The sequence below is a fragment of the Vicia villosa genome, unplaced genomic scaffold (genome assembly GCF_029867415.1).
Source record: "Vicia villosa cultivar HV-30 ecotype Madison, WI unplaced genomic scaffold, Vvil1.0 ctg.000467F_1_1, whole genome shotgun sequence".
In the NCBI taxonomy this organism is placed as follows: Eukaryota; Viridiplantae; Streptophyta; class Magnoliopsida; order Fabales; family Fabaceae; genus Vicia; species Vicia villosa.
The window spans coordinates 227954-299880 of NW_026705225.1; the positions used below are offsets into that span (position 1 = coordinate 227954).

The following is a 71927-nucleotide window of genomic DNA, read 5'->3' on the forward strand; positions in this document are numbered from 1 at the left end:
CTTCCTTGCCAGTTGCACCATTCATTTTAAGGTCAAAGAGAATTAAATATGAAGCACAACCCATAATTGGAAAAGTCAAAGGAAACCAAAGTTGGGCCCGCGTATCCACACACAAGCCAATGTGAGAGAGAGAGAGCAGATTCGCTGACTGGCCATTCACGTCGCGCCACGCACGGTCAAACATTCAACATCATTATTCATCATCTTCCACACACTTTTTGCTACGAATCTGCCTCGAATGCACCACAATTTTAGTTACGAAAATTTGTAGCAATTCTTCAAAATCAAGAACTCAAAAGAACAACGTTAAACAATCAAGATGAGAGCCCAGACCCACTTAAAATCATCTCCTGAACACGATGGTGGTGTCCATTTTTCCTGAAACCTTACGCAAACATGAAAACAAAAGGCAAGCTTGTTTATGCCCTAGTAATGTTGATTCGCGTTCTATACGTGAAAGCTTCATCCTACCGATCCAAACCTTCCTAAAAACATACCAGGAACTCAAATGAAAGATTAAATCACATCACAACACAATAATATGCATAATACGAAAATTAAACATGGAAGAACATGATGTGTGCGTTTTACACATTATGGGACCTCAACAATGATCCATTCTTACTTTATGCTATCTTGAGAGATGATTGAAAGGATTGTTTGGCTCGGAATGGGGCTAGAACAAGGAATTCAAAAATTGGCCTTTTGGAGATTTTTGGAAATTTGAGAGGTGTTTGAGAGACTAGGGTTTCGTGTCCTTCAATGCTGAATGGCTAGTGTACTTATAATGGTGAGAATTAGGGCAAGAGATTTGGAAAGAAATCAAGAGATGGGTGAGAGAAAAGATTGAAAACAAATTGATTGAAAATCACATGAAATATTGCTTTATTTGTTTCGATCTTTTTCCAATTAAATATATTTGATTTGCTTGAGCCCCAAGGATGATTTTATAATTTAGAGAAATCAAATCATGCATCAATTTGATTTTATCAAAAATAAATAAAATAAAATATAAACTCCACACCAACGAAATTAAATGGTTCTCTAGGTGTTTTTTGGGCTTTTATATGATCCAAAATAAAGCCTCATAATTTAATTCATTATTTTTGGTACTTTACTTGATTTATTTGCAATTTAAATGAATAAAACTCAAATAAATAGAAATAAAAAGGCCAAAAATATAAGAATGGTTTTATAGGCCTTTTTATGGATCATATATGTGCTTGAAATCCAAAACTTAGGCCCATTGGTTCAAAAGTGCAAAATTACTCAATTAGGCTTTTGTGCATCCCTTGAAATTCACCCAACTTGTGCAGCTCATATCTCCCTCAATTTTGATCACATGAAGGTATTCTAGGACTTTTTGGAAAGCCCAAGATGTCTTATACAACCCAATTTGAAACATTTTGTGCATTTGGAGAATTTATCTTGATGATATTTGCTCTATCAAAAAAAAGTTTTTTGTGAACTTCTAGAAGGACCTGTAATGTCTTGGCCCATATCTATCAAATGAAGCATTTCTGTCCAAGTGATGTGAGACACAAAGTTGTAGATAATTGAATTTCCTTTCAAATGAGCTTTGATTGAGAATTTTCTGATGAAGCCTGTGAAAGTTATGACTAGTCAAAGTTCAGTTGACTTTTAGTTTAAAAACCTAATTTAGAAACTTTGAGTTTTGTTGATTTCTGAACTTTTCTTGCTGAATCATGATCAACCCTTAATCAAATGATGAATGTCACTTCAAATGAAAGATGTTGACCAAAATCTTGACTTTTGACTGTATGTTGACCTTTAGGCCAAACTAGTCGACTGTTGACTTTTTAAGCATTTGATTGGGCAATCTCGTGAACAAAAGCTTGAGACTTGGTATAAGGATCCTTTGAGACATGTGGGAGACTATGAAATCCTCTTGAGACCTTAGAAGCTCCATATTCCTTGAGAAAACCAAATTGTGTTAAAAATGGGAGGGCAAATTTGAGGGTGCAACACATGTTTGTATGTGTTTCATTGCTCTATGATAATTTTGGTAAACATGTCATGAAGAATGTCAGTACGATTGTGCATAACATTTTGTATGTTGTATTTACCTAATAAAATTAACGATTTGTGTAAACTTTGAATTTTTTTTATTTTTCTATAATTGTGACTTATTACATAATTACAATTGATTTAGTGGTACTGACATCTAACTAATACTTTATAAATATAGAAACTCCATTATCATAAAATATACGAAAATCGTATATAAGTTTTTGTCAAAATATTTTTAAATTATTTTTTATTTACTCTAGTTTTTAATACTATTTTTAATTTTAATAAATAATTACTTCTTAAATTTTACTTTATTTAACGTGCTATTTTAAAAATTAGAACCACTCTTAAAATTGTTTAAAAATTAGAATAGGGTCTTTATAGGGAGAGAGTGAGGAAAAACTAACAGTCTTAAATATTTTGAATGGAAATTTTTTTATAGAAATTATAAGAGCATATATTAGTATGGAAGATAGATAAATAGATTGGTAGATGTTGATAAATTACGATATTTAATTAGAAATTAAATTTCTACTATGTTCAAATTTAACACTCAAGCATTTGGGAAATATTTTTACTATAAAATAATTTTTAGAGGAATGAGAATGTGCCAGGTACTAACTTTATTCACCGTTGCTATTTTTTCTCAAGTCTGTTTTTTTTCTTTCTTTTCAAATGGATAAAATAAGATAAAGTGAATACTCTTTTTTTAGGGATTAAGTTAGGATTAGTTTGTTATGATTTGACCGTGAGACTTATTTTATTTTAGTATATAAATAAGAAGAAACTCAGTAGAGTAGAGTGTAATATCAAACTTTAATCTTCTTGGAGATGGATGCAAAAGAGGTTTGTTTGTTTCACCATTCACTATGAATGCATATTATCAACCTTTATTTTCTTTGTTTCTTGTATTTCTTGCATTGCATGCTAACTCAATGTACATTCTTTTTATTATCATGTAGATTTTCTCCCTAAACCCTAATAGATGTAGGCTTTAATTTCTAAAATGTTTATGCAGGATGAGTCTTTCTTTAACTGCCTCAAGAGTCTGCCTCCTTTAGAGACCAACAAGTATGTTGGAGCATCTTTGAATTCACTTGCCTTTGATTCTTCTCCTCCTGCAACATTTGATGATGCCTTATCATCCTATGCCACCTTATATGATGAATCCGTAGTCCCTATGAGGTACTTGTAAAATATTCTTTTCCTGTTTATTGATGATTGTGAGTTATGATATTTGATATTTATTTCTGTTTATTTGATACCTCACTCTTATTCTTTGCTAGAAATAACTCTTTGGGCACATCAATGCTTGACCTTTTTTTTGAGGATATAAATAAAATACATTCACAAGAAGAAGCTGATAAAGTTATTCCCGCCGAAGATTACTCGCCTGAGTTATCTTGTATCCCCGAACATCATCCTTTAATCTCAAGTGATGGTCCTTATTATCCTGTTGACTTACTTGGCATGCCAGTACCAGATGGTACCTATGTACATGATGGTTCTATGAAAGATTCAGTTGAAGGTGGACATTATATTAAGGAAGTAGGTCGGATTGAGGCAAACATTGAAGTTCCAGATTGTGATGGCAAAAACATTACTAGTAAAATGCAATCTCTAATAATGGATAGAAATCCAATGGAGAGATGTAATGATGAGGTGAGAAAATCAAATTATTCGCATCACCTTCGTAGAAAGAATCATTATTTTAAAATTTGCTACGTTTTGTATTTGTTGAACAAATCAATCATTGTAAATAATACTTTTGTTTTTGTATATAATAGGTTGTTTGTATCGGACGCCATATACAAGGGCACGCTCTAGATAGGCGCGGTCTAGAGAATAATATGACCGTTAATGCTTCAAACATCCGTTCTTATACAGCAAAATCTGATGAGTGGAATGCAAGTAATCAAATCTGTGGAAGTACTCACATAATGCCATTTCAGGATCTAACGAATAAACAATTGAATCCTCCAAACTTGAAAAGGAAGAGGACAGGTCAGATTGATCTGGATGCTTCTGGCTTAACACACGAAAATCAGGAGGAAAGTACTGATTTCTGTCAGAGTATCCCCACAAAGAAGACGAAAACGGGGGAATTAGAAGGGGCATGCAATAACTGTAAATGTATAAAATCGCAGTGTTTGAAACGGTAAGATATAGAAACTGCTCCTTTTATTTGGGTGATAGAACAAAGATTACTCTGGTAGTATAAGTTGTGAATGAGCTTAATGTATATATCTTTTTCAGATATTGTGAGTGCTTTGCTGCTGGAGTTTACTGCACAGGACCTTGCTCATGTCAAAACTGCTTGAATAAACCTATTAATGAAGATACTGTCCTGGAAGCTCGCAAGAAGATTGTGCCTAAAGTTGTAAGAATTTCTGATTCTACATCTTAAATAAACTAAAACTTGATTCGATATTAATGATATTTTTCATGTAGGAGGACGCCAACAAAAGCGGATGCAACTGCAATAAATCGGGCTGCATGAAGAAATATTGCGAATGCTTTAAGGATGGTGTTGGTTGCTCCCCAAGCTGTACCTGTCAAGGATGTGAGAATATACATGGTAGAAAGATAGATGACTGTATTGTTTGGAAGCCACATCTTATCTGGAACAAACAGAAGCATTACAAATCCGAGAACATCTTGGACTGAATAGTTTGGAAGCCACATCAAGAGCCTGTGGAATCAAATCCTATAGGAACCATAATTAGATTTCTTTAGGCCGAAAAAAGGACTAATAATATGAATCATTTTATTGATGAAATATTAAATATATTATTTCTTTTAGTTACACCTCAAAGATATTCAATATATTAAGCACAAATTTAATTCAAAGTTTATAATAATATCAAAATTATCCTTGTTCATATAAATTTATCAAAAACTTTTTTTATCCAACATTCTAAATCTCCCCATCATCTTTTTCACAAGCATTCATAGATAATAGTTATTTGTTTGTTAAGCAATGTTATTAAAGAAGAATTAGTTATGATTTCAGTTATTTTATAGTTATATGATTATGAATAGGCCTAGTTTAATAACGAGAAAGCGAAAAGGAGGCACGCCACTCTGATTCCAAATCAGAAGAGTGTGATTTCAGTTATTTTATCGTTTTTATTCATTCTCCTTTCACTTTGTTTCCACTATTAAAAAAAAACAGTGAGTTTCTTGTGCCACAAGCAAAAATATTCGGTTCACAAGAGTCCATCTCTATAATGAATTTAGAATTTGAAAATCAGTGGTAAATAGCTAACATATATGTGAAGAGTGTGATAAAATTGATGTTCGTTGTTAATCTCTATTCATCTGCATATCAAGATCGTATGTGAGCTCATTTTACAAATGGCTAGTCATTATCTTCCATATTGCCTTAATGAAAATAGTTAATATCCAATATATAACAATCATAATTTTGTAAAATTGGTAAACAAATTTATTTATTTTATTATTTTTCTTAACACTTGTATAAACAAACTGAGTTATTTTTTTTAAGTTATCTAGAGTTGTTAGAATTCACTTTATTAAAAAGAATAAAAAAGAATAAGTGAGATGTCGCATGTTGAAACTTACATTCTCATATTTAATATTCTTATAATTATTATAGTTGTGTTAACGGGACTAGACATGTGTTTTTTTTTGTTGGTGTCCTAAAATTTAATTACTATAGCGTAACACTAAAATTATATTTGTCACTTATAAGTCACTTTTCAATAAATTACTTTAAATTATTAATTAAATATTAGTGTTTTTTATTTTGTATTATTTTTCACTATTTATTACTCTCTTTTTTTAACTTTTGTACTTTCTCTGTTTTTTTTCAATAATAAAGAATAATTTTGTTAGATTTATTTTATTTTGAGTGATAACTAATGTTTTTAAATGTTATTTTAGAGAGAAAAAATATCCAAATAGAAGAAAACTGCTATCTTATTCTACTTATTAAGATCAAAAAGTAGTACTGCTTAAAAACAAATTTAAAAATCAAGCTAACCACTAAATTCTATTAATATGGAACTAACCACTAAGTCCTATTAATTAGACTACATATAGCTCATGTCTACTAAGTGAAGGATAGAAAAACACTTAGAAAGGGAGGTTTGAATAAGTGTGACTTTAAAAACTTGTAAGATAAAAACAATGAACACAATTATTTTTATCCTGGTTTGTTGTTAACGAAACTACTCCAGTCCACCCCCTTAGAGTGATTTACCTCGACTGAGGATTTAATCCACTAATCCAACTGATTACAATGGTTATCCACTTAGAAAACTTCTAAGTCTTCTAGAGTATACAGATCACAACTTGATCACTCTAGGAAATCACCACTTAGAAAACTTCTAAGTCTTCTAGAGTCTATTGATCACAACTTGATCACTCTAGGAACCTTTTACAAACAATGTAAAATAATGTTTACAAGAGTAAGATTGCTTCTTATAAAGCTATAATCACAACAGTGATATTTCTCTTAAGTTCTAAGCTTAAACACTCACTAAATATTACAAGAGTTTGTGAGGTTGAAGATGAAGTTCGTGAGCTTTGAATTTGACAGCGTTTTGGTATTTTGCACAAGTGTTCTCTATGCTGCTTCTGATCAGAACTTCTATATATAGGCGTTTGAGAGAAGATGACTGTTGGGTTGCATTTAATGCTTTGCGTGAATAGTACAACTTTGCATTTAATGTTTCACACTTTTGTCAACTACCTCGAGCCATGCTTTTGCTGCTTTTACTGACTTTGCCTTTTGTAGCTTCTAACGTTCCTTTTGTCAGTCAGAGATTAGACTTAATAGCCTGTCATCTTATACTTTCTTCTGGACTCATGTTTGTGAATAAAAACATTTGAATATCAGAGTCAACAGCTTGGTGCAGAGCATCTTCTTGTCTTCTGACTTTGAAGAGCTTGAGCGTGATACCATAAGAACTTCGGTGCTTCTGCTTCTGACTTCATGTTCTTCTGATGCTTCATAGTTCATGTTCTGATTCTGCTTGACCATCTTCTGATGTCTTTCCAGAGCATGTTCTGATGTAGCCATCCAGAACCTTCTGAGTCAGTGCTTCTGAGCGCTGATTTGTGCATACTCTTTATGTATTTCCTTAAATGGAAAATGCAAAGGATTAGAGTACCACATTGTCTTATACAAAATTCATATATAATGTTATCATCAAAACATAGAATATTGATCAGAACAAAACTTGTTCTAACAATCTCCCCCTTTTTGATGATGACAAAAACATATATAATTGATATGAATTTGTAACCAGAATATCACATGACCAAAGACAATTACACAGTTATAGCATAAGCATATAATCAGAGTGTGTGAATATGTCTCCCCCTGAGATTAACAATCTCCCCCTGAAATTAATACTAGAAGAATTTTATAAATAAAAGACTTCCCTGAGTATTTTTTCATTTCAGTCGAGAATTTCACTTTGCATAGAACTTCAGAACATTCAGAGCTTCTGCTTCTTGCGTCCATAGGACAGCTTCAGAGCTTTGAATTTCTCCTTTGTAATCAATTGAATCTGAGCATGCTTGATTGTATCAGAACATTCTTGAATGTATCAGAGCATTCTTACATTCTGGAATGTATCAGAGCACGTTTGATAGTATCAGAGCATTCTTAAAAAAAATGTATCAGAGCATGAATGTGTCGGAGCATTCTTCTTGCTTCTGATCTTGAAGCTTCACAGCACTAAGCTTGCTTTAATTCTTTAAGAACATGCTTCTTTATAGAATTGTTTTTCCTCATGTATTTGCTTCTCATGTTGAGCTTTTTCAGAATAACTTCAATCCTGCAAAAACTATCAAAAACATAGAACTTGCAAATAATGTTAGGAATGTTGAGACTTAATCCCAGCAACTGATATAATAAATCAATTCAATTATCATGTTTCTCCCTCTTTTTGTCATAACATCAAAAAGCATTAAAAGATTCAGATGATAAAAGACACACAGAGTGAAGAAGATAACATTTTCATTGATTAATATCAGAAGATACAAAAAATGGGAGAAGCAGATGCAGAAAACAAAGACAACAAGCTAAGACCAAAGACAGACAACGACTGGCCAAGCCTAGAAGCTAAAACAGCCAGAAGGTTTTTAATCTCAGTAGAGTCTTCCTTCTGATCCTTGACGAAGGATCTGAATTCCTCATGAGTATCCTCATGCTTGTCCAGACGGGTAGCCAAATCAGCTTGATTCTGTTGAAGAGCCTTCATAGTGTTCAGCAGAACAGAGACAGAAGGTCCATCAGAAGAAGCATCAAAGCTATTGTCCATAAGAGGAGGATTCTCAGCATTTGCTTCAACCATGAGAACATCATCTTGATTTTCCTCAGCAGGAATTTTCTCAGCAGGATGATTCTCAACATCAGGAAGTAGGTCAGAGTGAGGCAAACATTGAAGTTCCATATTGTGATGTCAAAAACATTATTAGTGAAATGCAATCCTTAACTTTAATGGATAGAAATCCAATTGATAGATGGAACGATGCAGTGAGAAGAATCATTATGATAAAATTTGCTACATTTTGTATTGCATGTCATAACAATGTTATTAATCTTCAATTTTCTTTCTTTCTACTTGCGTCAGAATTTGCTGAACAAATTAATCATTGTAAAAAGTACTTTTGTTTTTGTATATAGGTTGTTTATATCGGATGCGTTATACAAGGGCTTGCTCTAAATAGGCACTGTTTAGAAAATAAGATGACCATTAACGCTTCAAACATCAGTTCCTATACAGCAAAATCTGATGAGTGGAATGCTAGTAATAAAATCTGTGGGAGTACTCTCACAATGCCATTTCAGGACCTAACAAACAAACAGTTGAATCCTCCAAACATGAAAAGGAAAAGGACAGGTCAGATTAATATGGATTGCTTCTTGCTTAACATAGGAAAATATGGAGGATAGTACTGATTTCTGTCAGAGTATCCCCACAGAAAAGATGAAAATGTATAACTTTATTCCATTTTTATATTAGTTTTATCTTTCTTCATTATTCTAACACCAAATGGGAACTATTTGTGCATTAGATTCATAAGTAGATTCATTACAAAAAGCGTCTTTGTTACCAAATATTGCCAGTTCTTCTTCTATGAAATTATGTTGGTTGTATGCACTTAAGGAGTGGTAAGAAACTGTTAGAAATGACACGTCCGCTATCAAGGAATACTCCACCTCCCACAAAACGGCTACCAAAACAAAGAAGGACAGATGAACGTACCATCTCAGGATGCAGTGGATACGTCGAATGTTGGAGGAGAAAATCGCTTTGACATCAGTCATATAAATAATCCGACTATCCCACAAGGGAAGGTAGTTATGCCACCACGAGTGTCGAGCGTTCCTACTACTCCTAGGACACACCAAAGCGTGGTTGTATACCAAAGGCCTTTCTTTGCAACAATTTTTTCAATTCCCTTGAATGGTCAAAAACAACCTTATGGTATGCAATCATCAATAATGGCAAGCCTTCAACCTAGCGCGTCCATGTTCGCAGACAATGTAATGGCTATTACATCTCTTGGGAATCCTTACTTATCCCAGGGACAATAGTGACTTATCCTGGTCGAACGGCGCAACTAGTTAAGGGAACAAATTACCCTCTTTCTGGGGTGCCAATAATACTCTCAAATCGTTCAGACAACAAGTCGAAGATAGTAACCATGAAATAGTTAATTTGCTTACACAACAAGTGGGCACGGTGTTCAATCCCTTGATTTTTTTAGTTCCCGTCAAAGGAACCCTCGGGTAGGTCCCAAGCATCTCATTTGTCATATTTTCATTAAAAAATAATAAAAATCACATCTAAAAAATTGCATTTAAGTTTTCTCCCTAAAAAATTATAATTTAGGTAGAATTTAATTTTTTTTCATCTAACCGCTTCACATCATCAATTAATTTGTCACGTTATAAAAATGACACTCAAAGTAGAGACTAAAATTTTTTAAAAAATTGAAATTAAGAGACTAACAAATTAGATTTTAAAATGAAAGGATTAAAACTTTTAAAAAAATCAAAAATTATAATTAAACTTTATTAAAAAATCAAATACTTGCATGGATAACTTAAGTTCATATTTTTAGGAACAACCAATAAAATGAGAAAAAAATTAATTTATTTAAAATTTAATTTCGTTTTTAATTGGGAGTATAGGGTGGTTGTACAAAGGGAGGAGAGAGACTATTTTATTTTTATTTTTTAATTAATAAAAAAATTGTGATCAATTGTCTGGTAAATCAAAATATTTTCTTAAATATATTAAAATTCTATTTGCTCTACAAATTTGTTATATATTCTTTAAAAGGTTGTTTGGCTGTTTATAATAGTACAAAGGTTTTGACTTCAAATATATAGAATTGTTATGTGTCCATCCGAATCCTACGGGATTTTTTTGAGAGAAATACAATCTATTTCTCCTCCGTTTTCATCTCTCATGTCCGTTTTGCAGTGCCACTGTACGGTCTTTTTGAGAGAATACTCTAGTAATTTTATTTATTCTACAGTAGCTAATTTTTCTCATTCGGTTTTATTTTTCTTTTCATGATAAAATAAGATAAGATATAGGTACTATTTTTCAGGGCTTAAACTCTAGTTTGTGGAAAATTCCCCGGATATAAGAAATTGTTCTACACACAACCAATCATAAAATTTTAGTTAATTAAAAAATAAATTAAGAGTTTTTTCTCTCCTTCATAATCTTAACCATCCCATGAATCTAATTAAAAACAAAATTAAAATTAAAATAAATTAAAAATTATTCTCTTCTTATTGGTTGTGCCTCTAAGAAATAGATTTAGGGTCATGCCCATGCAAGAATTCCTCCTAGTTTGTTATGGTTTGAAATTTGAATATATAAATACTAAACTACACTGATTCAATATTATTTTTAGAGTGTTAGTGTAACTTTTAATAATGAGTTATTTCTTCATGGAGAAGATGGCACCACCTCTTTCCAAAGAGGTTTGTTTGTTTCACCACTTACCATCAATGCATATTCATGTTCTTGCATTGCATGTGTTTCTTTTTCATCACAACTTGTTAATAATAGCTACTAATCTTAAATGTTGTAAAACAATGAATAGTTTAATAAAAAGGAATTCAGTTTTATACCGAGTGTTCTTTCAACGTTTACTCTATGTACACAGTGTAGGTACACTATGTTGTTAGTGCTCTTGCAAATTCTCTATATTTACAATCAAACCCTACTAGATTTTTTCTTGCCTCGTGTGCTTTTTATTATTCATGTACATTTCTCTCTAAACCCTACTAGATTTAGACTTTAATAACCTGCATAAATTGAAATGTTTAAAGCAGGCACTACGCCAAATTTGGCTTTTAGCAGCACATCTACGAAAGCGCTTTTAAGCAAAAGCGCTGCTATAGGTTTCGCTAAAAATAAAACTAAAACACAAGAGAAAAAAACGCTGCTGTAGAGGAACATTAGAAAGCGCTTAAAAAAAGCGCTGGTAAAGGGTCCCCTTACGAAAGCGCTTTTCAAAAAGCGCTGGTAAAGGTCCCAATATGAAAGCGCTTCCTAAAAAGCGCTGCCTTAGGCCATTAAGTTTAAAAAAAAAAAAAAAAAAAACAACCAAAATCCCTAATTCATTTTCACGATTTTCAGTCTTCCCTAAATACAAATCTTCTTCTCCAGCTCCGCTCCCCTCTCTCCGCCGTCCCTCAGCTACTTTACTTCTTCCTCTCTCGCAGCGTTTTTCCTCAGTTCCTCTTCTTCTCCGACACTGAAACCCTAAAGTCATTGTCAGTATGTTCTTCTTATTCTCCGACGCTGAAACCCCCTCTCCGACGAAGAAACCTAAAGTCACTGTGTTTCTCTCTCTAGAACTCCAGAAATCGTAGCTCTTCCGATTCACCCTCACAATGGGTTCCGAGGGATCCAGCGTCGTTGGTAATTCTCGAACACATCTTCACTTTGGTTTTCATTTTCTATTGTTTAGTGTTCTTCGTCTTTCTACTGGTTCCAATTTTGTGCATTTTTTTTGTTTTTCCAGTGGTTGGTTGCTTGTGTATAGGTTCTCATGTGATTCTCTGCTTGTTTTTTCAATTGTGCTGGATATGTAATTTAGAATTTCTAACTTCCGTTTCTCTGTGTTGAAATTGGTCAAGTGTTTGTTTGAATCTGGTGGTTATGCAAATTCATTTTATTTGGAGCTGTGATTGTGTGAATTTCTAGTTATCTGAGCTATTTCTATGATGAATGTAACAGTGAAAGGGGGAAATTTTTTGAATTGAATGTGTTTGTGAAATGAAATTTGAATGCGGTTGTAGGGCTTCTCATGGAGACGCAGCCACACGATAATTTGCAGCATGCACTGGTTTCTTCCCGTGACACCAACAATCTACCCAACGACGCGGTGGTCGATGCGGTGGCCGATGTTTCAAACCACATGTGCCTAATTTGCGAATTCACTCGCTCGTTTTTCTGTTTGAGAAACTGTTGGTATGAATTTTGTTACTGTGGTTGGTTTTTTAGAGTCATTTAAGAAAAAAGCCATGTTTCAAGGGATGTAATATGTGCCTGGTTTTTGTGTTATTGTGTTATATGTTCCCTCACCATTCCTGCTTTGAGGTTTTGATTTAATATTTTAATTTCCTAGTCATTAAGTTTTAGTCCTTGCATTTTAACGGTTAAGTTAATTTTTGTGTTATCATTGTAATTGCTCTTATTGTTCAAGATGGAAAGCACTAGCCTTAGCCTCTATGTGTCTCAGACTGATGCTGATTGTGTTTGCCAAACACCAGAGTGGTAGTCAAGTCTCTGCATAGTTCAAAAAATGCTTCTGAAGTTTGGGAAAAAGAGTCACAGCCCGACTACACGCAACACGGAAACAGATAATGTCAGCGTTGGTGGTTATGAGGTAGATGAGATTGGAACTAACAGTTCCTCTAATGAAGGAACTGCTATCAAAAAGAAGATAACTCGATTCGAAATGCATCAAGCTCTGAAATTGCAACGCGGAGAGGTATATCTACATCCTATAAAATATAAATTTGGATGGTGGTTCTATAGCTTCTAGCCAGCACTTAATCATCTGTTTTTTTATTGATGTATCATGAGACAGTATCCGTTATTTTTTCTAGAACTATACCTGTTTGAAAATTTTCAATATGTATGCAGATTTCACAACGCAGTGTGTACAACCCTCTTGATTTGTTCTCTGAATCAAAGGAAAGAGTTCATAAAGCTATCAAAAATCTCTTTACTACCCCTCAAAACAATTTCCGTGTATTTTTGAATGGTTCTCTCACACTCGGAGGACTGGGAGGTGGTGCTGAAAGTTCAGATGTATGTATGGCCAAAGTACTTGAAGATGAACTTCACTCGGTCATTCAAGCTGGCGATGGCCAATGTACAAAGAACTTATTTACTCTTGTTACTGAAGCTGTGCATAAATCAGGAGTCCTTAATCAGCTCCTGGAGATTCAGAAGCTTGATGGTTTTGACGTAGAAGGAGCTATCCATGCATATTATAACATTACTTGTCAACAGTGCAAGGTGTGTAAATAATTTCGTAAAGAACAGGCAAAATTATTTTCCTCTTTGCATTCAGCTTCATTGGATGAAAGCTTGAGAGTCGTGAAGGACTACCTGATAGCAGCTACTGCAAAAGACTGCAGTTTGATGTTATGTTTTAAACCAAGGAATGAGAATGATTCTGATTCTGGATCTTCCTACAATACTGTATATCTTGAGTCAACTAAACAAGCCTTTGATTATAAGGTAAGGACAACTTCATATCTATTATTATTGGTTTAAACTTTAAGAAATTGTACTTGCTTGTGAGAGTAGAGGTCTTATTTGGCTGCAATTTGACTTGTATTAGGTGCATTTTATCGACCTTGATTTAAAGCGTTTGAATAAAGTGGAAGACTACTATGAGTTAGATAAGAATATAGTGAGCTGCTACAAACAGATGAACAAAATAGATGATGGAAGAAATGAAGATGCAAAGTTGCAGGGACCTGAAGTTGCAAACTTGCAGGGATCTGAAGTTACAAACTTGCAGGGGCCTAAAGTTGCAAATTTGCAAGGACCTGAAGTTGCATACTGAAGTAGGTTTTGTCTCTTTGCAAGAAAGAAGATCATCTCATAGTGGTATGACTAATCAAATTCTAGTTTAATTTCAACCTTGTTGTATCTTTGAATGGACCACACTTTAGCATTAACTATACTTTAATTTCAGTGGGTTCATAAGGTTGTGTTTTTTTAATGCTTAAGTCACTAAGTGTAATCATACTGAATGCAGGGCTAACTATATTTACAATTGTAACTATTTAATAAATGCAAAATAATACTGGTATGTGGATAAATCCAAGTTACTTAAAATTATACGTGTTACAATTTCTAAAGGTTTTAAATAAAATTATATTAACATATAGTAAATGTAATTAGTTTCTCCAGGGTGTAGGTTTTATTGAAATAGACTTTTAGTTTTGTTCCCTGTTGAAATTATAGTTGATCAAAAAGAGTGGATTCACTAACATTTTGTTTCTTATTTGGTTTTATTTTAGGAGGGGGAAGAGGGCTTAAAAGTTAATTAAGTGTCAATCACCTCCTTAAGATCTAAGGTGATAGTGTGGGACTTTTTTGTATTGGTGTAGTTAGTCGAAGGCCATCACCGATTCGAAGAACATGAAAGCAGCATCATCCGTTGTCGGCACCAATAACCCCTCTTATTTCTTTGGTAAGTCAAGTTCAAATTCAACATAATCGACTTCAAAGATGATCTCACAATGCATAAATTAAAACCTGTAATTTTGATAATTTTGATTGGATTGTGTATGTAATGAACCTAATTGTTTATGTATAGTTTCTGCCCGGTTTTTGTTTAATCGAATAAATCATGTGTTGAAATCAATTTTCTATATTCCGATTCTTAAATTGTGTAACAAAATGAGTTCTTTGATTTTATTTTCATTTGAGGATTGGTATCGTGATTTTATTCTCAACTCCATGCATTTTCAATGTTAGTGTGCTTACTAAAAAGTTGGTTAAGATTTTTTTGTAATGGTGTAGTTAGTCGAAGACCATCACTGATAAAAAAAAGCATAAAAAATTTAAAAAAAAAATGCAACCTACGAAAGCGCTTCTGGAAAAAGCGCTGTTATAGGGAGGGCTACGAGAGCGCTTTTCTGAATAAAAGAGCTGATATAGGGGAGGCTATCAGAGCGCTTTTTCCAGAAAAAGCGCTCTCATAGGGGGGGATACCAGAGCGCTTTTCTGGAAAAAGCGCTCTTATAGGGTGAGCTACCAGAGCGCTTTTTCCAGAAAAGCGCTTTTATAGGGGGGGTCTACCAGAGCGCTTTCAGAAGCGCTTTTGTTACCTACGCCAGCGCTGGCTTTCACAGCGCTTTTAAAGCCCAAAATAAGCGCTTTCGTAGGCCTTCCGTGTTGTAGTGAGGCCTCGGTAGATTTTATTTTTCAGGTTGTGCGTGCATGCAATTTTCCCATTTACTCTTTTTCATATTTTTATGCAGAATGAGGCTTTGCATAATTATCTCAATGGTCTACCTCCTTTAGAGACCAAAAAGTATGTTGGAGCATCCTTGAATTCACTTGCCTTTGATTCTTCTCCTCCTGCAACATTTGATGATGCCTTATCATCCTATGCCACCTTATATGATGAATCCGTAGTCCCTATAAGGTACTTGTAAAATATTCTTTTCCTGTTTATGGATGATTGTGAGTTATGATATTTGATATTTATTTCTGTTTATTTTGATACCCCACTATTATTCTTTGCTAGAAATAACTCTTTGGGCACATCAATGCTTGACCTTTTTCATGAGGATATAAGTAAAATACATTCACAAGAAGAAGCTGGTAAAGTTACTGCCGCCGAAGATTGCTCACCTGAGTTATCTTGTATCCCCGAACATTATCCTCTTAACTTACTTGGCATGCCAGTACCAGATGGTACCTATGTACTTGATGGTTCTACGGAAGATTCAGTTGAAGGTGGACATTATATTAAGGAAGTAGGTCAGATTGAGGCAAACATTGAAGTTCCAAATTGTGATGGCAAAAACATTATTAGTAAAATGCAATCTCCAACAACAATGGATAGAAATCCAATGGAGAGATGTAATGATGAGGTGAGAAAATCAAATTATTCGCATCACCTTCGTGGAAAGAATCATTATTATAAAATTTGCTACGTTTTGTATTGCATGTTACAACAATGTTATAAATATTCAATTTCTTTCTTCCTGTGTCAATTTGTTGAACAAATCAGTCATTGTAAATAATACTTTTGTTTTTGTATATAATAGGTTGTTTGTATCGGACGCCATATACAAGGGCACGCTCTAGATAGGCGCGGTCTAGAGAATAATATGACCGTTAATGCTTCAAACATCCGTTCTTATACAGCAAAATCTGATGAGTGGAATGCAAGTAATCAAATCTGTGGAAGTACTCACATAATGCCGTTTCAGGATCTAACGAATAAACAGTTGAATCCTCCAAACTTGAAAAGGAAGAGGACAGGTCAGATCGATCTGGATGCTTCTGGCTTAACACATGAAAATCAGGAGGAAAGTGCTGATTTCTATCAGAGTATCCCGAAAAAGAAGACGAAAACGGGGGAATTAGAAGGGGCATGCAATAACTGTAAATGTATAAAATCACAGTGTTTGAAACGGTAAGATATAGAAATTGCTTCTTTTATTTGGGTGATAGAACAAAGATTACTCTACTAGTATAAGTTGTGAATGAGCTTAATGTATATATTTTTTTTTCAGATATTGTGAATGCTTTGCTGCTGGAGTTTACTGCACAGGACCTTGCTCATGTCAAAACTGCTTGAATAAACCTATTAATGAAAATATTATCCTGGAAGCTCGCAAGAAGAATGTGCCTAAAGTTGTAAGAATTTCTGATTCTACATCTTAAATAAATTAAAACTTGATTCGATATTAATGATATTTTTCATGTAGGAGGACGCCAACAAAAGCGGATGCAACTGCAATAAATCGGGGTGCATGAAGAAATATTGCGAATGCTTTAAGGGTGGTGTTGGTTGCTCCCCAAGCTGTACCTGTCAAGGATGTGAGAATATAAATGGTAGAAAGATAGATGACTGTATTGTTTGGAAGCCACATCTTATCTGGGACTGGAACAAACAGAAGCATTACAAATCCGAGAACATCTTGTACTGAATAGTTTGGAAGCCACATCAAGAGCCTGTGAAATCAAATCCTATAGGAACCATAATTAGATTTCTTTCTGAATGTAATTGATTTCTTAAACCTTACTTTTGTTGATGCCACAATGTACAACTCCAGTCAATGCTTACGTTATTAATATTATCCTCTTAATTTCAATGTTTGTTGTATGTCCCTGAAAAAATTGTTCAAAATTTTACTGTTTGAATCTTTTAGGATGTAAGAAATGTACATTGTAAGATCAAAACACATGAGAGACTTATTTAGGCTGAAAAAGGACTAATAATATGAATCATTTTATTGATGAAAAATTAAATATATTATTTCTTTTAGTTACACCTCAAAATCAGAAGAGACTTGATTCATTTTTGCTTTGCATCACTTTTCTGCATTTTATCCTTTTTGATTCATTCTCCTTTCACTTTGTTTCCACTATTAAAAAAATTCAGTGAGTTTCTTGTGCTACAAGCAAAAATATTCGGTTCACAAGAGTCCATCTCTATAATGAATTTAGAATTTGCAAATCAGAGGTAAAGAGCTAACATAGTACTATATGTGAAGAGTGTGATAAAATTGATGTTCATTATTAATCTCTATTCATCTGCATATCAAGATCGTATGTGAGCTCATTTTACAAATCGTTAAACAAATTTATTTATTTTATTGTTTTTCTTAACGCTTGTACAACAAAAACTGAGTTGTTTTTTTAAGTTATTTAGAGTTGTTGGAGTTCACTTTATTAAGAACATAAACTGAGTTGTTTTTTGAAGTTATTTAGAGTTGTTGGAGTTCACTTTATTAAGAAGAATAAGTGGAATGTCGCAGGTTGAAATTTACACTCTCACATTTAATATTCTTATATAATTATTAGTTGTGTTAAAGGGACTAGACATGTGTTTTTTTTGTTGGTGTGCTAAAATTTAATTACTATAGTGTATCACTAAAATTATATTTGTCACTTATAAGTCACTTTTCGATAAATTACTTTAAACTATTAATTAAATATTAGTGTTTTTTATTTTGTATTATTTTTTACTATTTATTACTCTTTTTTTAACTTTTGTAATTTCTCTGTTTTTTTGTCAATAATAAAGAATAATTTTGTTAGATTTATTTTATTTTGAGTGATAACTAATGTTTTTAAATGTTAATTTTAGAGAGAAAAAAGTATCCGTACAAATAGAAGAAAATTGCTATTTTATTCCACTTATTAAGATAAAAAAAATAGTATTGCTTAAAAACAAATTTAAAAATCAAACTAACCACTAAGTCCTATTAATATGGAACTAACCACTAAGTCCTATTAATTTGACTACATATAGCCCATGTCTACTGAGTTCAACTAAACTTCCTATAAACTATGACAACTCTAACCAAAGCATAAATAATAAATAAAACAATAAAAAATAATATTTTTAATATTTTCCTTTAAAATAAATGTAGTATTTTCTTTGTAAACAAGTTGGTGATACTTATAAACCATCAACTTTAAAAATAAAAAAAAAAGTAAAAGTCTTCCGACATTCAGTTTATCATACACACTCAACGACACAATGATTCCACTATTCATTTTAGAGAGTGAAAGGTACACGAACAAGTAGAAGAAAAGTGCTATCTTATTCCACTTATTAAGATCAAAACAAAGTCTGCTTTAAAAAACTAACCACTAAGCCCTATTAATCTGGGTGCATATAGCTCATGTCTACTGACTTCAACTAAACTTACTATAAACTAGGATAAGTATGGCCAAAGCATAAATAACAAATAAAACAATAATAAATAATATTTTTAACATCCTCCCTTAAACTGGATGTCTTCAAAGACATTCAATTTATCACACACGTCCAACAATGCTCTGATTCCACTATTAATTTTAGAGAGAAAAAAGATACACGTGCAATTAGAAGAAAACTGCTATATTATTCCACTTATTAAGATCAAAATAGAGTACTGATTAAAAACAACTTTAAAAAGCTAACCACTAAGACCTATTAATCTGGCTGCGTATAGCTCATGTCTATTGACTTCAACTAAACTTCCTATGAACTAGGATAAGTCTGGTCAAAGCTTAAATAATAAATAAAAACAATAATAAATAATATTTCTAACATACTCTCTTAAACTGAATGTCTTCAAACTAAATGTCTTCAAACTAAATGTCTTCAGAGACATTTAATTTATCACGCACATCCAACAATGCTTTGATTTCACTGTTAATTTTAGAAAGAGAAAAGTACACGTATAAGTAGAAGAAAACTGTTATTTTATTCCATTTATTAAGATCAAAACAGAGTACTTCTTAAAAACAACTTTAAAAAATAAGCTAACCATTAAATCCTATTAATCTTGAGCTAACCACTAAAGCCTATTAATCTGACTGCATATAACCCATGTCTAATGACTTCAACTAAACTTCCTATAAACTAGGACATGTCAAACCAAAACTTAAATAATAAATACAATAATAATAATAAATATTAAATAATATTTTTAACACTAAAATCACTTTTTCAAGTGAATCTAAACAATCACGTTGAATGTTGCTGCACGTGGGATGATAAGCAAAACAAATGAAAGCACACCATGCCCCTTTTCTTTTGTTAATTTCTCTCTTTAAACATGTCCCTTCACACTTTCCCTTTTCTAAACTTTTAGCACTATCCCTTCCTCTTATATCGATGAAATATAACTTATATTTTATCCTAACTTTTCAGAATCTGAGGGAGGGATGAAGGTACCACACACCTTGTACTAAGAAACGAAAAAACAATATGATTCATTGCTTTATATGGGACCATACCATATTTTAGAGTTTCAAATACAAATTGCATTGCAAGCTGTGGTTGGTACTTGGTGGGGTTGTGATGCAATAGAAGTGAATGTGAGTTAAGACTTATAAAAGAGAGGTAGATCAATTTTTCCACAAATACAATAGTATATATGTTTGTAATTGTAGGGTTAAATATATGTAGAAGTCTTTTTCATCTTTTATGATATCAATAATGTTAGGGTCAAATAGTAGAGGAATATCACATCACATCATGTGGGTCGGTGTCACGTAATTGTTGTCTTTAAAAGAAAGGTAGCTTTGGTTGGGAGTAACATCAAGAGGAAGATCACATTATTATTTTCTATCATATTACTCTTTTGTTCTTATTCTTCATTCCAAGCTATGAATTGAGGATTGAACTGTGAAGGTTATGTGTACCTATCCATGAAAATTACACACGAATTTTGAAAAATTTGATGAGATTAATTCATTTAAAATGATGATTCGTGATGAATGTTGACTTTAGATGAATTTGAAGTAGAAATGTAAAAATAGTTTGGTACTTGAAGTGAAAAAGCTAAAAAATTTATAAAAAAAAATTAGATAAGTAAACATGAATTAGAACACGTGTGTGTGTGTATATATATATATATATATATATATATATATATATATATATATATATATATATATATATATATATCAACAGTTGTTAAAGATAACTGTTGTGATAGGTAGATGTTGACGCGGTAGAGCGGCAAACAAAAGATTTGGAAGTATTCTGAGATTTATCGTCTCCATATAGATCGATGCGAGGGAAAGAATATCTTTCAACAGTTTCTGTATTTCTGAGCTTGGGTTGAGTGGTTTAAAGCTTAAATTGCATAAAGTAAATTATGAACAAGAAAATAAATGCATTCTTTGGATAAAAGAGAACTCGTCAAGATTGAATTTCATCTACCCTTCAAATACTTAAATTTATTACTCAATTGCACTCAATCTAAATTACTCGTCAATATCATCATGTATCACTCACAACAAAGGTTATGTCTAACACAAAGTTGAGATATCAATTGTTTTGATCTCGTCGGCGATGTCTTGCGTAATTCAACCAACACAAAGTCATTAAGAGTATATACCCACTATGATTACTAGGCCTAAATCTATCTCTAGAGTCTAGAACCTAGCAAATATTCATCCAAGAACAAGATTTGAGGAGTATATGTCTATAGCAACTCAAATTCAAGCACAAAGCAAAAATAAGGATAAACACCAGCATTGATTTGTAAACTAGATTTTATACAATGCCATGAGCAACAAATATACATACAAAATAACTAGACTTACATACAAAACCCCAAAAATGAGGGTACAAAGAGAAGATAGAAGAAGATGAACAAGAATCTCTCGGTTCGTCAATTCCGATTGAAGCAAACCCACCTCCGATCATCAAGATGCAACTCCAAATGTTGTTTTCTAAGCTATAACGTCAAAGAATATAGTTCGGAGCAAAAAATACTCAGACCATGACCTAAAAATTTGTTCTAAATCTATTTATACAAGTTTAAAAGTTGTAAACTGCACCTAGCCAGCATAGAGGGCGCTTAGCGCGGAACCCGTTGTCCCGAGAAAACATCAGCTCTTGTTTTTTACATAACTTTTGAATGGTAAATCCAATTTACGGATGGCCAGAAGCATTGAAAAGCTTATTCAATGATCTATATTACAATAACTAAATGTCATTGCTTGAATACCTACAAAAAATGAGATAAAAATAATCAAACTCAATTATATTTATGTGATAACGCAACTATACACAATAATTACACAATGACGAAATAAATTCATATTTACATACAAGTTGAGGGTTATTTACTATATTCCAACAAAATAAGTCGATAAGTGCCACAAAATTATATACAAATATAACTATTTTATCACCATGATCACACGTCTGTAGTGGAAAGCAACATACTTAAAATCATGCGCTATCTGACAACGGACATACGACTGTCATTATATGCATTTCACATCCGTTGTGAAAATTATTTTTCATAGTAGTGAACACACCAAGATAAAGAATATAATTTTGCCAATACTATATTCTTCACCTACTTGCAAAAAGAAACAAAATGAGAAGAGATGGAAGTCATTCCAAAAACATGATGAAAATCTAACCAATCAAACACATCTTCCCAAACTTTTGAACTAATTTTGCAAGATAAGGACATATGCATACAATCTTCTTCATCAATGAAACACATAAGACAAGCCATATTATGTGCACCTTTAATAATTCCTTGCTTGACCAATTGAGATGTAGATGGAATCTGATTATGCAGAAAATTTCAACAAGAATCTTGAACCTTGCTCGACACCTTCGACTTCCAAACCTTATGAAAGCTCATCAATCGCAAGTCATCAATTACAACATATTCATTATTCTAATCTGAGACAGCTTTGTAACTGTTTTTTTACCAAAAGCCCACTAATGTTGCGCCACCAAAAAAATGTAGCCTCACAACCATTTACCAGTTTGATTGAAGCAAGAATACACAACATTTTTTAAGAAAGAGCTTTCTCTTCTGATTTCAAGTCAACAAGTTGGACTCCTAAATTCCATTTCCAGACTTAACCTTACCACTACCTGCATTTTAAATTGTAAAAGCCGCATTTGAAGCTTTCGTAAACAGAGAAGGGTACTGCATGTTTAAAGGGTTCAGACCAAGTCATTTTGAATTCCAAAATTTGATTTGATTTCCCTTTCCTAATCTACAATGAATAAAAGAAGAAAACCAATTCAGATTAACAAGGGAACATCTCGCCACCATAGATAATCATGTTTAGAAGTAGCCGACGGAATTGGAGCCAAGATCTTCATCTTCAAGTCATCGTACCTGTAAGATGAAAAAATCAAACAAGATAGGATTTTTGTCGTTGAGAATACGCCAATGTCACTTACTCAACAACGCCAAATTAAATCTCTTGTTATGCTTTAAACATAACCACCCCTTCTTTGGAATACAAATTAAGTTCCAGCTGAGCCAATTAACTTTTCGTTTATCCTCGGTACCTCCCCACAAAAGTTGATGTTGAATCTTAGTTACCTCATTAAACATCACTTTTTGAGCCTTGAAGAACGAAAAAGTAATATACATGCAAACTAGAAAAAATAGTGGTAATTAACACGACTTTATCACCTAAGGATAAATGGAGAAACCCCCCCCCCCCCCCCCCCATAAAGATAGTCTCTTTCACAACTTTAACTGAACCAGATTCCACACTTCCTTTCTCCTAGGATTAACTCCTATTTGAATCCCAAGAAAAGAAAAAGGAACTGAACCTATATTGCAGGAAAGAAACCCTGACGCGACTTGGATGAAGTCCTCTTCAACATTTAAGCCAATTAACTTGATTTTAGCAAGATTCACACACAGACCCGAAAGTAGTTCGAAACCTCGTAAAATACGTTTCAAGCTCCATAAATTATTCTCTAAAGGTTCACAAAGGATTAATGTATCATCCGCAAATTGGAGGGTTTCAAAATGGTTGTGATCGTTCACTAAAAAACTCGTTAAATCACCTATACTAACGGCTTTTTGCATCGTCTTGGTTAAACCTTCTGTTGCCACCAAGAAAAGATTAAAGTTATAAATATAAATGTCAATGGTTTGATACCGTTCTTCAACATAAAAAAGTAATAATATTTTTTAGATGAAACGTTAATAAACCTAACTTAGTTAGGTTTAAATATGCAATATAATATTAGATCTAATAGTATTAGAAGTGTTTATAACTTATATACTGCACTGAATAAAACTACATTAATAATAATTAATAAAGTGTGAGTGTGTGTAGTCTAGCGGTGAAACGTTTGGGTCTTGAGAGTATGCTCCTCTCAAGTACTCAAGTTCGAATTCCGCTAGATACAAATTGTTTATTCAAAAAAAATTAATAATTACTTAATCATTAAAGTGATTTTAGTTCAAATTTAAATTGATTTAAAATTAATTTATATTTATAAATTGAATTATAATTAATTTCCATTTATAAACTGATTATATATTTTGAATTCTTTTAGAACTAACGTATTTTTAAGAAAAAATTATTTTTTATTTTTAAATAAAATAATATTTTAAAAAATTTATTTTTTATTAGGAAGGAAACAAACTAAAAATTAAAAATTCAAGAAAAAAAATTAAAATAAAATTTATTATTGGGAAAAAATTAGTTTTTTCATATTTAATTTAGAAAAACATTATTTTCAAAAAAAATAATTAAAGTTTTCAATTTTTTATTTTCAAAAAAATTTCTTAAAGTTTTCAATTTTTTATTTTCAAAAAAGTATATTTTTTTTGAAAAATACTGATTAGTAAAGAAAATATATTTCTAATAAGATTATTTATTTGAAAGTATTTTTAGATATGAATTTTTTATTTATAAGAAAAATGTAAAATCAAATTAGTTAAGAGAAAATAATAGATGATCCTTCATTGCGAAAATAAATTCATATTGTTTGTCGAGTATTCTGCGAAATCATAGAAGTTTTTGAGTTAGTGATGTGACGGAGTTATTTAATAAATTCTTATTAATAAACTCTTATTGAACAATGGCATAAAATTATTTTATATTATCATATTTCATATTTATTAAACTCGTTAGTTATACAGATTAAACTAATTTTTAATATAAATATGATTAACTAAATTGTTTATAACATATGATCTAATTTATTAATTATTTAAATATTTCTAATTTTTAATGCAATTCACTTTATCTAGATTAATACTTGTCGATAAACATTAATAGTATAATATTATAAATCTTTCGCAATACTATTAGAGTATATTTGGTGCATACGATAAGATATCAATATGATAAAATAAGAAAATTTCTTTGCCAACCTCCCAACCTTTTAGTTCACCTCTGGTGAAAAACCCAAACTACCCCTGACTTCGGAAATGAACTTCCGAACTGCATGAAAAAGGTGTTTTCGAAAGTTCATCTCCGAAAGCGCCTTTTTTAAAAAAAAAATTGTCTTATTTCGGAAGTTCATTTCCGAAACCACAATTTCGGAAATGAACATCCGAAATAAGACACGTTCTGCAGATTAAGCAGAACACTCCCCCTCCCCCATTCATTTACCCTAATCCAACATCAAACAACACCAAAGGCGAAATTTTGTTAAAAGACTTCCAAGGCAACATCAAAGGCTCCAACAAGCTTCCTATACTACATTAAAAAGCACTCCAACCTCTTCAATCGGTAAGCATTTTGAGTTTTAGATCTATGCTTAAAATTGATATTAGGGTGTTTACAAATAGGAAAATATGTATTAGGTTAGGTTGGTACTGGTATTTAGGATGTTTAGAATGTGTAGACATAGGTTTAAAGTTTGATTTTGGGGTCTGCCATTGTAGGTTGCAGAAAAGCTCTGCGCAGGGGTGTTTCGGAAGTTCATTTCCGAAAACACCTCCATCCCAGTTTCGGAAATGAACTTCCGAACTGTATCAGAAGTGCATTTTTTTTTGTTTTTTCATTTGTCTCGCATATTAATCGATTTCGATTGTTTACAGGAACATGTCAGGCAACCAGCCAGCACGCATCAGACAGGGCAGGGAGTCCCAGACTGCGTCGGCTAGACGCGAGCGGGCGGCGGCGCAGCTGGCGTCGACACGCGGGCGGGGCCGGGGACGCCGTGTGCACGTTCCACAGGACTTGGTGGAGAGTTCATCTGCTTCAGGCTCTAGGAGTAGGCTGGCTCGGGTATCTTCTTCCCGCCAGCGAGAGGAGGAGGATGAGGATGAGGAGGAGGAGGAGGTCATACCGGATGTTGACCCTCCAGTCGGGGAGGAGGAGGAGCAGGAGGAGCAGGAGGTGGATAGCTATCCGGGAGGGCCTTTTGACACTTCCCTGCTGATTCACTACCAGGATCACGTCGCTCGGCGGATCTGGGAGGGAGAGGTATTTTTTTTAACTTATCCGTTTATTTGTCACCATTTTTTATAATTTTACCGTTTATTTCTCGCTTATTTGTTTTTTTTTTTTGTAACAGGAGAGAGAGCCATTGAAAATGGTGAACCACTCCAGGAAGATTTTCGGTCTGTTTAAACCAGCAGCTCAGTGGTTTAACGACCATGTGCGAGGTTCAGGGCTTAGCGGGCTCTGCATGACCGGGTACACCACCATCAGCACCGGCATGCAGGGGGCATTTGTGGAGCGCTGGCACAAGGAGATGTCTTCTTTCCACTTGCCGGTGGGGGAGTTGACGATCACCTTGCATGACGTCCAGTGTCTTCTCCACCTGCCTATTAGGGGGCCGCTGTTGCACCACTCCAGGATCCAGAGGGTCGAGGCCATTGAGTGGATGATGCACTATTTGGGCCTGCCGCACGAGGTTGCTCACTTTGAGTGTGTCACGACTTGTGGGCCTCATGTTCGGTTCACTACACTGAGCATCTATTTTGAGTTCCACCTGGACGCGGCGGCCGAGGCCGAGCAGGAGGATAACGACCTATTCAGGGAGTACCACCGCGGCTGCGCTCTCCGGTGCTGGTACATGCATGTGGTAGGCGCTGCATGCTTTGTGGACAAGAGTGCCAGGTACGTCGACGTGGCCTACCTCCGCTATTTCATGGACCTGGATACCGTTCACCAGTGGAACTGGGGGTCAGCTACTCTGGCATATCTCTACCAGAAGCTGAATGAGGCCTCCAACTGGAGGACGAGGCAGTTGCTCGGATCCTGCACACTGCTTACGGTACGTTTTATTTTAATACATTATCGTATTTATTTATTTATATATGTTTCATATTTAATTTTAATACATTATCTTGTTTCTATTTCATAGCTGGATCATCTCCTACTTCTCCCGCATCCACGGCTTTCACATCGATCCTGCGTACGTGGACGCCATACCCAGGGCCGCCAGATACGCTCTCTAGAGGGGGAACGATGCGGTGGGACCATACCGTCTGTACTTGGACCGCACGATGCACGACGACGTCACCTGGAGGCCGTTCGTCGACTACGCTCAGATTGTCCCCTTTGACGGCATTGCTCTATATTCAGGCTGGTTGGCATGCGGGACCGGCATCATGGTTCGATATCTCCCTGAGCGGTGCATGCGTCAGTTCGGATTCGTGCAGCGGATACCCAGGTCACCCTTTGAGGCTGCTCCCGACACTGTGACCCGAGTGCAGCTCACTGCCATATGGGAGCATTGGGAGGATCATGTGGTACCGCTGGAGTACCGTCTCACTCGGGTCACCCAGGACTGGCACAGTGAGGAGGGATACGTCACATGGTTCTACCGGGTGTCACATCCTCTTCTGAGACCCGACATTCCCGGCGCTCCTAGGCCAGCACACGAGGAGATCCTGGAGAACCAGCAGGCCGAGGATGATCACGCCATTGATCTCATGCCGATCTGCCAGCGGATATCGATGATTGGGCGGGACGCGTTGGATCGAGGTATCGTGGAGCGGGGCGGTCCAGAGGCAGTCGCGGTGATGGAGATGATCGTCCTTGATGCGGACCGTGCGGCGACATACACGCGACAGAGGAGGTCTCAGGGCGAGAGGTTTAGGCACACCCAGTAGTGGTCGGGTTTATATATTTTTTGTTATCGGATTGTATCTTTAGCACACTATTTTTATTTTTTTCGGTTTGTATATATTATTTTCATCGGATTAGTATTTTTTTTTGTTTATTTATCATATTAGTATTTTCAGTTTATCTATTGCTTATTTTATTTGGCGTTTGCGTTTAATTAAAATGCGAGACTGTTATGAAAAAACATAAAAAAAAACACAGTTTCTGCATAATTCAGAAGTTCATTTCCGAAGACACCCCCATGAGGTGTTTTCGGAAGTTCATCTCCGAAGACACCCCCATGGGGTGTTTTCGGAGATGCACTTCCGAATTAAGGAAATTTTTTAAAATAAAAAGCGCTTCGGAAGTTCATTTCCGAAGCAGGGGTATTTTAGGATTTTCGCTGGGGGTGACCCCCATAGGGAGGTGGCCAAAGAAAAAACCTAAAATAAGATAAGATATACGAAAGGAGAAGATGAAAAAAAAAAAGAATATGATTGTGGCACGTTAGAATGGAATATGATTGTGGAACTTTAGTTCTCATATATAAGTTCTCATATATAAAATTCAAACAAAGTTAACGAAGAAGATGTTAAAGAGAAATATCAAAATTAACTGTTTTGTTGGAATTTTGTAAGACTTTGATTTTTATACATCGAGTTAATATATCAAATAATTTTTAATTAATGTTAAAATTTATGAACATTATCTATATGATGTTAGTTTTCAATCCAACGGTGAATTTTGTTATATAGATATGATATAAGATATAGAGTTATCAGATGTGTTATATTACTAAATTTGACACCTTTGTATCATTTTATCAATTAAATATAATAATTACATTTTATATTATATGTTATCAATTAAATATATTGATTACATTTTATATAGTTATCAATTAAATATATTGATTACATTTTATATAACTATTAATTAAATATATTTTTATATAGCTACTACTAGACATCAAAACTAAATAAATAGACTTAATTATTATTGTTTTCATATAAGAAAATACTAAAATACTATAATGAGTCATTCATGTCGATAGTGGGCCACACCACATGGTTGAAAATAAAAAGGAATGGTAAGGATCGCCTAGCTATGTGCATGCATGTGCTGCAAATTTACGCGTTCGTTGTGAATGAGGGCATGAGGCCCCGCCCTAATTAAGCTAGCAGCAAGAACCGGATTAAGCTACCTAGCAGCAATTCAAATTCAAATAAATCTACATAATAACTACCAATCAATTCAAAAAATTTGATATTATTGAATATATTTAATATTATTAAATATATTTAAATGTCATTACGTGAAAATCGATCGGAATCGGACGGAAATATAGATTGATTTTTTAAAATGGAATCAAATTATATATATAGGTCGAAACCTTTGACATAAATTTCAACCATTAATAACATTGGATCAAACGTCATATAAATAATTTATTTTTTAAAATAAATTGTAATACCCCATGTTAGTCTAGGCATGATTATTCATATAATTATAAAGTGTTAAGAGGGAAATAATGGATTAATGATAATTAAGAGAAGGTTAGTTGGAATAGAAAGATGTTGGTTAGAAACCAACCAATGGCAAGATTGTAGTTATGGCTTAGTTGCGGGACAAATTGGACTTTGAACACATCTTGCATGAACTTATGGCATAAGAGTACATAAATCATGGTATTATGGTGTTTCTAAGTCAGATTTTTTATAACTAAAGTGGAGGGAGTTTAGAAGAGAAGCTCATGGATGTCATCTTCAAGTTCCATTTTCGTACACCATAGACAGTACTCACAAAACAGGTCATAACTTTTTGCTCATAACTTTGATCGTAACGGTTCTGGTCTCGTTGGAAAGCTAACGAAATTCTCTACAATTTGCATATATGGTTCGCATTTGTAGGTGCTGTATTGATGGAGATAAATAGGTTCAAAGTTGAGTGATCCTTGTTTAATGTGTGTAAAATGCAGCTACGGGTTTGTTGAAGAAGAAGGTGAATCTTTGAACAAGTTAAGGGTCCAATGGCTGCATGATCATCATCTCAACCTCCATTTGATCCAAGGTGAGTCCTTAGTTAGATACCATAGGGTTTTGCATGTAGGGGTTATAAATTGGGGTTTAGGGATTGTGAGATAATTGATGAACCAATGATGCTAAATATGTTTGTATTGCCCTAATCCCTTGCATGTTGATGATTCTGAATATATATGCATGATAAAATTCGTTGGGGCTATGTTAGTGATGCAGGGAATCAATTATAGAGCATTTGGGATTGTTTTAGAACTCTTAAAATGCAGAAAAATTGATTCTGCTTCAGGGTAATCGGTTACTGGCTTCTGGGTAACCGGTTACTCTGTAAAAAACTGCATTTCTAGGCATTTTGCATGCCAGTAACCGGTTACTGGCTTCTGGGTAACCGGTTACCCTGGGCAAAAGTGCAAAAATCAGCAAACTTCGGAAATTCGTAACTTTTGCGTCGTAAGTCCGTTTCGCGCAAACTTTATATCGTTGGAAAGATAGCGACGTGTACTTTCTAATTAAATTGGTCCCCAAACCAGAATATTAACTTATCACGAGAATTTATGTCTTTCCGATTGTTATTAATTATTATATCATGCATTAAGTAGAATGTCTATTTCTATTATGAATATTATATCCATGTTTGAGATGATATGCAATTATGTGATGTGCAAGAAATCCTGTTGACACTGTCGTTTTGGTTAAACGATCGGCATTGATTGTATTGTGTGACTTAGCGCTTGTTATGTGTGTGTATGCTTGAATCGAAGCGGGCTAGGGGCTAGGTTGGGAACATGACTCCGACCTTGTGGTCAATGGAGTGTCCTGGACTTTGTGGTCCTTGTTATAGCTCGATCTTATGATCATTGGGGCTCGCACCTGAGCTACCGTTGCAGTGTGCTTATGAGTGCCGTACGGGGCTTTTTACTCACTTGGCGTTAACACACTTGCGTGCTCGGTATGGTGGGGTTATATGGCCATATAGGCTAATACATAATGATGTAACTCACCTCTAGTGAAGTCAAGTAGACTAAGCACTAGGCTTTCGCCCGATGGGCTCATACGTCAAGACGACGGTTCGTTACTTGGTGTGAACACACGTGCGTAAAGGTGGTTACCGGGACAATGACGCCATTTCGGCTAATGTCATCTCGCGGCCAAATAGGCTTGTGCGAACCCGCTTAACTATTTTTGCAGTGTGCTTGTACGAGTCTCTTGGCAATAGGCATGGGTGTAACTCATCGAGGGTGTGTATTTTATAACCTAGTCAAGGCATTAACGCGCTTCTGGATTCCCCGTACATGGGTATGGGTTTGCATACGTGTTTGTTGTACTATTTGTGTATTTGTGATATGATGACTCATATGGTGGACGATTCATGTGTTTGCTCTGTTTGTATACAGGATGTGAGGATAAACCCCGGATCAATGGTGGATTCGGTTTCGATGCATGTACCCCGTGGATCCAAGTGGACCCATAGGATAGGAGGACTCACTGAGATTTAGTAATCTCACCCCAATCAACTTATCTTTTTCAGGTGCAGTTTAGTAGCTTTTGATAGATAGCAGGTTCGGATTGATGGCTTGAAGTGGTGTTGGCTCGAAGACCTCGTTGGTTTTGACATTCCGCTTGCAAGATCCATTGAAGACTCATGTATTATGCTTCTTAGTAATTTTTCCATGTTGTATTCAATGTAGATCTTCTTATACATTTGGCTTTTGTATGTACTCAATATCAGTTTTAACGTTTCATGCATAATATACTAGTCAATTATGTGTGGGGTGTTACATAAATAATAAGTCATATGTAAAAAATATTAAATTACACCAATATATTACACTAATAATTACATTTATTTAAAAGTTTTGATATTATTTTATTCTAATGGTTAAAGATAACCACTTAGTGACTTATAGTTCTTACGTAAAATAGTTCCCTTCTATTTTTGGTGATAAATTATTTTCATTTTATTAGATCATAATTTCTGTTTCTCATAAAATAAAATAAAATAAAATAAACTTCTCACACTTTTATAACAATTAAATAATAATTTTCTATAAAATACGATATTAAATATTTTTAAAAAATTCATCATTCAAAGTGAAAAATAAAATTCACTTCTTAGTTTTAAATAAACTTCAATTTATTTTCTACTTTCTTTAAATTAAATTATATAGATATGCTATTTTTACACCCTAATTATACACAAAATTCTTACACCAAACACTGTTCACCGTATTTATACGGGGAATAGTGTTTTTTGAAAATAAAAAAATTATATTTATGAACAGTAACGTAAACAGTGTCAATGAAAAATACATGAAGAGTGTTGTGAACAGTAGGACAGTGTCCGTAAACAGTACATGAACAGTGACTTTTAGTAATAAACCAAAGTTTTAATGAAATGTATGAAATTGGTTAATAAAGTAATGGAGTTGGTTAATAAACACTCGGATATTAAAAATAATTTTTAATAGTAAAACAAAGTTGGTTAATGAAATGTAAAAAAATTGGTTAATGAAGTGATGAAGTTGGTTAATAAACACTCAGATATTAAAAATCAGTTTTAGCAGTAACCAAAATTAATTAATACAATGTAAAATGTTGGTTAATGATATTATGAAGTTGGTTAATAAATGCCTAGATTTTTAATAGTTATGAAGTTGGTTAATGAAATTAAAAAGTAGGTTAATAACGTTATGTTATGAAGTTAGTTAATCACATAATTTTGTATCCGTATTTTTTTAATCTAAAAAAAACAATTTTTTTAAAATAATTTATTATTATAATATTTCACTGTTCTTAAGGACCAACAAAAACTATTGTCATTTATAATGTATATTCTTTGGCAAAAACTTCTGAGGTTACAGTATGACATGAAGTTGTTAAGCAAATCCTTTAAAGGCATTACACATCAACTATAGAAAGCTAGAGAATAGTTGTTGAAAGCTCAGAAAAACTTTATAAATGATAAAATGTGTACACAGAAAATTGACAGGGTTAGAGAGTGTACAATTAAAGTCCTTAAGTTGAGTAACTTTGAGGAGTAAAATCTAAGACAAAGAACTAAATTGGATTGGCTAAAATATGGTGACAACAACAACACATATTTTCATGCCTACCTGGAAAACAGAACGAAGCTTAATTAAATCAATGCACTTTGCACGTCTGATGGTATTATGGTTATTGAGCAAAATGAAATTGAATAAGTCCTAAGATTCTATATCGCACTATTGTGGGTGAAAATGTTGGAAATCTTAAAGGTATGGGTATGAATGTTTTGAGAAATGGCCCTCAAATTTCTATGGAGTAGTGTAGGCAACTTACAATTTCCTGTCGTACAGCATCTACAAAATAATCTCTAGAATTCTGATAAATAGATTGGGAAAGGTGTTGTACAAGATAATTAACAAATCCCAGGTTGCCTTTATTCTAGGGCAACATATTCAAGACCACATCCTATTGTCTTATGAGCTAATTAAAGGGTATAGCACCAAGAATTACACTCCTAGATGCATGCTCCAAATGGATCTGCATAAGGCTTATGACATGGTGAAGTGGAGTGCTTTGAAAACAATTATACATGAAATGAGCTTCCCTCACACATTTATTAACTGAATTATGAGTATTATAACTATTGTGTCTTACAGGTACAAAATAAATGGTATGCACACTAGAATCCTCAAGGCAAGAAGAAGGCTTAGGCAAGGGGACCCCCTGTCCCCTTTGCTGTTTGTGATTATCATGGAATACCTCCACAGAAGCCTGCACAAGCTAAAAAAAATGCTAACTTCAACTTCCATTCAAAATGCGAGAAGCTCAACATCATCAACTTAAGCTTTGCGGACGACCTCCTCTTGTTTTCAAGGGGGGTGTGATCTACATTGAGTTAATGCTAAAAGCTTTTAACAATTTTTTTGAGTCAACGGGGCCGAGTGTCAACCCAGTTAAATGCAAGGCATATTTTGGAAGTGTGGATACAACCACCAAATAGGAAATCCTTAGGTTGACAACCTTCAAAGAATGAACTCTTCCGTTCCGCTACCTTGGAATTCCCCTAACTAGAAGGAAATTAACAGTGAACCAATGTCTTAGTATGGTGGAGAAAATAACTTGCAGAATCAGGCACTGGAGTTCAAAGCTTCTTAGCTTTGCTGACCGAATGCAACAGATTAAGAATGTTTTATTTTCTATAGCCAACTATTTGATGCAAGTGTTGCCTCTTCTAAAGTATGTGTTAAATAAAGTGGAAACTACTTGTTCATCATATCTTTAGTATGTGCAAAGACATTATAACAAGGGTTTCACCGGTGGCTTGGAGCAAGGTATGTGCACCGACGAATCAAGGGGGACTAAACCCCATCTAACTTGGCTCTTGGAATAAAGCAACAATGTTGAAATTGTTATGGAAGCTTAGCGGAAAAGAAGACAGGTTATGGATTCAGTGGATACGCTGCTATTACATACATGAGAACGACCTTATGACTATCCTAGTGAAGGATTCACATTCGTGGATTTTCAAAAGGATTCTAAAACCAAGCTGGTTAACAACCCACAGGTTTGGAACAAGTTTGGGGGGATGTCCGAGTTCCAAACTAAAACAACTTATAATATATTCAAGGAGCAATTCCATATCATTGAGTGGGAAAAAATTATGCAGGGGAATATGGCTCGGCCCAAAGCTGTGTTTACTATGTGGATGGCGTGCCCCTGTAGTCTTGCAACAAAGGAAAGAATGCACAAATTTGGATTTCGAGCTGATGATAAATGTTATTTTTGTGCTAATCAGGAAACGACAACACTTGCTCTTTGAGTGTGTACCAACAAGGAAAATATGGGTGTCTGTTTTGGATTGGCTGCAGATAAAACATGAACTCCAGGGATGGGGAGGACAACTGAAGTGGGCCCTTCAAATGTGCAAAATAAAGGGATGGAAAACTATGCTTTTCAAATGTGCATTTGCGGAAACTATCAATCTCAGTTGGAAGTACCGGAACAACATATGTTTTGGAGAAAAAGTTGATATCAACACCATAGGCCCACAAATTATTCACAATATTATCCAAAGATGTTGGATGAAATCCAACTTGAGATACCATATAGGCAATTTCGTAATTCCTTAAAGTTTGTTTTATGCTTGTTAGATCAGTATAGCAGTTGGATCGTTAGATTGCCTTGTTTGTAAGGGTTTTTGGTATTCAATAAAGTGTTTCTTGATTCCAAAAAAAAAAATTGTGATTTGTTTAAAATTTAAATTAAACAATATTTTATGAAATTTACTAAAAAAATATTAGAAATCATGTATTTTTAAGAAATGTTAATAAAAATCACGTGATTTTTATTATTATTTCTTAAAATACGTTATTTTTAATATTTCTTAATAAAAAATGGGCATTCTTAATTTAAATAAATTTCACTATTTTTAAAAATAAGATTATATTTTATTCACAACTAAATTATCATGTACTAATTATTCATTATTTAGTTTTTGTTTTTGTTTATATATTTTTTTAGTATTATTTTGTATAGTATTTAAAAATGAAACAACTTTATTATTTATATTAAGTGAACAAAATGTGATTTAATTTAAAGAAAATAGAAAAAAATTGTTTAAAAATAAGAAGAGTTTTTTTTTTTGAATGATGAATTTTTAGGAAATATTTAAAATCATGTTTTTTAGATAAATTATTATTTAATTGTTATAAAAGTGAGAAATTTATTTTATTTTCTGAGAAGTAGAAATGATGATTTAATAAAATGGAAACGATTTATTACCAAAAGTATGAGGAAATCATTTTAAGTAAGAATTATGAGTCATTAAGTGGTTATTTTTAATCATTAGATTAAAATAATATCATAGATTTTAAATGAATGTAATTATTAGTGTAATATATTGGTGTAATTTAATATCTCTCTCTCTCTCTCTCTCTCTCTCTCTCTCTCTCTATATATATATATATATATATATATATATATATATATATATATATATATATATATATATATATATATATATATATATATATATATATATATATATATATATATAAGAACTAAGAACTTTTAATAATAATCATAGAATTAAATTTAATTATTTAAATTTGCTTCACGTTTTAAAATATTTAATTAATAATTAATCAAACAAGATATTTAGGTAATATGTATTTAAAATATGAGATAAATTTGAGTTATTAATTCAAATTCAATAGTTATTATTAAAAGTTCTTTGTTCTCATTATAGTCAAAATTCTCATTTGATACGTTATTACAACTTACTCCACATCCTAACCATTAATTCTTCTCAATTTAGTGGTTAAAAATAATAAGTAATAATTTTCTCTCTCCACATTTAATTACTTATTATTTTTATTCTAAAAGTAAACTTAATAGAGTTACTCCAAATCTTAACCCTTGATCTTCATTAATTTAACAGTTTTAATTAATCTTTCATATAGAAAAATATTTCCAAAAATAACTAGATTAAATGAAGAATTAAAGTTGTTGGATTAACGAAGACGAAGAGTTAAGATTTAGAGTAACTCTTTTAAACTTACTCTTGGAGTAAATCTTTTAAACATATATAGGAGAAATATATTTACTCCAAGAGTAAGTCTAAAAATTTACTCCAAATTTCATCCTTTAATATTAATTTAATCTAACAGTTTTGATCAAATATGTATTCAATAGAATCAATATTTTATTTTATTTTCACGGAATTCACTTCCTAAAATAGACTGCAACAAATATTTTCATTATTTTATTATTTATATAAAAAAAGGTTTTTCTATATTTTTGTTTCTAATGTTTAACACAATTTTTAAATTAATTATATTGTATTACATTGTGAATCATAATCGTATTCCTTTATGATGTTCTTCTTCGGGGTTGGTGGTGGAGGGATGTTATGCATGTAAATAACTTCCCTACATATTTGCTCTCGGCGAGTGTTCAAAGGCATAAAGCTCTTCAAAGGCTTTCCGTTTTTTTTAAGGTTGTCATGTCTCTCATGAGTGATATATGTTGGTTCCTTCGTATGTTGTCTACATTGGGAGTGCATTCTTTTGCATCCGGAGCCTTCTTTTTGATATTGCTCTATTTGCTATTAATGTAACATTTTGCTCGCGTAACTACTTCAGCTAAAGACTCTGTTGGTCTTTGGGCGAGGTATTCATTGAAGTTTCTTGCCCTGAGCCCGTTTTGAAATGCTCATACAAACATTTCTTTGTTTGGATGGACTACCTTGATTGTTGCTTTACTAAAGTAGGTGGTATATTCCCTCACCGACTCTGAGGGACCTTATGCATGCTTGTGGCGAGTTAGTGGAGTAGCTTCATCATTAGGTCTTGATAGCTAGTGACAGGGAGCCTAGGGAAGCCCATATACCATCTCATGATTGCGTCTCTAAAGGTGGTGGGCAAAAGCTTACACTTCAAGAATTTAGGTCCGCCAATGATGGTCGTATGTGTGGTGATGGAAGCTACATGCTCATATGGATTGATGTGTCCATCAAATTTAGCCAACAGTGGTGGCTTGAAGTTATCTAAGACAAGCACCTAATATATCTCGCGTGATAGAGGTTGGGGATTCAATACTTCCAGTTCATCCATCATGTATGTTTCTTGATGATGCTATTGGATAAGAAGAACATTATCCTCTAAGGTGTAGTTCTAACGACAAAGTTCAACAATTGCAGCATGCATCTCTGCTATGACACTTTACCTGTCGTCAGATTCCTTGCTGACCGGAGCCAACGTCTTTTTGTTTATCATGATGAATTATGAACGCGAAGATAATACTCTGGTTGAATGTTGTGATGGTAGCCAAGGTTGTTTTTACCAGGGCCCCACGGTGGGCGCCATTTGTACTTTCTAAAAGTACAAATATGTAATAACCCCCGTTGAATAAGGGTTGTATGAGGCTTTAGGGTTATTGTGGTATTGATAGCTAGCATATGTGTTGCACCCCAAAATTTTCCCTCTTTATCGGTGCCATAAGTTATGAAGGATGTTTATTTCGTAGTTCGAAAATCGAAGAAAAATAATAAAGAGTTCTCATGGTTTTAAGAAAGTTCGGTGCGAATATCTCTTTCTATGGTGAAAATGCAAAAATTGTAATTCTCGTGTGGAAGGTGGTATGAGCTTGTTTCGACGTTCTCTACATCTTTCGTGTTTAATCCGAAAGTTAATTCATCGAGGAAAGTGGCAGGAATTAATTTTTTCTGAAACTTCGGGTTCGCCGCACTGCAGTCTTTAGGATACTAAAAAATTCATATCTCCTAGTCGGATTTCTGTTCTAAAGCGAGACATATGCCCAAAGTTATGTCTCTAGGTCTACTCCATTTCGTTTTTTAGGTTCGACAATGTATTCTGTGAAGAAGGTTCTCAAATTCGCAAATTACCTGAGTTTTTACAGTGAAAAACGGTGCTGAACCGCAGGTTTTTAGACGCCAAAAAATTCATATCTCACAATCCGCTCGCCCAATTTGGCTCATTTTTTAACTGTAGCTTCGTCTCATTATTCACGACATTTCATATGTTCGGACCGTCAATAAACTCTTCTACTAAAATCCCAGAAAATTACAAGAGCGCCTTGGTGTTTCAGCAAAAATTGTGTTTTCAAGTACGCCGGGCGAAGTTCAAAAATTCATAACTTCTTTGATTTTTATCGTATGGAGCCCATTTCGGCGGCTACGATCCACAAGTTTGGTCATCTTCATGTTGGAATTGGTCCCGTTTCTAAATTTCACGCCGAGTCACATTCCCCCAAAAACGAGCTAAAAAGAGATGCGTCGAGGGTATTTCGGGCATTTCACCCTTACACTATATATTCTATTTTACTACTATTTTCATTCATTCATCAATTCTCACTCTCTCTCCGGACAAACATTCTCTCATTTTGCTCTCACTTCTCTCTACAATCAAACTCCTTTTTCTTTGAATTTAATAACAACCTCATCATGAACTCATATGAACATCAAGAACATAGTTGAACAAATTACCAAAACTCAAGATCCTCTACTCTCCTCTCTTCCAATCGTCGTTTCCACTACCGTCTGGCCAGTATCACCACGCGTGAGCCTTCGCGCCACCGTGAGGACCACCGGTCACCGCCGCGAGTCCCTCCGCGTATCGCCTCCGATCGTGATTCTTTGAGCGATCTTCCCTCCTCCTCCGATTGCGACGTGTGGTCTCTCTCTCGACCTCCTCTTCTCACTTTTGTGGTAAGCTTCTTGGTATCCTTGCTTTGATGCTTGAACATGGATCATGAATTGATGAATTGAATTAACATGTTACTTGAATGTGATAATTGATTGATGATGTTTATGTTGAATTGTTTGAATGTGAGGTTTAGTGTTAGTTATTGTTGATGATATGTGCTCATAATGTTCAAAAATCAAATTGATGCACATGAGGTGTTTGTTGAATTGGTAGTGAAATGCATTTATTCTTGATTGTGATTAATGCTAGGAGTTTTTTATGTTGTTGTGGTGTTGATTAAATGTGAATAGTGCTGAAAATTTGCATTGTGCCATCTTTATATGAATTGTTGAATAATTGGATTGGTTTTGTTGTTGATAATACTTGATGAATTTTTGAGTAATTTTAAGTGTTGTTGGTGATGAATAAGTGTGGAATTGGTTGAGGATTAGATGCTTAGTTGCTTGAGTTAGCAATTGATGTTTCAATAGATGCTTAATCCTTACTTGTTGCTATGTGTTGTTGTTGCTTTGTGGAAAGTTGGCAAAATCTTGAAAATGGTAATAATGCTACTTGTTGTGTTTGTCTAATTTCACCTTGAGTTCTATTTTGTGATAGTTGATTGGTGCATAAATTTGGAGTTATTTGTTGAGAATTTGATACTTTGAGGCTTACTTGAAAGTTGAAACCATGTTTTGTGCTAAATTCCAACTTGCAAATTATATGTCTTTTGTGCTAAGTGCCATGTGCTAAATTCTCGAGTTTGTATGTATTTTTGTGAGTTATTTGGGACTCTTTTAGAATCATTATAGTGTAGTTTTTTTAATTGACTTAATTGTGTTGCAATTTCACCATTTTTGACTCATGAAAAACATAGAAATTGGAAGTGAAGTGTTGTGTGCTTTGCATATTGTTTGGATGTTGATTCAAGGTGGTAATAGGACTTGATGATATTCTAAATAATGCCTTTAAATGCTGAGAATTTTCTACTATGCCATGCTTACTTGTCTTTTTACCAATTTTTGCAAAACGGACACGTCGTGTCGGCTTCGTTTCAAAACACCATATCTTGTTAACCGCTTTGAATTTTTGCAAGTGTGAATAATGTTTCTCAAGTAGAATGATATTTCTAGAGCTGCTAGTGAAGTTTAATTTTGGTTTCAGCCGACTTTTTTGTCGATTTTGCTTGTGTCATGTCTCGAAAGTCGTGCTTCCAGGCCGATTTAATAAATTCTGATTGCATATTTGAATTCCTTGGAACGTTTATAGGTTACCATGAAAATCTCGTTTAATTCTGACGAGTTTGACTTTTTATCGTTTTTCTCGTTTTCAACGTTTCTTTGCTCCGTTTGACATGTAAATAACTTCTTTAATTTCCATTTATCTTGTATTCATATTTGGTTGGTATTTGTGTGTCATTTCACTCCTATATCTTGTTTGTTGATTCTTTTATGCTTAATAACGTGTTTAACACCCAAAAAAAAAGTCATGTAGTGCGTTTGTGCTCGTGTTTGTCCGCTTGTGGATACTTGTTGTGGTGTCGGTACATGTGTGATGCATTTTGCATGTGTTTTGTGCCCATATAGTTGCTGCCTCGTTTGGGTCTTATTATTTCTTTCGCTTATTTTTCATCTCTTATTTCTTTATTCATTTTCAATTTAGCTTTATAATGCATTAATGCAATTCCTATTGCGGCTTTTTGTTATCTCTAACGTGTGTGCTAGTATGCAAGGCATTTTGAAAGCAATTCCCGATCGATGTTCATTCATCTGTGTTCCGCTTTATTTGCATAACATGACGCTATATTTCTTTTGATTCGCATTCTCGCTCATGAGACGCGTGTATACTTTATACCTATTTGTCTGGATTACTTGTTTTCCCTACAGGTGTATTGTATGTTTGTACTCGACGCACATATCGACGTGTGATTTATTTTCACGACGTTGATATGATTGCATGACTATGCGGTATATCGGATTGCTGACTTTTTGCTTGTTGCTTATTGCTAGCTCGCTCGCGCATTTTTCGAATCTTATTTCTTTAGTTGTTGTCTACGGATCATAACCCGTTTGGTATTTATATTGTTTCATTTTATTTCTTTCCTGCACTTTCTCGCTTTCCGCATCATACATAACATGAGAAGTAGGACTAGGCATCCTGCATCTGGAAGTCCTCGTGGGAGGCTCTATTTTTGTTGGTGTGTTTACGTTTGTGCTTGCAGAAAGTCCTAATAAAGGCAATTGTAAGTCCTCGAGAAGGCAAGCGGAGAGGGTTCGCAGTCAACCCCCGTAACTTTCAGTCCAGTCGTTCCTATGCTCACTATTTGCAAGTTTCGAGCTCTGAACATGTGCTAAAGATCATTGAGTCGAAGGCCCCAAGAGGGTAAGTGGACATGTTTAGCAGCTAAACCCCCACATTTCTTATAGCTTGTGTTGTTCGACGCTGACGCTTGGTGTACACACGCACCTTTTTCCCCGAGATCCTTTCATGCCCCGGTGATATGATACCGCGGTTAAGATACCCTTTTCCCACAATGTGACGGCTCGGTTGCTGAGAGGGACTCACTCCTCTTGTTTATGGCCTGATCTCCTTATTGCGCTTGGTTTGATGCTTGGTTGAATCGGGTGATCCGCTCCCCTTGGATATGGCGGGACCATTTTTCTACTACTTGGTCTGCGCTTTGTAGGTGTTTTCTTTATGAGAAAGACTCGTTTGTATGATACTTTTGCTTGCATTTGTTTTCCCTATAAGTTGTTAGTTTTAGCGTAGTCATTCCCTTTGCATGCTAATTTAGGTAGAAGTTACCCTTTCCTTCCCTTTGTTCTAGGTATCCTTTTATGCATTGCTTAAAACACAAGCCAAACTATTTGATTTTCATTTTCTTAAGAGCATGTTATTTCCGCTCCATTCCCAGCTTAAGTCTCCAAAGGTCGAGCCGCGGAGTGTGAATGTAACTGTTCACCTAAAAAACACAAAACAAACAGAAATTAGTTAGTCGGGCTACGATACCTCTGATTACTCAAAAAAGGGTGCGTGGGCACAGGGTACGAACGCCCTAACGAGCAGACTTTTCTTTTCTTATTTTGTTTGAATTTTCTTCTATCTTGCTTTTTCTTCAATTGCATATTTCTCTTTGCACATTGCATGATACACACACTGATCGGTGGTTTTTACACGTTTATTCACCGTTTATTTTAGTTATCTTTGATTTATATTATTAAACATTTCATTTCATTCTTCTTTATTTTATGTGTTGGTTGTGTGTTTTAAAGTTTTTAGGCTCAGACGAATAAATCGGGATAAATTAGTGCGAAAAAGTGCAAAATGGAATAAATCTGGAAGCAAGTGCACAGGGGCAGAAGCTGACACGGGCGCCAGTGTCCTACGACACGGCCGTGTCAGCTCAAATGCAAGAAAAGAAGATCCTGAAACATGGGCAGAAGCTGACACGGGCGTTAGTGTCAGGCGACACGGCCGTGTCAGCTGGAGAGGCAGAAAAAATGCGTGTAAAGCAGGATCAGAAGCTGACACGGACGCCAGTGTCAGGCGACACAACCATGTAAGCAAGTCCGCTCAAATTTTTGGTTTTTTGAGTTTTTGAATTTTCTGATTCATTTTTGACATCTTGCATTGTTGAGGAATGACCTAACACTATTTAGACCTAGTTTTTGAAGAGACTTGGATCTTTGTTGGCACACGGAGAATTGTACGATTGAAGATTGAAGCTTATGCAATTGGGGAAGAACAAAGAACTTTCATGAGCGGGAACGATTGAATATCAAAGTTCATCATCTATATTGCAATGTCTTTATTTGATATTTGTGTAATTTCTTTGAATCCTATGAGTAGCTAAACCCCCCAATGCTAGATATGGCATGTTGCAGCCAATTTCAAACGTTTCATTGCTTTTCTGAAAGTGCAAGGGACATCCTTGATCAGTCTTGAAGCCACTCACAGGTCAGAACGAGTGCAGTCGTCTTCACCGGTTTGCCAATTTTTCTTGAATTCAATATGTCTATTCACGCAATATAAATGCATTTAATTCATACATCCATGATCATATTGATGTTTAGGACGTTTTAGTACCATCTTTTATAAGTTTTGATGCAGGAATAGTACTTTGCCACTGTTAGGGCTCGAAAACGGTGGAGCTTCGAACTTTATATTCCAGGCACTTTCAGGACATAAAAATTGTACCATTGAACTCACAAGGTCTGGTTTAGTGGATCTGGGCTATTTTGCTTTTTGTTTTGGTTAATTTTCGAAGGTTGCCATTATTGCTTCACCGGAGAAGGTGACGGAAAGCACTGTTCCGGCGGCGAAGACTGTCCTTTGACTATGGACCCTGGCGTGGCGCAGTGTGATTCGCTCCTTTGAATTTTAGGATTGGTGGAATGCGCGCGCGAAGGTTTCATTGGCCAGTCAACGAGTTCTCACCCTCTCTCTTGTTTTGATTGGCTCGTCAGGGGATAGTGGGATCCGCGTTGAATTTCCACATTAACAGTTATTTCTTTATTTATTCTTTGTGTCTTGTTTAATTAACAACGTAGGAAAGCAGCATAGTTGGCAAAAGGTGTGGGTGTTGGGTGAAGTTACCTAGGTTCGATCCCCAGGTTTTACAATATTTTTTTCAAATCTTTCAAACACGGATCCGGTGCCTTCCATACCTACACACGTATGATACATCGTTTCTTCTCAGCCCTCAGATTGTTGCACTGTTGGATCCAACGCTTGGGGATATGCAGACACACCATGGAACCTAACAGGCCAACCTCACAGAATTTTCAGCGCCCAGGTTTTGTCTCATTGTGTTATTTGCTTATTTTAAGTTGTTTTTTTAGCTATTTAACAACTAACTCTTTTACTTTAACCAATTAAAATTAGAATTAGGTTTTTATTTTTGAATTAGTTAATATAATATTAGGGTTTAATTTAGGCATTAGGTTTTTGATTAATCAATTTAATATTTTTAATAATTAGGATTTTAATTAGTTTAATAAAATTAGGATTAGGTTTTTATTTTATTTTAGTTAATTTTAATTAATTTAATTTAATCTTAAAATCTCATTTAGTTAATTAATTTAGTAAATAGGATTATATTTCCTCTTTAGGTTAATTTAGGCTAATTAGGTCAACTGACTTTTCCTTGTAATTTAGTGCAGTTAGGCTTAGTAATTAACCTCAACTTCAAAAATCATAGAAACCATTAAGGTAGGTGTTGTCCATTAACTATAAGTCCAGGTTAACCCTTAGGTTTTTATCCTTCGGTTTGCCTTTAGGTTTTTTTAGCCACTAAGTTAACCTTTAAGGTTTAGGTTTACCATTTTGTATTTAAACATTGAATTTCTTTTATGCGCGAATTCTCTCCTCATCTCTTACTCCAGTGTATGTCGCATGCCTTTGATTGCTTTCTTTTATTTATTTTTGCCATTTAAATTCTAGAAAATGTGTATAGGCTTGTAAGGTTTTTTTGTAATAGCTTAGGGCTTTTAATTTTCTGCCTTTATTTTCCTGCCTTTACTTTCCATACCTTATAACTGCTGCTATAACTGTGTTTATATTATTCTGATTTTTAAACTGCGTGGTTAGTAATTTAGGGAGTGACAACGATTTAATGAATTTATTTTGCCTAATGCAAGATAAATATTTAAATATAATCACGTGATTGTTGCGCCCACACACCTTTAGGGTAACTCCTATTATTGCTGCCTTTCAATTAAAAATAGTCAAGTCCCTCAGATACAAGGATGCCTTAGCAAATGTTGCCCTCAGTTCATTATCATCATCAAAGATCATAAGACCCTTTGATGTTGCCTACGATAAGATGATGATCTTCCCTTTCAAATGCTAAGGTATCCTCATTGGTTGCCTAAAATGACTATTATATCCTCCCTGAGACTTCCTACCCTCTTTATGGTATGGATAGCCTTATGGCGAACGATAATTCTCGACGACCCTATTTAAATCCAATGAAAAGACTACCTACCCTCTTTATAGTATGGATAGCCCTTTCAAACGAAAGGCTTAAAGAACAAGAAAGACGAACTTAGGGTAGGTACTCTTAACTTCTTGCTCACAACAAACTTTCAAATTACTTTTCACACCCCTTTTTCAAATCAATTAAAAAAGGCTACGCTTATTTTCAAGCTAAAGTCCTTATTCAAATCTTTTCTAAACACACACGACACCTTTCAAATAAACAAAGTGAGCTAAGCAATTAAGAGCCCATGGATAACCATTGATACAAAGGGTGTTTACACCTTCCCTTTGTATAAATCACCCCCCGAACTCAAAATCTTTCAAAGGTCTTTCCTGTTCTTTTTGCCTTTCCAATTGGATAAAATAAAAGTCGGTGGCGACTGTTGCTATCCGCACATTTAAAAAAGTCAGTTCTCCCACCGTGTTACAACATCTTTAATGACTTTGATTTCCCAATTTTAGTAATCTATTATCTTTCATGTTCAATTTAATTGTACAATGTTTCTAAAGCTTTCCGCGTCGGACCAACAAGATTGATGTATGACTTGCAATTAGGCTGGACCGCCATTGTTAGGGTTTTTGTACAATTAGACTATAGTAGATATTTCCCAAGAATAGGGATACCCAATAGTAACCAGAACATTCTTGATAATTCAAAGGCTTGATTTCATCATGATTCGCTAAGGATTTAAGATTTAGGATGAATCTTCTAAGGTTTGCCCCCTAACGAATTAAGAGCAAACATCCTTAAGAACCGATAATTGATAAGTTAGAAATTGTTATTGAAATAAGGATTCAAAGTTGTTACATGTTAATGCACACACCTACCTTGGCATGTTACTCATATTTGGCTAAGTTAACCTTTTACATTTATTTGCTATTTAATTCAAAATTTTCCAAACCAAAACCCCAAGGCTTTTGTTTAATTGAATTGAGATATAACTCTATAACATCACGCAATCCTTGAGATCGATCCTTTAGGATTTCCCATTATTACTACATTGGAAAAATAGTACACTTACACTTGCTATTTTATCGATCACACACACACACACACATACACACACTTAGATTAGAAACTAGCAAGAATGGATCATGTGGAGTACCACAGACGTGAGGGGTGCTAATACCTTACCCTTGCGTAACACACACCCTTACCCTTTCTCTGTGACCATTGCTTATTTATCTGGTTTTCTTCGATATTTTCCATTCCTTCGCTTAGGATAAATATATGTTCGATGGCGACTTCATTGTTTATTTGATGAGTTTTGCGGTTGCTTCAATATGTTAGGTGAAAAACTATTGGTATGTGATTATTTTCTCGGTTTTACTCCCTAGTGTATCCCGGTACTAAGGTATTTATAATCCCCAGGGCTTGGATCCATGTTTTCATAGGATACTACAACCACTCATGGACTGGGTAGTTTCTTCACTAAAATTTAAGGAGCACAGTTAAATCCCACGATCTCTTGTGTGACGTTTGTTAACTCGATACACATTTTACACACGATCTTACGCTATTTACGTAGACACCAAGGTTCCAAGTGACGTATTTAGAGATCGAATGCCCTATCTGAAAGAGGGGCGCCCGAGCAAATGAAAAGGCGAGTTAGGAAGGACGATAGGCTAAGCGTATGCCTTTACCCCGCCCCAAGGCCTCTTCTAATTACACCATTTCTCTATTATTCATATGAGACATTTTTTCAACCTAAGAGTCAAATAATAATTAATTTTTTGAAGTTTTTCCTTGCATAAATAAAGTTCAACAATCAAATCCAATAAATTAGCAGGTTATATAAAAATATAAACAAATGTATAAACTTGCTTAAAATGATAAAGATCATTGTCATGCTTGTGTTCTGTGTCGGCCACATACCCAATATAGTATATGCCTAACTATTGCTCATTGCAGATATACCACAATGCGAACAACAAAAAGTATAATTCTATTCACAATCCACTTTACACCCTTTATTCACATACTAAATTGGCTGTTGGAGTGTGAAGTTGCATTGCCTTCGCCTCCTTGGTTTATGTTTTGATTGCTTTTGCTTATGACTCAAATCAAACATTATTTTCACTCATTTTTGTGCTAGGTATATAGCACATACAAAAGCTTTCGCACTCAAAACTTTTCACAAAGTTTGAAAACCTACACTTACACGATTGATTTGAAATTTCACAGCACACTTGTTTTCTCACTTTCAAAAGAGTTTGGAATCAGTTTTGAGTTTTTTGGAAATGAATTCTTTCATCTTCTACATAATTCTTTTTCCATTTTCGTGTGGATATAAATATCATCTTTTGAGGTGTGTGATTTTTTAGGAGAGTTTGTTATTGTGGTTTACGTTTCTTTGAAGATTTCTTATGTTTTCAGAGGTTTGCAAAGTGTGAGTGATTATGACTAGTTTTGACAAGTCCAGCAAAAAAAAGGGGGTTCTTCTCTCCATAATTACTTTGTTAGTGTTGTATGGAAGCCTACGAACAAAGTGGGAGTTCTTCTCAATCTTCTGGCAGGTTAATCCTCAAGATGGCAATAGGATCGGGTAAAGATCGATGCATAACGCAAACTTTGGAGCATCATTCTTGGTGCTGGAAGATTCAAGATAATTTTGAGCAAAGATTTCACAAGTATTCAAATTGGATATTGTGTACAAATCAACAAGGATTTGGATAGAAGATTTTTATATTTTTAGCGTTATTCAGATAATGATTATACTGAAAATCTTGTAATTTGTCACAAATTATAGTGGAAGATCAAATTTTTTCAATGGGAAACCATTGGAGAGTGGAGTAGGTATAGTGAAGACGATGTCGGACCACTATAAATATGACGTACTCTCTTATTTCTTTCTCTCTATTTTAATTTCTTAGAATTGCATGTTTAGGTTGTCTTTATCGCTTTCATCGAATTGTATGTTGTTGGGTTTATTGTCTTAATAGAGATTTATTTTCTAGGCGTATGTTTTGTTAGGTTGGCATTGTGAATTCTCTCGGTGTTGATTAATACTAGAAATTATGGTCTTAGAATTCTAATATGTATTTAATTTGTATACTTACACCTCTCATTTGAGTTGATCATTATTCGATATACCATTTTGATTAATTTGACTAGTTACCTGGTTTGATTTTTGTACTTGTATATCAATTAAGATGTTTTGTGTATATATCATCCCATAAGCCTAATTAATTTTATACACACTTTGCTTCCGCAATGCAAATTGTTTTCTAAACTCTTATAAGTTTTTCAAACTAAATGTATTTTCAATTTGGTTAGTTTATTTTTATGAGGTCTATTCACCCCATCTAAATCTTTGCATTTTCGTATTCTCGTCTAATAGAGTGCTAACCTTGAAGGTCCATCCAGCGCAATCACACCAGAGTAGCTTGCACCGTCCATAAAAAAATTGCATCAACATGTTTGGTTCTCGAACAGAACAATGACACTGTCGATGACATCATTTTAATGAAGTATCAAAAGTAAGTATTTATGTATCATATCCGTAGGTACTGGTGCAATAACATCATTCTAGTAACTATTATATTTTAAGTGAAAATGTTGATAAGATTGGTTTCAAAATAATTATAGAATTTGTAAAACCAATAAAGTAAACTTAGGATTTAGCAATGATAGAAATATGATGGAATTAGACTGTAATAACCATAACCACATGCACTTTCATGATCAATACATATAATTTTGTTAACATTTCATACTATCATGCGTTGATCAACAACATTATTCATATCTAAATAATGGTGCAAGATCAATCGTATTGATTAGTTGATGATCTCTCAGCTAAATTAATCAATACAATCATATTATACCATATTTAAGAAAAACTTGAATCTTATATATAGCTTGGACTCTCCCTTCTTTCACAAAATTAAGCGATGTAGGACGTATAAGAACTTCAATCCTGTATATAGCCTTGGATACCTTCTTCCTTCATAAAACTAAGCAATGTGAGACTTCTTCAACATATATATTTTCAACCAAACCCAACAATCTTCGTCTTGATTAAAAATAATACATCAACTTTCATTGTCTTCCATACTCCACCATAAAGAGTATCAACATGTATATTTTCAACCAATCTCCACCTTGATTAAAAATAATACATTAAACTTCATTGTCTTCACCGACAATCATACTCCACCATAAAGAGTATAGTCACTTGAAGCTACACCACTCCAAGAAATTTTCACATTGTCTTTACCGACAATCATAGTTTTAAAAACTATCATACTTTCACTTGAAGATAAACCACTTCAAGAATTTCACATTGTCATCTCCGACAATCATATACTTTATTATGAAGAATAAATTTTATTTGAAGGTAAACCACTCCAAAAATTTCACATGTCAAAAACTAGGTTGAAAACTTATGGTGTAACTTTCTTGGTGGTAGGAAGTTCTTCAACCACCGACATAATCTTGCACCTTGTGTAAACTTGATTGTATCAACACATCATTGACTTTAGCCCAAACTGCACAACGGAATTTGTGATTGCAACTCAACAACTTTTTCACAACATTACCCCTTCTTTTCTAATATGGAAGATCAAACAAAGTTGCAACCACAAAGCATACTAAGAACATTTATTCTTGGATCGGACCAAAAACTCTAATACTAGTTGCTGTGATAAACAAAGCATAAAAAAAGAGGAACATAATAACAACTCAAGAGATTAACGTAGAAACTCCAAAACTGGAGAAAAAACCACGGGCTTTGTCAATAGACAACCAGAGAATAATACTATGTAAAAATTATTACAACACATTATATACCCTCAATTAACCCAGACCCCCATTACACCCACATCCTCTAAAACAAATATTTAACTACATCTCACAATACTCTAATACAAGAGTATAAGAGAACAAAGAAAATCAAATACATGCTTAAAGTGTTTTTAATTGGTACATCTTGTAAATAAAATTTGAATCCTATATATAGCCTTGGAGTTCTCATTCTTTCACAAAATTAAGCGATGTAGGACTTCAAAAAACTTTAATCCTATATATAGTCCTAGACTCCTCCTTCTTTCATAAAACTAAATAATACTATGAGACTTCTTCAACATATATATTTTTCACCAAACTCAATACATTTAAATATCGATAATAAAGGATGAATTCATAAATGTAGAATAATATCTTACGCACAAATTAAGAATTTTAGTGGTTATTTCATGAAGAAAATAAGTATTGTTAAAAAAAAAAATGAATATGTGAAATTTATGAAGTTATTCAGGTAAATTACACATTTAGTGCCTAAGAGGACCTCTTAAAAACTCATACTAAATAAAAGTGTGGTAAAAAAAAATGAATAGACAAACTCTAAAATTCTAATAAAGTCAATGCCCCCATTTCCAAAATGATTTTTTTTAGATTTAGCTCTTATCTTAACGTGGGACTTAATGATACAAGATAACATTGTCCTTAAAATATTTTATAGCTTGTGTAATTAAAAAGAAAAAACTTTATCCTTTTTAAATTTTCTCTCTCAAGCATACTCAAAATATTGTCTACTAATAACACTTAAATATTTTCAATTATTATTAACCACAAAAAATCATTTATGATTTATTAACATGGTTTATATTATTTTAAAAATTCTCATTACAAAAGTGATATTTATTACCAATTGTTAGTTGGTTCAGTGGTGATTGACGCTTAACTCCTAAATTTAATGAAACTGGTGGTGATAAAAAAAAATATTTATTTAATTTATAAAAAAATGTAATCAAAGACCAATAAATCAAAACAGCTTTTAAATAAATAATTAAATTACAAATTTGATATTTGACTAACGTTTTTTGTTTTCGGAAAAATGTGTAAGTATAGAGAAAGGAAACCCTTGGGCGTGAAACATTATCTAAAATATTGCTTTTAAAAAAAAATACAACTAAAACAATTTTACAAAATTATTAAGAAAAACTTGCATATTATCCCATTAAAATCAAAAATGCATATTAAGGTAAGCAAATTCAAATCCTCAATAAAAGTCAATTTTACAAAATTCCGAGTATCTACTGATATTGAAATTTAATATATTTAGTAGAAAAAAGTAAATACATGATAAAAAAAATATTAATAGTCAAAACAAAATTAAGAAATAGTTTTTCTTTTGGTATAAAAAATAAGAAATAACTATTGGGTTAAAAATAAAAGAAAAAGTTATATTATTACTTCCTAATAAGTATAAATTAATTAATTTTTTATATTTCATATTTTTTATTGGCTTATTTGTTTTTGTGGTAAAAAATCAACCGAAACTCGTCTGATTCTGAAACTATATTTTATAACTTCTATTTTTTTGATAAAATAATTCAAAAAACACAAATAAAAATTTGGGCGTGCATCTAAAAACATATGCTTTATTACTTTTAAATTTTATATGATATTAATTTATATATACCTACATTATTAAAGTTTGAATACATATAAAAAAAATAAAGTTTACTTTTACTAAAATGAATTTACATATAATTCAGTAGCCAATAGTTTACATATTGTGCACACCAATTATTTGATTGTACCAAAAAGATATTTTTTGAAAAAAGAAAATATTGATTTAAAATGGAATTTAAAAAAAGGAAAGAAAAAAAACAAAAAAAACAAGGGTAAACTAGTAAATTCGAATAACCGTATTATTAAAAATTCAAAAATAACGATAAAGGACAGGTTAAAACCTTAAGTTGGTCCTTAGTTAATCCAAATAAATCAGTTTAACGAAAACATAATCATGGTATTAAATTACATAATCTCATTAGGATACTGTATTAATACTGAGTTAAATTATCCAAATTCAAATTAATATTTTCACTCTGAGAAAAATATCGTCTTTTTTATTTTTTACAGTTAACGAGTCATCAGTGTTGTCAGAACATAATTCCAAAGAACCCACTATCTAGAGAGAGAGAAAATGCCACTTTTTGCGACCTATTGAAAGAGAGAGAAAATGGGGTAAACAAAGTGTTCTATTCTATTACATTTACAGCTGCTGCTGCTACTGAAGCTAACATTGCTAGATTTCATTGTTTTGGGGTGTGAATGGTGTAATAGAGATCAAAGTTTGGTGCTTTTTGTGATTTAATACATACCCATTTGATTGTTTTTTTGGTGTTTTTGGATCTTCAGTTTGGATGTTGTTGATCAGTGCTGGTTTTCACTTGGTAAGTTTTGGATCTCGTTTTGAGTTTCATTTTGCATTTCTTTGAAGTTTGTACTTTTGCTGAGGTTGTCCAATGTTTATGTCTTCCTCGTAGTTCATGTTATGAATACTGTTTTTTCTTTTGATGTCATGTCACTGTTTCTTGCTTTTCTTTATTGTAAGTTGTAACCTTTTTTAAGATTTCTTGTTTCTTTTTCTCTTCACCCTCTTGATGTCATTGTTTACCAGAAACATTTTTGTTTTTTTTTTGTTTTATGTAATAAAGGAAAAAAATAATTGAATAATAGTTTTTATACATTTGATTCTACCAATGCTGGTAAATTTTTTGGGTCATTTGATGTTTGAGATTTTTGCTGTTCTTGTTCAGGATCTCTTGGTTTCTGCTAAAAAGGTAGTTGTTTTAATGTATGTTCTTTCTTCTTTTTGTTCTCATTTTGTCTTTTTTTTTTCTTTCTTTACAGTTATCTTGATTTTGAACGGTTGAAGCTGTTGGAACATACAATTATATTTGTAACAAGAAGATATTAGAGCTGTGTTCAACTGAGCAGGTAACGCGGCATCCGTGTTTTTAATAGATTAAAGTTAAACCATGAAAGTAAAAGTTGAATTTCATGAATCTGAGTCTAATCTTATTAAATATGCGATGTTTCTCGTTTTCTTATCAGATAGACCTTGGTGGTGGAAATTTACATACGGGTAATCGGGACTGGATTCATTATCGGATCTTTGCTGTTTTGCAAAATCCAAACCAGCTTTAGTGTTGTTATTTGCTGGAGCTATGGCGGCTTTGTTGCATTCTGACTCGAGGCGATTATATTCGTGGTGGTGGGATAGTCATATTAGCCCGAAGAATTCTAAATGGCTTCAGGAAAATCTTACGGGTATGAATCCGTATTTTTAAGCTACATTTAATTTAATCAAAATACAATCTTTTTTTTTTGAGATTCTTAACGTTTAAGAGATGATTTTATGTGTTTTCGACAGACATGGACGCGAAAGTCAAAGCAATGATTAAGCTTATTGAAGAGGATGCGGACTCGTTTGCAAGAAGGGCGGAGATGTACTATAAGAAGCGGCCGGAACTCATGAAATTAGTTGAGGAGTTTTACCGAGCATACCGTGCGTTAGCGGAGAGATACAATCATGCAACGGGGGAGCTACGTCAGGCTCACAGAACAATGGCAGAAGCATTTCCCAACCAAGAACATTTTCTGCTGAATGACGATTCGCCGTGTAGTTCTTCAGGTGAGCCACACACGCCTGAAATGCCACAGCCGATTCGTACATTCTTAGATCAAGTTGATGGACAGAAAGATGCGTTAGGTCTAAGCAGAAAGGGTCTAAAGCAACTGAATGATATCTTTGGATTTTCTCCGTTATCTGCTGAAAAACAGGATGCGAATGCGAAGGGCCAGAACAATTCTGAGTCTGACTCTGAGCATGCCGGGAGAGCGGAAATTGAACTCGAAGCTTTACGGAAAACTCTAGCAGATGTACAACTTGACAAAGATTCTATCCTTCTTCAGTATCAGAAAAGTTTGGAAAGTTTATCTGAATTGGAAAAAGAGCTTAATAAGGCGCGAAATGTATCTGAAGGCCTTGATGAACAAGCCAGCAAAGCAGAAATCGAAATCAGAATATTGAAGGAAGCCCTAGCAGAGCTAAAGTCTGAGAAGGATAGTGGTCTAGTTCAATACGACCGATGTCTGGAAAGGATAGCTAGCCTGGAGGCTATGTTATCTTCGGCTCAGCTAGAAGCAAAGGGGCATGATGAGAGGGCCGCTAAAGCGGAAACCGAAGCTAAAAGTCTCAAGGAAGAACTTGCCAGGCTGGAAGCTGAGAAGGATGCTGGTCGTCTTCAGTATGAGAAATCTCTTGAAAAGATATCTGTTTTGGAGTATAAAATTACCCTTGCCGAGGAGAATTCAAGGATGCTAACTGAGAAAATTGAAAGAGCAGAGTTCGAAGTTAAAGCGTTGAGGGAAAAGGTTACCACACTGAATGAAGAGAAAGAAGCTGTAGCTTTCCTGTACAAGCAATGCTTGGAGAAATTATCTTCAATGGAGAGTGATATTTTGCATGCTCATGAAACTTCTGAACGGCTGAGTAGAGAAATTGAGCTCGGCGCCGAAAAGCTAAAGACTGCAGAAAAAAACTGTGACACGTTGGAGAAATCGAATCAATCTCTTCAGCTAGAGGCTGACAATCTAGTGCAGAAGATTTCTATAAAAGATCGAGAGCTTCTAGAGAAGCATAACGAGTTTGAGAGGATGCAGACTCTGATGCAGGAAGAGCATTCTCGCTTTCTTCAAATTGAGTCTACTCTGCATTCTCTGCAAAAATCGTACTCTCAGTCACAAGATGAGCAAAGATCTCTTGCGTTGGAGCTTAAACACGGGCTTCAGATGTTAGAAGACTTGGAACTTTCGAAAAAAGGTTTTAAAGAAGAAATGCAACATATTGTGGAAGAGAACAAGTCTTTGCATGCGCTTAACTTCGCAACCACCGGAACCGTAAAAGATCAGCAAATGGAAATTTCCAGGTTGAAAGAGATCAAAGAGAATCTGGAACGGGAGTTTGTTGTGAAAGTTGAAGAAAGCAATTACCTCCTACATGAATCTCGTCAAATAAAGGACGAGATCCATGGCTTGAATAATAGATACCGGGCCATACTGGAAGATCTAGAGTCTGTAGGTTTGGATCCTAGATGTTTTGCAGCATCTGTGATGGATTTACAAAAGGAGAACTCAAAACTAAAGGAGGTATGCAAAGTCGAACAAGACGAGAAAGAAGCTCTTCGTGAAAAGTCAAAGGATATGGATAAACTTTTGAATGAAAAAGCTGTTATGCAAAGTTCCTTATCTAGTTTGAATGATGAGCTGAATGGAGTAAGAGATACAGTGAAGAAATTTCAAGAGTCATGCAACGTTCTGAAGGAAGAAAAATCCAGTCTTGTTGGTGAGAAATCGGCTTTATTGTCACAGTTGCAAATTATCACCGAAAGTATGCAGAAGTTAATGGAGAAGAATGCCTTACTGGAAAGTTCCCTCTCCGATTCAAAGATTGAACTTGAAGGTTTAAGGGCTAAATCGAGTAGCTTGGAAGAATTCTGCAATCTCCTGAATAACGAGAAGTCTAATCTCGTTAAGGAAAGAACCGTTCTGGTATCTCAATTGGAGAGCGTTGAAGAGAAATTAAGTAACCTTGAAAAAAGGTTTACGAAACTCGAGGAAAAATATACTTATATGGAGAAAGACAAAGAAAGCAAAGCTAATCAAGTTGAAGAACTCCATGCTTTGCTTTCAGCACAAAAAGCAAAGCATGCGAATCATAAACACTCAAGTGAATCCCGATTGGTGAATTTGGAGAATCTCGTTCTTCGGCTGCAAGAAGAGCGCCAGTTGGGGAAGGTAGAATTCGAACAAGAACTTGATAAAGCTGTAAATGCGCAAGTTGAGATGTTTATTTTGCAAAAATGTATGGAAGACTTGGAGCAGAAGAACATGGGCTTATTGTTTGAATGTCAAAAACATGTTGAGGCCTCGAAATTTTCTGAGAAAGTTATTTCCGAGTTGGAGGGTGAAAACCTTATGCAACAGATGGAGTTAGAGTTCTTGCTCGAAGAAATTAGAAAATTCAAAGTTGGGATTCATCAAGTGTTCGGGGCTCTTCAGGTTGATCCAGATAGGAGACACAACAAAGGTTTCAAACAAGAGGAAATTTCCGTATCGCATATTTTGAACATTATCGAAGGCTTGAAAGGTTCTCTTGTGAAAACACAGGAAGAGAAGCTGCAACTGTTTATAGAGAATTCTGTTCTTGTGACGGTACTTTCGCAGCAAGAATCTGAGGGAAAAGAATTAGATTCCAAGAAAATGATTCTTGAGCAGGAGCTCGAGAACACAAGTGAGAAGAATGTGATGTTGCAGAAAGTTAAGCTTGAACTACTGGAGATGAACGAGCAACTGAGGTCCGAACTGACCGAGGGAGAAGAAAGGGAGAACGTGTTGAAATCTGAAATGGAGGTTCTTCGTATGAAATCGATGGATTTGCAGAAAACAAGTCTTATGTTTCAGGAAGAAAATCGTAAGGTACTCGAGGAGAAAAATTCGCTAATTAAGAGTGTTTCAGAACTCAAAGATGCAAAGTCTGCTGTTGAGGATGAGAACAGTGCGATGTTCGATGAGGCACTGAATCTTAAAAGCCTTAGTTTGGTTTACGAGAGCTTTTTCATTGAGAAGGTCTTGGAACAAAAAGAACTTTCTGAACATCTGAGTGTTCTTCACAGCATGAACAATAACCTTAAACAGGAGCTTGGTCTGTTAAGAGAACAGTTTGAGGCGAAAGAAGCAGAGAATGTTTATCTGAAAGAGACAGTTGAGGCTATGGACAAAGATCTGCGAGAAGCCAACAAGGAAAATGACGACTTAAGTCATCAAGTTCAAAGTTCAGAGAATCTTCTTACGAAGAAGAAAACAGAACTGTTAGAAAAAGAGGAAAGGCTAAAGGCTGTGGAAATGTTGAACGCGGAATTTTGCAGAAACATTGAAAAACTGAAAACGGAGCAACAAGAATCAAGCCTGATCAATGAAAATCTTGAGAAGCAGATTCTCGAACTATCAGAAGGTTGCATGAATCACAAAAAAGAAATCGAACTCCTCAACGAAGCAAATAGAAGTGTCCTGTCAGAGATGAGATTATTACACCAAGAAGTGGAACAACAGAAGGCTAGAGAAAAGACGTTGAGTTCAGAGCTGATGGATAAAACAAACGAATTTCAACTTTGGGAGGCCGAGGCTGCTACGTTCTATTTCGATCTTCAGACATCATCCATTAGTGAAGCATTGCTGGAAAATAAGGTGAATGAGCTTACTGGGGTTTGCACAAAGCTTCAAGATGAGAGTGCTGCAAAGAGCTTGGAGATTGAAAAAATGACGGAAAGAGTCGGTTTTCTAGAAAGTGAAGTTGGAGGATTGAAGGGTCGTTTGTCTACTTATGATCCGGTCATTCGTTCTTTGGAAGAGGATTTTACTTCTTTAGAGCAAACTGTTTTTCTAACAAATAAAGCGTCCGCTGTATGCAGACAAGAACAAAAGGTAGATATCTGTTATGTACTTTGGTTTTTGTCTTCCTCTTGTCTTGTTGAATGAGCATAGGAAGATTGTGTATTCTACTTATTCTTGTTTGTCATGAATGTTTCCAGGTTGCAGTAGAAAACATCGACCCCGCTATAACAGAAAACAAGATACCGGACGGTGTTTCAGATTTGATAGGCTTGAAGGCAAGGATTAGAGCAGTTGAAAGGCGTGTCAAGGAAGAAAATCTAACGGCTAAAGCTAATTCAGGAAAAGACTACAGAAAAGTAGAAAAGATACTCAAGGACGAGAACATGTTCGATATCACCACATGGAGAACGAAGTCCGAAAATGGATCGCTGATGAAAGATATTCCTCTCGATCAAATATCAGATAATCCAGCTTCTAAGTATCGCAGGAGAAAGAATAGCGGGACTGATGATGGGATGCTCGAATTATGGGAAACTGCTGAACATGATTGCTTTGATGATGGTTCAATGGTTCGTGAAGCAATGAAAAGGAATTCTGATCCAACCGAGGACATTGTTACATGCCATGAGTCGGACAACAATTCAGGAAGATGTATGAACACCTCTTCAGAATTGGAGGCGGAAAAGGAATTGGTTGTTGACAAGCTTCACATGATGAAAAGCATAAAAGACAGAACTCAAGATGGCAAAAGGAGAAAGCTACTGGAGAGGCTTGCATCAGATAAGCAGAAACTGAACGTTATTAAGATGACCGTGCAAGATTTCCGAACGAAAATGGAGACAAAGAAGAGAGGAGGCAAGAAGGGAGACGAAACCGAATACGAAACAGTTAAAAGACAAATCGAAGATCTTGATGGAGCTGTCGTGAAATTAGCAGATACTAATGATCAACTCACAAAGGAGATCAAAGAGAGTGTTCCGTCTTCAAGCAGGGAGACTTCGGCAGAGTTAGAAAAGAGCAGGCAAAACCAAAGGAAAAGAGTGATGGAGCAGGCGCGAAAAGGTTCAGAAGAGATAGGACGATTGCAGTTCGAGGTTCAGAACATGCACTATGTTTTACTGAAATTGAGTGATGAAAAGAAGAACACAGGGAAGAAGAACAAATTCTCAGGAAAAACAGTGGTGTTTCTGAGGGACTTTATTCACATTGGAAAGAAGAGTAGTAGCAAAAAGCACAACAAAGGGTGTTTCTGTGGATCCACAAAGACTTCAGCTAATGAAGACTAAGTAAATATAGTCTCACCATGTTGTAAAGTGCTTTTTTTACTAATCTAGCTATCAATTCTTAATTTTAGCTTAAGGTTAGTGTTTAAATGATCATGGCAACTTATTTCAGATCTCTTATGTTTTTAGCTTTCAGAAGAACTTGTACTAAAACTTGTAAGTGACATTTTAGCTAAGTAGTTGTGTGTGACACTCTTATGTTATCAAGCATGAATCAGAAAATAAATCAATTTTTCACTCCCTTTCTTCAATATTGAGTGAATATATTGGATTGTAAGTATTTATAAATAGTTTTTGACTTTTGCAAATTGGAAAATATAACTCCGAAATTGTTAAAAAAATAATATTTTTCTCACTTCACCTATTCTTGTAGTTTTATGGTCATTTTCAAAAACTAATAATTCTCTGCAACCAAATTCAAACACCTATTCTACAATCAAAGCCAAACAACACATGATGGAAGGAATTACATGTTTTTCTAAATCTGATGCTAAAGAAGAGTGTGTTGATGTAGATTTAACACAAATCTCTCTTAGACCCATTGTTCTTTCTGATCTTGATGATCTTATGTTGTGGACCAGTGATGAAAAAGTGGCCAAGTATTGTACTTGGGAGCCTCACACCAACAAAGAATATGGCATCAACTTCATCCAAAACATAGCAAGCAAATCTCTATGGTTCAGAGCAATTTGCCTTCACGATCGCGCAATCGGGTGTATTGATCTCCGGTCGTGTTTGGGTAGATGCATGGACAAATCTGCTGAACTTGGCTATGCTCTGAGCTCTAAGTATTGGGGGAAAGGAATTGCAACACTTGTTGTGAAACAAGTGATTGAAACAGCATTTAAGGAGTTTCCATATTTAGAGAGGCTTGAATCTCGAGTTGATGTTGAAAATATAGCTTCTCAAAGGGTGTTGGAAAAAGCTGGTTTTCAGAGGGAGGGAGTTCTCAGGAAATATCTCTTCATTAAGGGGAAAAGTAGAGATATGGTTATGTTTAGTGTTTTATCTAATGATTTTCAAGTTTGATTTGTTTTTGAACAAGTTTTCAAACATGACAACTATTGTGTTATGATATCTAAAATGTAAAAGTAAGTTTATTAGTGATCAAATTTTCCCAGCATTCATAACAAGGATAAGCATTCAATATCTGTTTTTTTTACAGGGTACCCAACATAAGCCAGACATTATTGAGTCAAAAAATGCCGTACGCTCTGCTTAAATTAAAAGGTCAGATTAAGTTTAAATTTATGCTTGTTCGAGGAGACAAGGAAACAAAAGAGATTACCCACATGCCAACCATCTAGAGTATAAGAAAATGACGTCAAACTGACGTGTCTGGCGGTGACCCTCGTATGGGCAAAAGCAAACATCATCTGGTACCATACGCTCAAGAGAGACTTTGAATGGCTCGACCACACTATTCTTCATTTACGAAACAAATGCGGTTGCATGTGGTCAGTCCTCATCATAGGTAGGCACACTCGCGCAGTTCCCACCCGTTGATGCGAGGGAAGTGAGAGATGATCTATCCCTATAAATGGTTCGGATACAATATTAATAATAAGTGTAAAAAATAAATTATGAAAATATTAGTAACAAGAAATTACCGTAAGAAATATGCAGCTTCCTATCATCTGCTTTGTTTTCAAAAGACAACTCTTGCCAAACTTCGAGTACAGGAAGATCAAACAAGCGCCCCCAGTAATACTCGTGAATCAAAGTCAGGTCGACGAAGTACTTAAGGTATACCACATCGACATAGGCTGCACTTTTGTCCACAAACATGAACGTACCATCCAGGAACAAGAGGTAACACCTCAATGCACACTGTTGGTGGTACTCAACCTGCATATCATCGCCTACAACATCCAGGGCCCATTGCAGATGTTCTTTATAAAGTTTTTCCAAAAAACTAAATCTTGCATGAACACCTCTTGTGTCAATTTCCTCTTGTGAGGCCTTGCCAGGGGAAACATCCAAATGGGTGGTATCATATCGGCGGTTTCCTCTCGCCCGATCCTCCCGTGGTCCAGTAATCTCCCCCTGATGGGAAGATGGAGGAGGCATGAAACGTTATACAAGGTGATGATCATCTCGCCTATAGGTATGTGGAAAGACGTCGTCTCTGATTTTCACCTCTCAACAAAAGCCGCCCGCATGTCGTTGTTTATGGTTATGTAAGCAGAAGAACATAAATCAGCAAGATCAGAATAGCGGATAACATCCATGAACCAATCAGTAGTGGACTATTTCAACTTCAATATCTTCTTGTCATGGTTTACTGATTTCAAACACGTACGTTCCGCTAAAAAAAAAATATCACCATCAACATCGATTTAATTAGTTGAAAACATATGTATTTCAAAAGAAAAAAAATATACATCTCCTTGCCAGACACGCCTAGCATCATGGTTGACATTTAGATGAAATAAGGATGTGTAAAATGGGCCTATTGGGTAACTCTATAAAGGAGCATCGACAACAGCTTCCTCATGCGCTTCAGGGGCTTCAAGAACTTCAGGATTTGTTGCATCAAATGCTTGATAGGGTCGGATACGAGAATCAAAGGGGTGGGAACCTCGGGGCTTCGAAGTAGATACATCATCAAACGAGTTATCAGCAACTCGTGGCCTTGTAGTCCTCCCTACGGCCCTCTCATGTCGTATCGATGTGGTTTGAGACACATGTCTGAGCCTAATTCGGCCAACGTTGTTTTCATCCATTGGACATGCGTTAGAAAAAGAGACAAATATAAACTGCATGTCAGAAAAAATTCTACAAAATTGACCAAATTTTTGCCTGGGTCCAATTCGAAGATGTATCTCCAAAAACAATGCAGATCAAATTTGAAGATGTGTCTCCGAACAAATCTCTGATTGCCTCTCATGGCATAAATGTCATTTCTTCCTTAACAGTCCAAAAATACATCAATGCGTGTTCTTCTAGCCTGCTAATATCGTTTACACTACTATCTAATGAACCTAGAACAACTAATGTAACTTAAACAACTAACTACAAATCAAAACATAAAAAGAGAGGATTTTTAAAAACTTACCAAATCAAATTGAATTATGAGATGCTAGAAAGGAAGAGTAAGAGCTACAACGGTAGAAGTTTGCTACAAAGAGAAGCTTAACTGGAACAAAGAACTAAAAAGCTTGAGAGGAAGAAGAGAACTTTTTTTCTTTTTTTTTTTTTTTGCAAAATAAAAAAATGAACAAGGAATTAGGAAAGGCAGTCTGGCGCGAGATATGAAAGAAACATGTCCGAAGATGCATCTCCAAACCACCCACAACTATTTGGATAAATGGTATTTACAGAGATATATCTTCGGAAGCAATTTTCCGCATACGAAGATGGATCTTCGGATTAATTTTTTGACACAATGGGAATGTCTCTTCAATTTGGTATGGAAAATGACTAAAATATATATGTTCGGAGATGTATTTCCAAACTCTAGAGACAGTCTAGACGATAAATGGTATTTACAGAGATATATCTTCGGAAGCAATTTTCCGCATACGAAGATGGATCTTCGGATTAATTTTTTGACACAATGGGAATGTCTCTTCAATTTGGTATGGAAAATGACTAAAATATATACGTTCGGAGATGTATTTCCAAACTCTAGAGACAGTCTAGACTTTTCATGGTGGTGTAAAATAACACTTAAGGGTGGAAAGAGGAACCCCTTGTAGTTTTATAGGTTAATGATCTTCCATGCAATCAAAACACATTCTCCAATAAAAGACAAACAACACATGATGGAAGGAATTGCAAGTTTTTCTAAATCTAATGCTAAAGAAGAGTGTGTTGATGTTGACTTAACCAAAATCTCTAAGACCCATTGTTCTTTCTGATCTTGATGATCTCATAGTGTGGACCAGTATAGCAACAAAGAATATGGCATGAAATTCATCCAAAACATAGCAAGCAAATCTATATAGTTCATAGCAATTTGCCTTTGAGATCGTGAAACAAGGTGTATCGATTTCAGATCATGTTCGGGTAGATGCATCAACAAATCTGCTGATCTTGGCTATGCTTTGGGCTCTAAGTATTGGGGCTAAGGAATTGCAACACTGGTTGTGAAACAAGTGATTGAAGTGGCATTTAAGGAATTTTCATACTTCTAGAGGCTTGAATCTCAAGTTGATGTTGAAAATGTTGCTTCTGAGGGAGGGAATTCCCAGGAAATATCTTTCCATTAAGGTAAAAAGTCGAGATATGGTTATGTTACTGTTTTCAAATGACTTTCATGTTTCATTTGTTTTCAAACATGTGTTGTGATATCTAAAATGTAAGAAAATTAGTTTAATTGATGATACAAATTTTTCCCAGCATACATAACAAGCATAAGATTTCAATATCTGTTTTTTTCAGGGTGGCCAACAAAATCCAGACATATAATTGAGTCAAAAAATGTTGTGCGCTCTGCTTAAATTAAAAGATCGGATTAAGTTTAAACTTAATATAACTCAAAAACATAAGTAACAGGAAACCTTAATCAAACAAAAAGAACAACATTAACAGTAAATCAAGCTCCAACAATTTCAGTAGGTTCCTCTGCAACTGTTTCTTCAGCAGGTCTGTCTACCTTTGTGCCAATGTCCTCAGAGTAATCTCCATGAACCTGCAAGAACCAAAAATAGATCCAAATTAAACCAATGCAATTCTCAAGCGAACAAGAGTATTTTCATGCTGCAATAGTATTGATTTGAGGAGATAATGAATAGTTGGAAAAAAGAATATTAAAAATTTAAGAGGCAATAGGATTATGTTACAAACACACAAATACTAGTTGGATTAGGAAATACTAATGTTCTAGCTCGTGAAATAGTTCTTGGAAAGTTAGAGCTTTTGAAATGATGTAATCAATCATAATTGAAAACAAAGCAAAGAACGTTTGTGATTAAAAATCGGAGTTGCCAAACCTACACACTGTAAGCTAAGTAAAACCCAAAGATATGGAGAACCTAATTGCTCATCACAAAATATAACAAATTACTTAAAAACACATAAATTAGTTCAGATAACAAAGTAATGGAAAAATATAGAAGTTTGATTTCAAAAAACAATACCTCCATCAATTTTCCAAGATCAAACTTGGGAGCTTTAAGGATCTTCACTTTACGGATGAACACATTCTGCAATGGGTAAATACCAGTGGTAGCCTTCTCAATTTCTTTTCCAATCATCTCTGGAATGAACTTCCTGACCAATTCCTTCAAATCACAGGATGTTGCTTGGTTGGTCATGATTTCTCTCATCTTCCTACGGATCTGAACAGATAAAGTTGAATTAAAATTACAAGACCCATTTATTTCCTCATTTCATATAGCAGCATTTTATAGAAGAAAAGTGCAACCTAAATTATGTGTTGGATACCATGTTGTACACCTGTATCTAAAGTATTAGTGAGATATGAAAATAAAAACATCAACCTATATACCTGTTTAACTTGGCTGGACTGAGCATAGCAGGTCCTCTTAACCTGGTTAGCTCTCCTCTTGGTAAATCCAATGCAAAACATCCTCAATGTGTAGTTGTCAGATGTCTTCACATCAACATGGGCTTCAATCAGTGTTTGCCACTTACGCACCAACGACCTCAATTTGTCAGTGGTGAGATTCATCCCCCAGAAATTTGTCAAGAGATTCTTCCCTTGAACATCCTCAGCTCTCAGCCTAATCTTCCTGAAAGCATGTTCTTCATCCCCTTGGAGATCAGCTAGAGAAACCTCAAACACTCTATGTTTGAGCCCATCTGAAGCAATCTGTCATCACAAAATAATCATATTTTAATATTTAAGTATGCAAAATTCCAATGCAGCAACTATCAGCAACCCATGAAAGACCATAACTAAGACATCCTTAAAATTTCATACAACCAAAAACACAACAAAATAAGCATTTAACATTATTAAGATTAACACACCTAATTAAGTTGTATAAACAAAATAAAGCAGATTTAACAATTACATAACAATTTACCTATGAAACCAAATATCAAAAACCATTATAAGGAGGAGAATAGTACCTTGGTACCCTGAGTACGAGAAACGAGGGTTTTGCCAACATTTTTGACCTGGAAAACGGAAGGAGCTTTGATATCATACCAATCCTTTTTGGCAAAGGGATCAGCTCTGCAGATTCAGAGAAATCAAATAGATCAAAACACAGAATTGAATATGAACATAAAATGCAAAGGAAAATGTGAAAAGGGAGACTAACGCTTTCTTCTTTCCACCCTTCTTCCCCTTGGAGATCCGCTTGTTCTTCCCTACTGCCATAGCTCACTGTTTGCAGATAACAGCAACTACCAGTGACGGCTGAGAGTTTACAGAGCAACAGCAACAATGGCGGAGGAAAATCTAAACCCTAATCTTTTATGTATATATAAAACTCTTCCATGTTTTCGGGTTAAGCGTTTTCGGATCCCAATATTACATGGGCTTAAGTTTGGGCTTTTCTTAATTATACTGTTTTGTAAAGGAAAATTTTAGACCATTTAACTTGCCACCTCCCAATCATACCTGACACCCCCATATTTAGAGTGCTCTTACTCTTATACCCTTCATTAAAAATCGTAATTTTCAAAAAATACTGAAATTTTTCATTAAAATTTTAATTATGTTTCGATTTTTTTTAAAAAATTATAACCTTTACTGCAATAAATCTAAAAGCACCAGAAATTTGATAAACATTTGCATGTTCTTACCCGACGCTTTGAAATTTCTAATATACACTCAGACTGCCTTTTCCACTTTTTTCTGCATTATTTTTTCTCAAATAATTAAATCGATAAAAAACTACCGATAAAATATATACATATAATACAAAACAAATTATGATGAAATCCTAACTACGTCTTCCAAATGCCTAAATCGTCTCGCATATTCTGATTCTCATGCTTTTGCATCTTCAATACAATTTTGTCTCCAACAGTCAGTGATGGGATGCTATGGGCAATAAAGTTTCAACTTTACCTGAATCCAATGATTGTTGTTGATAAAACCAACAACAATGATGTTGATATTTACGAGCAGAACAGGTGGCCAGCAACAATGAAGCTTGAACTCCAGGACGGTTGAGAGAAAAAAGGTGGTTGTACCTGTAAGGCACTCTGATGCCAAAGTAAGTGTTTGGACAACAAGGTACAGCAGTAAAGTGAGAGATTTTGGGTAAGAAAGTGATTACCTTGCCCTATAGGATTATAGGGCTATTTATAGGGCAGTTCTATGAAAAACGACTCCATCTTTTGGAGGGCCGTGTGTGACGTCAGGCCAGGAAACGCGGATATCCAGGCGTTACCGAGCACAAGGCTTCAGCATGCTCGGTTGTGTGTTGTGTTTGCCCGGAGCAGGCCGGAGAAGGTTGTAGCGTGTGCGGACCAGAATGTCTTGGGCCAAAGAGTGGATTGGCCCAATTGGAATAATTGGGCCGGTCCAGAACAGATTTTATGTTTGCTCGTATACATAAGTGGAGCTAAGGTAAGAGGGAAAATGCGATGTTATGCCTTTTAGAAAGGGAGACAAATATGACATTGTACCTATAAGCAATACGGTAACCCATATCAAGAATCGTCATCCATTTATCCATACCCTACACACCCAAGTGTTCTTCTCGTAATGCATTTCTAACTGTAGAAACCGTGTCATATAACAACTTAGAAAATAGTTTAGGATGTTGATGAACTTGAGTATCTAACTACGTCTAAATCAAAGGCCACGACTATTTGCTCCATCCAAGTAAAGGTGCAATAACACATGAAACACAATTTCCATCGTCACCAACATCAATAATGTCATCAATGTATGGATGTAAGAAATCATGAAACTGAGACAAGTAAACAAGCCTGGAAGATTAGGTGGACGGTTGACTTCCAACTGACGTACTTGACAGTTGACTACCAATTGGTTTTGTGCATGATCTCTTTGTAGCCTGATTCCCATGTGAGCCCTTTCCATATTCCCACTATGAAGGATCATGATGCACATCACTCTCTTGACCTTTTCTATTTTTCTTAACTCCCCCCTCTGACTTGCACTTCACTGGCGGTGGACACATAATAGTTGTGGATGAATGTGTTAGTTCCCAGACCTTTTTCTTCAACACCATCTAGCCTACAATATCCAAAGTACTAAAATATGTTTTCATCTCTTCACACTCTGCATCTAAATCCATCTGTGTACCAATTTCTTCATGACTTGCCTCGTGCTCTTCAATGTGTAATTTCTTCCAAAATACATGAATTGATTCTAAAAAAACATGATTGCCTTTTATTTGGAAACCGACAAGCTAACATGCATACGGTAACACATGTGTTGTTCTAATGAAGGAACCGCATGCATATTGGCTTACGCCAACAAATTTTATCCTTTCTAGTTCCTTTATAATGTGTTGTATACATTATCTTGAAACAAAACTGTGCAAGTTGGCATATAATGGAGTGTTATACCGATGCTCCATGTTGACAATACGTTTTTCAATTGACACTGTGATTGAACCTAGCTGCAACTTCAACATGGTGTTCACAGCCTCCCAACTTTGGCATAAATCTCAAAGTGTTTGATAATTTGTCACTTTACGTTTTTCCACTAATTTCATTGGAAATAGGTTGTCTTAGTGAAATCATTATAACGTTTGATTGAGAACTTGGTATGTTAATTATTTTTCATCGTTATACATTCTATAAGGTTGCGCGCATATTTGAGTTTCCAATAATTGGTTCGATTTAAACGAATTTTTCGATCTAAACTAAAACTTATGCTCGCCATAGTTTTGATCTTTTCGAAAACATTTTAAAAAAATAGAAATTTTACCTTGGAGATCTATTCACCCCCTCTAGATAAGTTGTCGTCGTCTAACAAGTGGCATCCCGAGCTCTGGTTAATTTCGTGCTTCAAAAATGCTTATCAGATAATAGCTACCGAACCTAAATTTGCGTACAATAGAGCCTCTATTTTCACCGGTGAAAACTATGGTTATTGGAAAGCTTGTATGCACATTCACATCAATTCTTATGATAAGGGTGTATGGGATGCCATTATGAACGGTCCAACTCAAATTATTGTGACCGATGATAATGATGTTGTCACACCTAAACCGGAAGCACAATGAGATGACAATGATAAAAAGTGGTCTTACGATTGGAAAACACAAAATATTTTCTTTTCCGCTCTTGGTGTTGATAAATTTTATCGTGTTTCCCATTGTGAAACTGCTAAATCTACGTGAGACACATTGCAAGTTGTCCATGAGCGAACTAATGAAGTCAAACAAGCTAGAGTTAATACACTAAATTAAAAGTTTGAACTCTTTCGCATGAAGCATGGTGAAACCAATGCCGAAATAGAAAAGAGGTTCACTCATCTCATAAATCGTTTGAATGAACTTGGAAAGCTGGTTTCCAATAAAATTGTTACTAATAAAATTTTGAGGTATCTTACTAGGGATTGACAATCAAAGGTCACCGTGATCAAGGAAGCTAATGATCTTACAAAATCTCACTACATTGTTTGGTATAAGCTTGAAAAACATAAGAAAGAACTCACTTGTTTAAAGAAACATGCATGAAAAAAAAAGCATGAAAAGAAGCTTAAGAAAGAAACATCTTATAAAAATAAGTAAACATTTTATGTTACAATAGTTTAAATATTAATACGATTCATGTAATAAATATTTAGTAAACATGTTTTTCGAAATTATTATAATATATATTTAATGCAAGAATTATAGCAACATGAACAAATAGTCTAGTGGTTGGTGGTGTCCTTGTAATTACTAGGTCATTGGGTTCAGTACTCCAACAAAACATGAAAATCTTTATACGTTAGGGGTGAATTCAATTTTTTTTGTTTACTTATCCTTTTTTTTATATAATCTGGTTTTACACAAATACTTAATTACATTTTTAGGTATAGTTTTTTTTTTTCCCCTTTAATTGCGTTGAACTGCCGGTAAACATCAAGGATGTTTTTTCATTTCTGATAAAAATCTCTAGTTTAACCTAATTGAGAAAATAATTTAAATTAAAATCTTTGGTGTTGGTATTATACTAGCAGAGCAGCTATCCTTTGAGAAATATTTTATTCAAATTGTGGCACTTATTTATATAACTTTTATGTGTGGTAATTATCAATAATAATGACAACACATATCCGACATTCATTCATGATACTAAATGAACTAAATCACACCATTGACCCAGCAATTGACAATTTTGTTTATGAAGCAAAAATTCTGTCAGTTTCACCTAAAATTTGGTTTAGAATTGGAGTTTTTAAATATCCGTTTCTGCATCATATTCACAAGCTTCTTCTATTATGCCCCTTCGACACTTACTTATTTATTTATCCCCTTCGACACTTATTTATTTATTTATTTATTGCTGCAACTAACAATTAGTTTATAATTTAATAAAAAAACTTCAAAGAAACGTAAAATAAGATAGGAATAAATAGTACTGATAAAAAATAAAATTTTCGAGAATAAATCAAATATTTGGTCTCTAGTGGTAAACCAACTATATTGAAATGAAAATTTGGAGAATACGGAATTCAATTTCAATTTTCTCAATTTTAAAACAAGCCTTTAATCCAAGGTGGAAATGACAATAGCTAAATTCAAATTCCTTATGATTTTATATATTTGTTTTTTTTTTGGTCAAGCTGATTTTATATATTATACTATTTTATTTGTACAAGAACAACATATATGACCAAGTAAACATTATACCTCTAATTCTTACGTATATATCTCCAATAAAGAACACAAGAATTTAAAAAAAAATAATATCACAACTCTCATCTCTGTCATCTCATCATAGATAATGGTAGTAAACTTCCACAGGAGGAGGTGGTGATGGTGGTGGAGGGGGTGGAGGTGGAGGTGGAGGTGGAGGTGGAGGCGGAGGAGGTGGAGGAGGAGGAGGTGGAGGCGGAGGAGGTGGTGGAGATGGAGGTGGAGGTGACGGAGATGTAAAAGAACAACCAACACCACTACAATGAACAGGATGTTTATAAAAAACTTCACACTCATAACCCGACCTTTGCAACGGCCTAAAAGGAATACAATTCAACCTATCATCCTTACTTTTCAACTCAACACAACTCTCCGATTCATCACTGAAAAAGTTAAACGAATACGTAAAATTCTCCAACCTCGGCAACCTACAAACACTCTCCGGAACCACACCAGAAAACCTATTATGCGCCACATTCAACTGCTCCAAACTCTTCATGCCGCCAATACTCTCCGGCAACTCACCAACAAACTCATTATAACTAACATCAAACACCGTCACTTTATCCAACTCACCAATTTCATCCGGTAAACAGCCTTTCATTCCACTGTTAACCATTATAATCTCGTTAATGGTGTCCTTCATTTTCACCACACTCGACGGAATACAACCTTTGATATTGTTATTCGCGAAAACCACAACAGAAACCGTAGAGTTTCCGAAATTCTCCGGCAAAGAGAATTGAAATTTATTATCGTTGATAAAAACTGCATCAAGTTTTAAATCAAAGAGTTTCTCAGGAACATTTCCTTGAAAATTATTGAATCTTATGTCTAAGAATTTCAATGAAGTAATGCATAAAACAACTTCCGGGAATGGTCCGGAGAATTTGTTGTTACTGATGTCGAGCTCGTGGAGAAATTCGAGAGAGTCGAAGGTGTTTGGAAGGGAACCATGGAAACTGTTTGAGTTAATGTGGAAGAGAGCTAGGTCTTTTAGAAGACCTAGCTCTTCCGGTAATGAACCTGCTATGTTTGCATGGTTTATGTCTATGCCAGCAACTGTGTAGATGTAGGGATCTTGTGGGGAGGGTGCACAGTAGATACCTGTGTAGTTGCAGACGTTTGGGCCATACCAGTTTGAGGTGAAGTTTTTTGGGTCAGAGGTGAAGGTTTGTTTCCATGCTTGGATTGCTGTGTGGGCTTTGATGAGTCTTGGGTTGAGAGGTGGGAGAGCTTGGTGGGAGGGGTTGATGGAGGATAGGATGAGAATGGAAAAGATGAGAATTTCCATTGGTGATAATGGATGAGTTTGGTTTTTGTTATGAGAATGTGGGTTTATATAAAGGTTGGAGAAGTTTTGAAAGTTTGTGTTTGGTTGCTGCAAATTGACATTGCTCTTGTAATATAATAAAATAATAGTGTAATTGTTTGGTTAGACATTTAATTGGACACACATTAGATCTAAAATACCAAGCTTTTCATGATTAGAATTTAAAGAAAGTGAATAGTTGGTTAGACTTTTTCATTCTTTTTCGGTTTTTATATTGAAAATCTACCGTCTAAATGCTTTTATATATGAATGGTTTGATTTTCTTTACCACTTTTAAGTCTTTGGATTTTGATGAAAGGTTTAAGTTGAATTTGATTTTGATGAATGGTTTTAGTAACGTGAATTTATTAGTTTCATAATGTACTCGTGTTTCATGTTATTGAATTTACTCTTTGTTTAAGTTTATTTTATTTGATGAACATTGGATGGGATGGGACTGCCAAAATGGTATACAGCCGGCTTTATTTAAAATTAAGGAATTTTTAACATATAAATTACGATAAAAACTCTAAATTATGATATTGGACTGTTACACCTAAAAATTGTATAAGTCATAAGCAGTTCCAAAGGCAACACAAATTAATAACTCAACATGTTATTTTGAATTAAATTAGTAGAAAGACAATTTCAAACGGTGACTTTCGCATTTAAATTTTTTTTAAAAAGTTTTATATATATATATATATATATATATATATATATATATATATATATATATATATATATATATATATATATATATATATATATAATAATAATACAAGAGTTTAATTTATATGCACTGACAGTGTAAAATTATTTTACACTGTCATCCAATAGAAAACTAACAAAGTGCCTTGTCATTAAAAGAATTTTTATTTTAAAGTGTGATTTATTCTGATATAAGGTTGTGATTGGTTGACAGTGTAAAATAATTTCACACTGTCAGTATATGAACCTTTTTCTCATAATATAATAGTGAAAATCATAATAGTAAATAAATTATATAAGGATTTAATGGAGATGCACTTATTTTTATACTATATATCATCTAATAGGAACATATTATTCTGCCATGTCATACAAATAATTTTAAAAAATTCAGTCTAACTTGATAATATATAATTGTCATTAGTTGACAGTGTGAAATTAATTTATACTGTTTGTGCATAATCCCTTTTCTCTAAATAAAAACTAACATAAAATACATTGCAAACAACAAAATAACAAACCAAACAAAAAGGAAAACAAAAAGTTTAAATAGCTAAAGACGGACCCTTTAGAATTCAGATTAAAGCCCATACTACTAAAATCACTATCAACATATGACAAACCACGAAAATAACAATAAAATCCACAAATCAACACCTACTTTAGAACTAAAGAGAACACTCAATCAACTATAGGTTAATGACGAGATTATTAGGATTCTGAAATCAATTATAGCACGTGAATGAGTTCACTTTTGATTTACCTAGAAGCCATTTGCAAGCCAACATAAATACTGTTCTCCTCCAACTCTTAATTTTTGTGCACCATTAAAGATAAGATTGTTACGGGCTCTCCAAATTGTTCAGACTATAATGTGTCAG

The 71927-nt window shown here is 34.4% G+C and overlaps 6 protein-coding genes across 9 annotated transcripts; 4 read left to right on the forward strand and 2 right to left on the reverse strand.

Moving 5' to 3' along the window:
• Positions 1 to 11412: 11412 nt before the first annotated feature.
• LOC131628573 (uncharacterized) lies at positions 11413 to 17380 on the forward strand. Of its 3 annotated transcripts, none has more exons than XM_058899404.1 (11): positions 11415 to 11960; positions 12341 to 12512; positions 12748 to 13035; positions 13191 to 13793; positions 13897 to 14168; positions 14585 to 14757; positions 15551 to 15717; positions 15820 to 16168; positions 16346 to 16716; positions 16817 to 16940; positions 17012 to 17380. In XM_058899404.1, the coding sequence occupies exons 8-11, from the start codon at positions 15842 to 15844 to the stop codon at positions 17231 to 17233; spliced, it is 1044 nt and encodes a 347-aa protein (XP_058755387.1). In that variant the 5' UTR covers positions 11415 to 11960; positions 12341 to 12512; positions 12748 to 13035; positions 13191 to 13793; positions 13897 to 14168; positions 14585 to 14757; positions 15551 to 15717; positions 15820 to 15841; the 3' UTR covers positions 17234 to 17380. The 3 variants fall into 3 exon arrangements, with proteins under 3 accessions (XP_058755389.1, XP_058755387.1, XP_058755388.1); XM_058899405.1 differs by having other exon boundaries at positions 12815 to 13035; XM_058899406.1 differs by having other exon boundaries at positions 11413 to 12512.
• Positions 12847 to 14124, forward strand: LOC131628601 (inositol-pentakisphosphate 2-kinase-like). Its single transcript, XM_058899439.1, has 4 exons — positions 12847 to 13035; positions 13191 to 13509; positions 13624 to 13793; positions 13897 to 14124. Exons 1-4 carry the CDS (start codon positions 12847 to 12849, stop codon positions 14122 to 14124), a joined length of 906 nt encoding a protein of 301 aa, XP_058755422.1.
• Positions 17381 to 51691: 34311 nt separating the features above from the next.
• Positions 51692 to 58491, forward strand: LOC131628588 (protein NETWORKED 1A-like). Of its 2 annotated transcripts, none has more exons than XM_058899422.1 (5): positions 51692 to 51987; positions 52448 to 52534; positions 52652 to 52867; positions 52971 to 57082; positions 57190 to 58491. In XM_058899422.1, the coding sequence occupies exons 3-5, from the start codon at positions 52765 to 52767 to the stop codon at positions 58276 to 58278; spliced, it is 5304 nt and encodes a 1767-aa protein (XP_058755405.1). In that variant the 5' UTR covers positions 51692 to 51987; positions 52448 to 52534; positions 52652 to 52764; the 3' UTR covers positions 58279 to 58491. The 2 variants fall into 2 exon arrangements, with proteins under 2 accessions (XP_058755405.1, XP_058755406.1); XM_058899423.1 differs by having other exon boundaries at positions 52656 to 52867.
• Positions 58492 to 58605: 114 nt separating this feature from the next.
• On the forward strand, positions 58606 to 59423 carry LOC131628589 (uncharacterized). Its single transcript, XM_058899424.1, has one exon. The coding sequence runs from the start codon at positions 58729 to 58731 to the stop codon at positions 59302 to 59304; it is 576 nt and encodes a 191-aa protein (XP_058755407.1). The 5' UTR covers positions 58606 to 58728; the 3' UTR covers positions 59305 to 59423.
• Positions 59424 to 62688: 3265 nt separating this feature from the next.
• Positions 62689 to 64669, reverse strand: LOC131628591 (small ribosomal subunit protein eS1-like). The gene is made up of 5 exons (XM_058899427.1): positions 64512 to 64669; positions 64318 to 64423; positions 63731 to 64054; positions 63360 to 63560; positions 62689 to 62911 (listed from the first exon to the last, which is right to left on the reverse strand). Exons 1-5 carry the CDS (start codon positions 64568 to 64570, stop codon positions 62816 to 62818), a joined length of 786 nt encoding a protein of 261 aa, XP_058755410.1. The 5' UTR covers positions 64571 to 64669; the 3' UTR covers positions 62689 to 62815.
• Positions 64670 to 68769: 4100 nt separating this feature from the next.
• LOC131628590 (leucine-rich repeat extensin-like protein 6) lies at positions 68770 to 70396 on the reverse strand. Its single transcript, XM_058899426.1, has one exon. The coding sequence runs from the start codon at positions 70315 to 70317 to the stop codon at positions 69103 to 69105; it is 1215 nt and encodes a 404-aa protein (XP_058755409.1). The 5' UTR covers positions 70318 to 70396; the 3' UTR covers positions 68770 to 69102.
• Between the last annotated feature and the right edge of the window lie 1531 nt (positions 70397 to 71927).

Bases quoted from the DNA above. Each gene is read 5' to 3' on its own strand.
- LOC131628601 (XM_058899439.1), top strand. From the start codon at position 12,847: ATGCTTCTGAAGTTTGGGAAAAAGAGTCACAGCCCGACTACACGCAAC. The intron at 13,510-13,623 runs GTTTTGACGTAG...CTTTGCATTCAG, and splicing joins GGAGATTCAGAAGCTTGATG to CTTCATTGGATGAAAGCTTG. The intron at 13,794-13,896 runs GTAAGGACAACT...GACTTGTATTAG, and splicing joins AACAAGCCTTTGATTATAAG to GTGCATTTTATCGACCTTGA.
- LOC131628573 (XM_058899406.1), top strand. From the start codon at position 15,842: ATGCTTGACCTTTTTCATGAGGATATAAGTAAAATACATTCACAAGAA. The intron at 16,717-16,816 runs GTAAGATATAGA...TTTTTTTTTCAG, and splicing joins AAATCACAGTGTTTGAAACG to ATATTGTGAATGCTTTGCTG. The intron at 16,941-17,011 runs GTAAGAATTTCT...TTTTTCATGTAG, and splicing joins AGAAGAATGTGCCTAAAGTT to GAGGACGCCAACAAAAGCGG.
- LOC131628588 (XM_058899422.1), top strand. From the start codon at position 52,765: ATGGCGGCTTTGTTGCATTCTGACTCGAGGCGATTATATTCGTGGTGG. The intron at 52,868-52,970 runs GTATGAATCCGT...TGTTTTCGACAG, and splicing joins GCTTCAGGAAAATCTTACGG to ACATGGACGCGAAAGTCAAA. The intron at 57,083-57,189 runs GTAGATATCTGT...GAATGTTTCCAG, and splicing joins TATGCAGACAAGAACAAAAG to GTTGCAGTAGAAAACATCGA.
- LOC131628589 (XM_058899424.1), top strand. From the start codon at position 58,729: ATGATGGAAGGAATTACATGTTTTTCTAAATCTGATGCTAAAGAAGAG.
- LOC131628591 (XM_058899427.1), bottom strand. From the start codon at position 64,570: ATGGCAGTAGGGAAGAACAAGCGGATCTCCAAGGGGAAGAAGGGTGGA. The intron at 64,424-64,511 runs GTTAGTCTCCCT...CTGAATCTGCAG, and splicing joins AAGGGTGGAAAGAAGAAAGC to AGCTGATCCCTTTGCCAAAA. The intron at 63,561-63,730 runs GTATATAGGTTG...TTATCTGTTCAG, and splicing joins AGTCCAGCCAAGTTAAACAG to ATCCGTAGGAAGATGAGAGA.
- LOC131628590 (XM_058899426.1), bottom strand. From the start codon at position 70,317: ATGGAAATTCTCATCTTTTCCATTCTCATCCTATCCTCCATCAACCCC.